The sequence below is a fragment of the Panthera pardus genome, unplaced genomic scaffold (genome assembly GCF_024362965.1).
Source record: "Panthera pardus isolate Hobbes unplaced genomic scaffold, ASM2436296v1 HiC_scaffold_24, whole genome shotgun sequence".
NCBI lineage: Eukaryota > Metazoa > Chordata > Mammalia > Carnivora > Felidae > Panthera > Panthera pardus.
The window spans coordinates 77,066,390-77,138,478 of NW_026526810.1; the positions used below are offsets into that span (position 1 = coordinate 77,066,390).

At 40.6% G+C, this 72,089-nt stretch overlaps 1 protein-coding gene and 3 pseudogenes across 1 annotated transcript; all 4 read right to left on the minus strand.

Moving 5' to 3' along the window:
• Positions 1–867: 867 nt before the first annotated feature.
• Positions 868–4,168, minus strand: NFKBIA (NFKB inhibitor alpha). The gene is made up of 6 exons (XM_019426155.2): positions 3,817–4,168; positions 3,112–3,220; positions 2,566–2,776; positions 2,184–2,272; positions 1,796–2,056; positions 868–1,463 (listed from the first exon to the last, which is right to left on the minus strand). The coding sequence occupies exons 1-6, from the start codon at positions 4,041–4,043 to the stop codon at positions 1,416–1,418; spliced, it is 945 nt and encodes a 314-aa protein (XP_019281700.1). The 5' UTR covers positions 4,044–4,168; the 3' UTR covers positions 868–1,415.
• A 16,671-nt stretch (positions 4,169–20,839) lies between these two features.
• LOC109253277 (ferritin heavy chain-like) lies at positions 20,840–32,303 on the minus strand (annotated as a pseudogene).
• A 3,196-nt stretch (positions 32,304–35,499) lies between these two features.
• On the minus strand, positions 35,500–38,744 carry LOC109253319 (ferritin light chain-like; annotated as a pseudogene).
• Positions 38,745–40,359: 1,615 nt separating this feature from the next.
• LOC109253318 (heterogeneous nuclear ribonucleoprotein A1-like) lies at positions 40,360–42,074 on the minus strand (annotated as a pseudogene).
• Between the last annotated feature and the right edge of the window lie 30,015 nt (positions 42,075–72,089).

The window sequence follows — 72,089 nt, forward strand, 5'->3', positions numbered from 1 at the left end:
TACAGAGCATTGAAACATAAATTTCACAAGTTACTGATTTCTTGTCAAATCCATTAAGTAGAATTAGACTGCACTGAGGAAAAAGATTTTTTCAAGCCTTCATACTACAGCTGGTAACAATAGGTTAATTTAGAGGTGGAACGCAGGTAAAAGATGTTAACCACCTGAAAACAAGAGTAATAGTTGACCGCCTGCCTCTTCTGCAAGGTGACCTAGGACAGGACATTCTCTCTGGACTTGTTTCTTCCCCTGTGAAATACAGGATGTTGTGCAATAGCTTGTATTTTTCTTTAGCACTGTGTGCCTGGCACTCTGCTATGCTTTGTACGTACATTGTCTTGTGCAATCTTCACAACAGCCCAGTTTACAAGTGAAGAAATGAAGGCTCAGAAGTGGGTACCTGCTAAAAAAACATTAGTGGAGTCCCATTCCCGAGCCCGTTCCTTAGGAACTGCCAGTGTCATAGTCAAGATCTTTCCCAGCTCTATGACATAGGATTTCAGCATATCCCACTTGACCCAAATAATTTCCTAAAGTGAAACGGTCTTGGCACAGATTAAACCAAGATGAAAGCAATTGACAATGGAGGTTTCCAGCTGTAGGCCAAGCAGCTTGCTGCCACCCCCAGCCTGAGAATGGTGTTTCCTATCTTCTTTCAACAGCCTCCCCTCCCACACACAGGGCCCTGGGGCCGCCTGCAAACCCCGGCTGGGAGTCCTGCATACACAGCGTGAGAAGCTGCTCTCTAAAAGGTCTTTGTGGCTGGCTGTGGTAAGTGCTCCCACACAACTCTCCACCGCCAGTGGATGATCGGATAACTCTCAGATTAGGAACCCCGCTGCAGCCCAATGAGAATGATCAGGATAATTCTGTTTGTAAAAATCTGTTTAATAAATACACATTTTAGAAGTACCAAAATAATTACCAACAAAATACACAATGTACACCATTTACAGGAGGGTAACACAAACCTTGATAGGTAGTGACTTTTAACCCCACACCGCCAAAAGGTTTAACAACACACCTGGTTGTTACACGTCACAGGATACCACTGAGCTCAGCCACGGAATCCATGGTGACTCAATGGCAAAAGCACAATAAATAAAATGTAATCCTTTCATCACATTTTTGGATAACCTTCTCCAAAAACCCCATAGAGGTGAGGCTTGAAAGTGGTTTTCTTTGAATTCCAACGATCTTCTTTGTCCCCCTTCCAAAGTTCACCAAAAAAAAAAAAAAAAAAAATGGGGGCTGATCCAGAACAGTAAATGTTTCAGGCCACGCAGTGTGAAGTATGGTTGTAAGTAACCCCTTTTGATTTTTTTTTCTTTCTTTTTTTTTTTTTTTTTAGAAAAATAAAACTCTCTTTTTGTACAAATATACAAGTCCATGTTCTTTTAGGTACTTTTTGAAGCTCATAACGTCAGGCGTTGGCCTCCAAGCACACAGTCATCATAGGGCAGCTAAACACATGAGGAAAAAAAAGGCACGTTAAACTCCCAGAGCTTTGCCAAAAGCCCTGGGATAATGGTGAGGGCTGCTCCTGGAAGGAACTCAAGTATTCTTGGATTCTATTCTCCATAACCCAAACATAAATTAATTTCAAGGGCTGAGGAGTTTTCCTTTAATGTTCCTCTCCTTTAAAAAGGGCAAAGAAGACAGACACTCTTAGGATACTACTGGTCATGCACCCTGAAGTTTGAGAACTTCACTACATTGAAACCTTTGGATAAAGAGTAGCTCTAGGGGCCTGGGAAGGCAGTGCTTTGTGCAGAGTGACAAAGTGGAGACTCACCTCGTCCTCTGTGAACTCTGACTCCGTGTCGTAGCTCTCCTCATCCTCGCTCTCTGGCAGCATCTGAAGGTTTTCTAGGGTCAGCTGGCCCAGCTGCTGCTGTATCCGTGTACTTGGGCGACCCCACGTGAGCTGGTACGGGGAGTAGCCTTGGTAGGTGACTCTGTTGACATCAGCCCCGCACTTCAACAAAAGCGACACGAGGTCGGAATTCTGCAGGTCCACTGCAAGATGGAGGGCGGTTCGGCCATTACAGGGCTCCTGAAACCAATAGGAATTTGAGATGTTTACAGCTGAGTTTGGAATTTCTGCTTGCAACAAAAATATGTGAAATCTTAGGAGGGTCCTGGAAGCTGATGCATTCCATCTGGAGACATGAAGCACTCACCTGAGCATTGACATCAGCACCCAAAGACACCAAAAGCTCCACGATGCCCAGGTAGCCATGGATAGAGGCTAAGTGTAGACATGTGTGACCTAGGAGAACAATGAAGAAAGTATAACCAACCACTTGTTTCAACCCTCAGATCCCAAGAAGAACCTTTCACCTATCCTTTTAGGGAACAAATTCTTCTGAATTTGAAGAAGTCAGAACATGGGTTGTGAATGAACTTTATAAAGGGATCAAATAGGCCTTTTGCACGCATATTTTCTCAACCTTTCAAGTGTTGAGTGTTTTAAGCTTTTGCCTGGACTCCTAAAGTTGGCCCACCTCTCCCTTCTCCATGTCACCTGCCTTCTAATGGGCAGGGTAGGACAGGCAGACCTACCATTGTAGTTGGTGGCCTGCAGGATGGAGTAGAGGTGCTGGGTCCTGCAGGTCTGAGTCAGGACTCCCACACTGGCCAGGCAGCCTTGCTCACAGGCGAGGTGTAGGGGGGTATTTCCTCGAAAGTCTCGGAGCTCAGGATCACAGCCAGCTTCCAGAAGTGCCTCAGCAATTTCTGGTTGGTTGGTGATCACAGCCAAGTGGAGTGGAGTCTACAAACAGAAGAGGGAACAGAAAGAGCATTAGCATGGCCCAAACTCAGTCTGTATTCCCTTGGACCCCAGAGAGCTCCTGATTGTGGGTGATGCTCCTCCCGGACAGGTATAAGGGGCAAGACAAATCCCAGAGGCCCCAGGTGGGCTTTCATAAAGTCCTCATCAAATCAATGGGATATTCTTTACTCTCTAGGATGTTGGCTGATTCCAATGTAAAAGGTCAGGACAGATAATGACCAGTGATGATTAATTTAGGAAGGATTGGGAGCAACTGTGCTAGAATGTAACTTCCTCACTGGGCCAGAGGCACGGGGCTGGGCAAGCCGGCGCACCTGCTGCAGGTTGTTCTGGAAATTGAGGAAGGCCAGGTCTCCTTTCACTTGGCGGACTACTTCCATGGTCAATGCCTTCTCTTCATGGATGATGGCCAAGTGCAGGAACCTAAGGGTAAGAGAGGGAAAAACCCCCAGGGCCGCTGAGTGCATTGCGTGGGGCCCAGGGAGGCGCGGGCTGCGGGGGATTGCGCAAGGCCGGGGTTTCTGGAGGCCGAGGCCGCGGTGTTTTCCGCGAGGTTATTATGAGCTGAGTGTTCCTGGCAGGCGCCCAGGGACTTTCCGGCCCCCCCCCCCCCTTCCTCCTAGGCGGGCGCCGGCCAGACCGCCCCGCCCTCCCGCCGGGCCGGAACGCCCTGTACTTCCCCTCCCGGCCGCGCGGCGCCCGCCAGCGGGGCAGAAACTCCCGCCCCTCTTATGCAAGCCGGGACTTCGCGTCCCCGCCGCCGCCCCGCCCCCGCCGAGAGGACCGAGGACCGGGACCCGGGGTGGGGGGGAGGGGTGCGCGCGGCTGCAAGGCAGAGCTGCTGCAACGCCGCCCCGGGATCTGACCCTAATCCTCTGCGCCCCCCCTTCCCCCCCCCCCCCCCCCCGCAGCCCGCTGCTTTGCAAGGTCTCAGGGGCGGTGCATAAACCCCAATCTACGGACGCCTCCGGGCCTCGCGCTGCAGGCCCGGCGTCCCCACCCGGGCCCGCGACACTTACGAGTCTCCGTCCTCGGTGAGCTGCTGCTTCCAGGGCTCGGTGCCGCGCGGCGCCTCCTGGGGCTCAAGCCGGATCTCCCGCAGCTCCTTCACCATCTGCTCGTACTCCTCGTCCTTCATGGAGTCCAGGCCGCTGTCGTGGCGGTCGTCCAGCAGCCGCTCTTTTTTGAGCGCGTCCCGGGGACCCTCCATGGCCCAGTCCTGGGCGTGCTCGGCGGGTTGAAACATGGCGCGGTGAAAGCTCAGGCGCTGCTGCCCAGGTGCGCTCGGCCGCGGGCTGCGCGCTCGCTGCCTCGCAGTGTCAAGGAGGGGAGGACCGCTGGCTGCGACTGTTGTGGGCTCGCCAGCGCCGCCGCGGCGCCCTATAAACGCTGGCAGGGGATTTCTCTGGGGCGGGGTCAGGCGCGGGGAATTTCCAAGCCAGTCAGACCAGAAAAGAGAACTGGCCTCGTCCTCTGCTCGGGCGGGGGGGTGGGAGGGGGAGAAGCCTAAACTCTGAGCCCGGGTTCATCAGAGAAACTCCCTGCGATGAGCCACTGGGGTCATGTATTGGGAACTTTTTGATGAACGCTGAGTGGCTGGAAAGTCCTCCCGACTAAGGCCCCCTCCCCCGGTACTTCCCTGCAGCCTGCACCTAGTAATCCTGTCCCTCTGCAAGAAACCTTTCCCTGGGGTTTCCCACGTTCGATTCGATTTGGGGTCGTCGACTGCTGAGATCCCAAAGAACGCAGACCTGCCGGGCAGTTCCTCCTTGGGGTTTGCCAAACTGCCGGTCCTTTCCGATTTTTGCTCTTTTGAAAACTGGAGTGGAAATGATGGCTAGACGAGGGGATTTGTTTCCCCAAACTTTTCTCTGCGGGGAAGGACGCCCTGGCGGGTTAGAAGGTTGCAGACTGCCTCTGCCATCCTGCCAGTACCAGGCTCTTTGCAGCACAGGGACAGGTAGCAAGTCCCCGAGCACTCCCTCTCCTCAGGTAGAAGTTGTGAATGCTTTGGCATTAAAAGTCTAAATGCTTGGAGAACCCTCAAATAGTTTCCTCGGGATTAACAGTCCTATTGACTGGAGAGGGAAGCACTCTGCCCTGCATTCAGGGGAAAATGCTGAATATGACCATATGTTTTTTCAAGTAAAGCAAGGTGTTAATCTTTGTAGTAGACGTTATAGGTTGCTACCTTGCGTTAACAAAATAATTATTGAGGTCATGTTCTCTGATTTGCATCGTGCTGCTGTAGAGAATGGATCCTGTGACTGCTTCTGGGTGCCGAGCTGGGCGACTTTCCAAGAGCATTTGGAAGAGGCTAAAGAATTAATTAGTTGAGTAGTGCCTTACACAAGATTGGGCCTTAAGGATGGTTAATAAAGTAGTTGCTAAGCACACCACAAGGAGGCTCATGGCAGCCCTAACATTACCCCCTTGCTGACTCCATGCACACCTGTCCTGGGGTGGGGGTGGGGGTGGGGGTGGAAGCAGTTGGACCTCTCCCGGCAATATGTGTAACTACTCCAGACTCCTCATCCTCTGGTTTCACCTGCAGAAATAGAACATATGTTCCCTGCCCCACCCCCATCTCCTAGCCAACAAGCCTGTAATTGAACTCATCTACTTCTAGAATTGGTCCAGGCAAAATAAAGCAACTTGGGTCTGAATTCTTCAGAATTAGCCCCAGAAGGCTCTATAGTTGTGCAGAAATTTCTGGTGATTATTGCAAGCATCTTTAACTTGACTGGCCATTCTCCTAACATCCCTCCAACTATCTGAATATAGGGAATCTGGTTCAGTGGGGGTAAGATAAACCATATAAGGGGGAAAAAAACCTAACATCAAGATATAAAACCTTCAGGATAGTAATGATCACATGTTACAATGAAAGATTCCCAAGCATAGACTCCATTGTCTCTGGAGGCACATGATGTACAAAATATATAATTATTGAGGCAGGGTAGAACAGCAACTACAAGTAAATCTCAATTCCAGGCTCTACCTCTAATTAACTACACATTAATTGGAGAGATTAGTTAACTTTGCTGTGGTATACCTGCTTTTATAATAAGATTGGATTTAATGTCATTGAAGGTTTTTTCTGAGCTTAAAAATTTTGCTTGTTCACAAATGCATGTATAGCTGCTTAAGGGTGACTGTGTCTCTTAGAAATATCACAGTATAAGTTTTTGGAAGGACTCCAAGACTTTATGCAAACATCGTTCTCAGAACTAATTTTGTAAGATAGGTATTGTTCCTACTTTCCCCCAAAGAAACTGAAGTGCAGAGAAATTTACCTAGGCACTCCATGGCAGTTTACCTAATTTCTATCCCAACATATTAATCATTTGGCCAAAGCAATTGTTGTGTTAACACTGTTGAAAACATGTTGTGAAAATGTGAAAGTATATAGTATATATTGAATATACTATAATTTGAAGAAGATACTCAAAATATTTTCTACTCCAATCATGAGGTAAAATAGAGGGTAGATGTTCCCCTGTTTGGAAATATTCATGTCTGTAAAAGAAAAAAAAAAAGTACAGAAATCTTGAACTCTAAGTGCCCCACTTATATACCTTAGAGGAGGATTTTTAGCTCCAGGTTTAAAAATGATCATTAAAAAAGAAAATCATGCATAAATAAAAAGTATCTCAAGAATATCTTTCTTTGCACCTCTTAATGCTCTGTGTTCCTGATGGAGTTTAAGTACTGGTAGTCTTTATTCCTGATTGTGTAGTGTGACACCTAGTGGTAAGAGTCAGGCCCAGGCATTCCCTGATTTGTCATAGTGCTTTTGGAAATTTTGGGTGGTGCTGAACCTTGATGACCTGTCTCTGTGGTGGGGATTCCCAAGGAGGTACCCTATGATTTTCTGCAACCTGGGAGACAGTTTTGAATAATGTGATCCAACATATTTTCTATCATAGGTAGCTCTATGTGGTTTAAATCAACAAACGTTACAATTTAGACAATAAAAGAACGTACTTGGAAGTCAGAAAACAAGCAGGTGGGGCAAAATAAGACAGCAAGACTGATGATTGGCTTAACAACACCTTTATGAACTCTTGGGCATTTAGACTTCTCCCAACATTCTAAAGATGTTAAAACCTTAGATAACTCATTTTTAATGTCATTTGCCTTTTTTTCCTTTTTTAATTTTTTTCACTGTTTACTTTTGAGAGAGAGAGAGAGAGAGAGAGAGAGAGAGAGACAGAGCACAAGGGAGAGAGGGGCAGAGAGCGAGGGAGACACAGAATCCAAAGCAGGCTCCAGGCTCTGACAGAGCCTGACTTGGGGCTTCATTCCATGAACCCTGAGATCATGACCTGAGCTGAAGTCTAATGCTTAGCTGACTGAGTCACCCAGGTGCCCCTGCCTTTAAAATTTTTAATGCAAAAGAAAAGGAATGAATATGTTAACTTCAAAGTAGTTTTATATTTTAGCCCAGAAGGGAGCCAGAGAGAATGACAGGATGGTCAGTGATGCTCACTGGGCCTCACTCTGGGCAGGAGCACCCCCATGGAAGAAGGAGCACCGACAGAGGCCTGTGTGAACACAGGCCCTTCATGCACTCCTCCTGGGTAGGAAATGCACTGTGTGGACTGAACCTACCCTCTGAAGTGCCCAGTGGTCTAGCAGCTTAGAGCATTGTCCAATATATTTGGCTTTGCTGAACATCATGGACAGGGTGTCCTATGCCAGTTGCCCTGCCCATTGAAACTAAAATTGTGTTAGCCCCAGCAAACTGAATTCCGGAAGAAAGCTACCTGATTGCTTGATACAGCCAGACTGGAAGAGAGAGTGGCCATGGCACCGCCCTGAAGGGCAGGCAAGTCAGGCACACCACAGATGGACAGCACCATTAGGAAACTCGGCATTTATATTCCGCTTTCAGTCCCAGGCCCTGTCTTTTCCTCCTGTGATAGTTAGCAACTGCTGCCCTCCATCCCTCTCGGAACCTGGAGCTCCCAAGCTCTGGGACCTCTTCTGAGGAAAGACCATCAGGACCTTCATTTGTACTGAACTGAAAATAACACTGTCAAAGCTTTCATGTGTTTCTTTTGCTACAAATTCTGCAAATTAATGGGGGATCAAAGCTTTAAAGGGTCTCAAACTCAAATACCTAATGCATAGGGGCCAGGAGAGTTTCACAAATGAGTGAGGCCAGCCATGTGCGTCCAAGAGGGATGTAGTGGCATCTCTAACAGACTAGACCTGGAAGACCACGTCCCTCACACTCAGCTCAGGCAATTCTTACCAAGCAGCACAATTCAGTACTGATGTTCCATTGTTAAAGAAAAAATAATCAGAAAATGGATTTCGATGTGAAGATTTTAAAACGTGGGAACCAAACAAAATACATATCTGCATCTTCTGGCTAAGTTGAGCCCACAGGCTTATGTGTGTACAACCTCTTTTTCAGCTGAGATATGATGTTTTTATGGTGCTTTGGGTGAAGGCACTAGCCTTTCACTTCCTTGGTATCGCAGGGTCTCTGTTCCTCTGTGCAACTGGAGGCCGGGACCACAGTTGTGTCTGTCCAGGAAGTTTTGCTTTGCTCCTCGCAGGCAGGATTGAAATCAGAGGCTCTAAGCCCTAAGAGGAGAGTTATCTTTCCCCCAAAGAATTTTTAAACATTGCATTGTAAAACAAGTATAACAAATTCAACAAAGTTCTGATTTTTCTCACAAAGACTACTTAGGTAGTCTTGTTTTATTTTTATTTTATTTTATTTTATTTTATTTTATTTTATTTTATTTTATTTTATTTTAACTCCTTTTAATGAACACCTCTTCAAGGTGTTCCTGCTCTGCTGGTGCCCCAACCACTGGGGTGCCCCAACCACTGGTGCCCAGTCTGCGTGTTGGACAACCTGCTGTCAGAGAAGGAGGCCTGCACGTGTCACCCTGGCCAAAATTCCTGGCTCTCCCTTTTCATTGTTTGTTGGCAGTAACCAAGTAATATCTATAGGTGTGTGGGGTTGTTTATGTTCTGTTGTGTTTAGGGAGGAGTAGCTGGATCAGGAAGGGGGTGGAGGCTTAAGAGCACATTGCTTCCTCTGCATGCCATTATATTTGCTGTTTTGTCTGGTGTGTTAAATTCATTCTGAGTTTAGTCAGGGCATGAGGACATTTTCAGCATTCGGGCAATTCCACACAGAAGCCTGGTAGCAGGATACAGGACATGAATGATAGGAGGTCCCTGTTCTTGGGCACCATAGTCAGGTGGCAGGGGTCAGCATCAGAGTTAAAATCTACTATCAGAAACATTAGGTAGGGGCGCCTGGGTGGCTCAGTCGGATAAGCTTCAGACTTCAGCTCAGGTCATGATCCCACAGCCAGTGAGTTCGAGCCCCACGTCAGGCTCTGTGCTGACAGCTCAGAGCCTGGAGCCTGCTTCGGATTCTGTGTCTCCCTCTCTCTCTGCCCCTCCCCCACTCACACTCTGTATCTCTCTCTGTCTCAAAAATGAATAAATGTTTTTTTTTTTTTTTAAAAGAAACTATATGTGGACATTTTTTTTCCCTCTTTGGTCTAAGGTCTTGGGAATGATTTAGGACAAAGGTAAACAGAATCATAGCTGCTAAAAGATGTGCTTCAGCTTACAAATAAAGATTTAGGAACCTTGATCCTCAGCCCTTTCTTGTAATCATAAGATAATATCTTTCCCGAAACTCCTTTTAGAGCCTCTCTCCTCTGGAGTAGAGCCCCAGGTTACTTGGATAAGTATTAGAAATTGAGATGAGTCTCGGAAGCAATTAATGAGGGATACCTATAAAAATATTGATTCTGAAAGTTATTTTTAGGCTTATTTGTAAATACTGAAATTAAATGAGAGACAGAGTAAGAAGAGTCACAAGCAGGAGCTGTGAGCAGGAGAAAGGGGGAAATTGGCCTAGAATGGCTTTCCTTTGTTACCAGGTCTCTGCTGTCAGAGGCTAGTCTCATGACTGTGACATATTGCCTCTGGATAAGTCACTCAGCTTGGCTCAGGAATGCTCATCATTTCCTATATCCTAGGGCTGCCTATAGCCTACAGTTTAGGGATTATTGTGCCAAGAACACTAATATTTTCAGAAAGCAAAGTGGATTAATGCATCTCCAAATCTTTAAATGTTAATATTTAAAAACTGGGACAATTTAGAAGAGAAGTTAAAGACCGTGGGAGATAGGGAATGGGAGTGCCCCGACATTCACTGACTGAAACTCAGGAAGCAAGGGGACCATGGGTGGGGGTGACAGCATGACTGTAGGTCTTGGTAAATAATCTATATGAACAGACAATGGAGAGAGAACAGGGAAGCACACATGTAACCCAGTCATAACATTGACATTGTCCATAAAGGACTCAGATCCACCCCCAGGTGGCCTGGGCATCAGGACGGGGAGATACGGGGAAGGACAAGGATTCACACGAAAAAGAGGAGGCTGCCTACAGGTCAGGAGCATGGAGGAAGGGGAATTAGGTAAGGAGCCACAGTGGAATTTTTCCTTCACAAATGGCAGGATCCAGCCGCCAAGAGGAGGAGCACAGTGTGGATGGAACTGTCTCCAGTGACATCTTCAGGCCGTCTGTGGAATAACTGTTCTCTGAGGAATCCCGTTTTCTTGAGGGGATTTTGGGAAAGTCAGGTTAAAGATGTCCACTGAGGCTGGATGCTTAGTGCCACGACAGTGCATCCATCGTTCGTCACAGTCCCAAGGGAAAGCTGTGAGTGTTCCTTCTCCTGAAACCCTTCTAGCTGAGCACCTCCTCTCATCCTGCTTTCGCTGTGACTCCAGCACCACCCTCCTTCCATTTTCACGGTCCCCTCATTAGTGAAGGCCCTGTTTTACCATAGTAGCCTCTCATCTATGGGTACAGTCCTTGAATGCTTACCAGGGTTGCCACTTGGCATACTTCAATCTTCACAACCATTCTGTTGGGTGGGTACCATTATTTCTGTTTTAAAGGAATTAGAGGCTCAGAAGGGGATAAGCCCCTCACTCAGAAGGCAGAAGTCAGCGTGCAAACCTATCACCCCGTGCTGCCCCTCCTTTCTTTGCTCTCCACACTGTACAATGTTGCTTACTTTTATTTAAAAAAATTTTTAATGTTTATTTATTTTTGAGAGAGAGAGAGAGAGCGAGAGCGCTCAAGCAGGGGAGGGGCAAAGAAAGAGGGAGACAAAAAATCCAAAACCGGCTCCAGGCTCTGAGCTGTCAGCACAGAGCCAGATATGGGGCTCGAACCCACAAACTGCGAGATCATGACCTGAGCCGAAGTCGGACACTTAACCGACTGAGCCACCCAGGCACCCCTTGACAATTTTTATTTTAAACATTTGCAAAGATATTGACACAAGTTATACATTGTATTTTCTATGGTAATTAGTTTTTAAATTGAAATATAACACTTGCACATGGTTAAAAGTTCAAGTAACATACAAGGGCTGCAATTATACAATTAAATTCCCTTTCACTATTGTTTCTAACACACATTTCGTCATGTTATTTCCTGTAGCAGAGCCTGGAGAGACCTACCGTGGCCTGCAGCATGGAGTCTGAATTCCTCAGGCAGCATTTAAAACCCTCCAGAGTCAGACTCTGCCTAGCTTGGCCACTCTTAGTCCCCATTTCTCCCCGGCACCAACACTCTGTTCCAACTTCTCTGGGCTTCCCTGGGATATGTCCCCTGCTCTCTTGCTCGGTCCAAGGACCAACTTCTTTCTGTTTCCTTGCCAGGGCGGGCCCTTTCCAAGAGTCCTTCCCTGTCCTCCCTCTCCCTGGAGAACTCTGTTCTCTTCTGAACCCTTCTAATTCTTACCGTCTGTCTTACGTACGGGGCCCGTGGTCACACGTTGCCTTGCGCTGCCTAATTATTCCTCATGTCCTCATCTGATTCCAGTTAGACACTTAAGAATGTGGGATGGAATGGGCACTGCTGGGTGTGGAGGAAAAGCATTCATTTCTTCTGTGTCTCCTTTGTCCAGCCATTGTTTAAGGCATGAATATCCCCTTTTCCTCAGACCTATCATAATTGTTCTTTGACTCTTCTTCTCTGTCACTACCTGACTTTTCATCCAATCAACTTTTCTCCTCTATCTGAAAATCATCTCAAGAACTCATCTGGCCCAGCTTCTGCCTTGGTGTTATTCTCACTTTATAAAGGAAGGAGGCATTGTGGAATAAAGGCTGTTAGGAGGACAGGAAGTCAAACCAGAGCCACCATAGATGCAGCACACCTGGACATTAGAGCATTTGTAAGAAGAGTGAGGAGACTATAAATAGACCTGGACAGCACCTGCGTCCCCCTCTTTTCTCTCTTTTTTCTTCTTTTGCTGCCTGAGAGTTACCTCTGGTGGGCCCCAGAGTTAGGAGGAAGACTCCTTTACTTTGGAAATTGATGAGGTTTTAGAGTCTAGCTTAGTGCTTCGACCAGCTCCCCAGGACAGGAGATCAACAAGGAAACTGGGGCAGGAGCTCCAGTCTAGAGGAATAGTTGAACATTTGCTTAGAGTACCCCCTGGGTCAAAAATCCTTTGGGGATGTAGAATGAGGGGAAGGAGGCTGAACGGGGGGAGTCAGTCTGGTTGATTGAGAGCTTGCCAGGCAGGATGATGCATCCCCAGAATTCCCATCAATGGACCGCAAGGCTGAAGGTGCATGGACACATGGCTGGCTGGACCCAGTGGAGGTGCAACTGGGAAGGCCCAGCAGCTGCCCTTCCAAGGTGATCTGTGATGGCTTTCAGTAGCAGAATTTCCAACAGCAAATATCATACGTCAAGAGTTTGACAGACCTAGTTTAACAAAGCATACAGAAACTAACCTAATCAGAAAATAGCCTGGTGTAGTCTATCTGACTCAGGTAACATCTAGAACCACTCATTTTTCAGATAAGTTTTCCTTAAAGAGGAAATCCTAGGGAGGAGTTTAGGTTTTCTGGTGTAGGCTCCACATCTCAGACTGATCACAGAGAACTTCTTTCAGATCACATTACATAGGGATATACATGAAATTTTGGGTAACAGTAGCAAAGGGGGGCTATTAGACATATTAGATGTCAGGGCATCACTGCAACTTTCCACTGTCCGAGACTTTACCTTTTGGCTGCAATCTTTTTGTTCTCATTTCAGGTCTAGCAATTTTCCAGGCCAACCCTGGGTGATTCATATTGGCAAGAGCAAGATTGAAAGTTAACATAGTGGTATGTGAGAAGGTTGCTGTCTGGAGGGTGTTGAACTGAGGCTAAAAATAGGTGGGGGTTCCTGAGGCAGCCTCCTTTGTGGCCACAGGCACCACAAAAGGAAAACTCACCAAAGAAATCTGCCCACAAGAGAGGACAAAAGCCCCTACCTCTGTCACCCCTTTTGCCCCACAGAAAAAGGCTCAAGATGACAGTGAATTTGGTGCTTTCAAAATATCACAGTTCCTACAGACAGGCTCTTATTCCTCACCCCTAGACCTCAGATCAGAGGCTTTCCTTCCGGGTGAATTCACGTTCCTAGTTCCTACTCCAGGATCAAGCAAAGACGTCTGTCCCTAACTGCCTGGAGCTACATTTAGTCAAAAGATTGGTTAAGATAATGTGAAATATTGACACACATGGCTAATATGGAAAAAGAAATCTCTAAAGAGAAAAATGTATTATAGAAATCAAAAAATAAACACGAATTCATCAAGCATTTCTTATGTACTTATTTTGTACCAGGCACTGTACTGAGGTCTGGAAATACAAAGAAAATCAAAGAGGGCTCCCATTCTCAAGGACCTTATAGATGTGGAGAAATAGGTAAATGAGTGATTCTAGTAAGGAGTGTTAAGGGCTCTGGTTGAGGTAAGAACAAAGTGCTCTGGAAGCAAAGAACAGGGGAAGCCACAGCAGATGGGGAGGGCTGGTCAAGGATGGCTTTTGAGGGACAAGTAGGGGTCAGTCAGAGGGGTACGAAGGGCATGCCAGAGAAGGTTGAGCCTGTGGCAAAGCATAAGCACGGAGTTGTAGAACAACTTGGTGTTGTGTGAGGAGGCTTGGTGTGTGGTAGAGGAAGATGAGAGGGTTAGGCAGGAAGGAGATGGTGCGTGGCCATGTGACCAAGCAGAGAAGCTGGCACAGCACCCTGGAAGCCACCGAGGGAGTTTATATGGTGGCCATCAGCCGTGTGTGTTTCAGAAGACAGTGTGGCAGATAGACTGGAGTGGGTGAGACACGAAGCTGGTGACCAGGTAAAGGCAGTGACTGGAACATGAAGAAGAGAGATGGCTAAAGAGAGATCCAAGAATGAGGATCTGCCAGCCATGGTGACTAACTGGATGTGAGGGAAGGAGAGAGGAAGCATCTAGGAGCTCTCAATTTCTGACTTGGGCTGCCAGTGGGGAAACAGGAGAAGTGGGTTGGGAGAAAGAGACTGAGTTCTGTCTTGGACATGCTTATTTGAGAGCCTGCTGGATATAGAACAGGTGATTTAATGTGGGCAGTTCTAAGAGAATGAAATATCTAAAAGTCATGCCCTTATCGAGAAATAAAGGCAGGCTGAAGACAAAGCCACGCAGGAATTGTGTGGAGAGGTCCAAGGTGGAAGACGGGAATAATAGCACATAAGGAGTGAGCTGAGGCTAAGAAGCCAGTGGAGGAAACTGAGAAAGAACATTCAGAGAAATGAGAAGGAAACCAGGAGAGAGGGCTGTCCCAGAGGCTGAAAAAGGTGAGCCGTGCAAGGGGATGATCATTGTGAAGAGTGTTGAGTGTGTCTGTGTGAATTGCTCACTAATTCTTCTCAAGGCTGACTTGAGAAGAAAAAGGCCAGGCTGAAAGAAAAGGTTTTACTTGAGATACGATGTTTACTCACAAACATACAAAGGCGAACTAAAGGGGTCCTTTGGGGCTGTGAATTAAAGATGTACCATTAGGACATTAAAAGCATGTAATAAAAATACAGCATCTCTTTCATTTTTTAAGTGAACAGATGGAAGTAGATGAGGTTAAGGGATGTACCAGAATCACCCAATGAAATAGATCAGGACTTGAATCCAGCTCTCTATGTATTTAGCCCACAGCTCTTTCCTCTAGATCAGTGGTGGGTTCTCAAACGTCAGCTTGTACTAGAGTCACCTGAAGAGCTTTTAAAACAGGTAATGCTGACCTCTCCACCAAGATTTTATTTATTTATTAATTATTTTTTTAATGTTTCAAATTTTATTTCAATTCTAGTTAATGTATAGTAGAATTTCAGGAGAAGAATTTAGTGATTCATCGCTTACATACAATACCCAATGCTCATCATAACAAGTGCCCTTTTTTTTTTTTTTACAAGTGCCCTTCTTAATGCCCATCCCCCACTCGCCCATCCCCCACCCACCTCCCTCCATCAAACCTCATTTTGTTCTCTTTTGTTAAGAGTCTGTTATGGTTTGCCTCCCCCAAGATTTTAATTCAGGAGGTCTGGAGTGGGGCTTGAGAACCCACTTCTCACAACTTCCCTGTTCTCTATTGCTTCTGGCCCGGGACCACTTTGAGAACCGCTATTGTATATGGCTTCTTTATCCCTAACACTTAAAAGTGCTTGAGGAATCTAGAAAGCAGTTAAATCTCCCAGGTTGCTTAATCATTCTTTAAGTAACCTTCCTTATAATATTAATTTGCTTAGAAAGAATATTTTTTTCATGCAAATCAGAGTGTCTCTGTGGAAAGTATGAATATGGAACGGAACTTTATTCAAACCTCTGTTTTGAGCACTCTCACTCTTCTATACACTCTTGTAGCTTTGGGGGATATGGTCAAAACTCTGCTCTCAGGGAGGGTCCCTTGTGCAGGAGACACAAATGTACTAGATAAATGAGTGAAATGTATAATAAATTAGTGAGAGTGCTGAAGAGAAAAAGGGGAAAAGGATAGAAATGTCAGGGCAAGAGGACATGTTAAAAATTTGGGGTGCCCTGACTGGCGATCAAGAGCATGTGTCTCTTGATCTTGGGGTCATGGGTTTGAGCTCCATAGAGATTACTAAGAAAAATAAACTTAAAAAAAAAAAAGAGGACCTCTTAAAATTTTAAGGAGGGCGGCTGGGAGGTTAAAAGGACAACATTGACAGACTGATCTGAAGGAAGGAAAGAGTGAGTTGTGTGGGTATCTAGGGGAAGAATGGTCTGCACAGTATTCAGTGAGTGCAAAGACCCTGAGGTGGGAACACCTTTGAGGAACAGCAAGGACTCAGTGTGAGTGACCTAAAGTGACTCAGGGGAAGACTAATAGGAAATGAAATCAGAGATAATAGAGCACCAGATCAGTGTTGGGGATCTTAGGGATTGATTTTTAACAACATTTAGAAAATTCTTCCATAAGATATCACTCTGTTTTTCTTGACCCAAAATGTACTATTTACTTTTGAGGGAACACTAGGTCCCAAACTTGAGCTATGGATCTCCCAGTACTAAGATCTCATTAGTGAGATCTCATTAGTGGCTAATGAGTTTGCTCAACTGCTTGTTTTACCAAAACAATTGAATGCAGACCAGCCTGGAAAGACAAATAGAGACAAATAGAGAAGGAAATGTTTCTTTGGTTACCTTTTATGTGTATGTGTGCATTACCCCATTCTCTCCCTCCCTAATCCACTGGGGCACTCCTCCCCCCCACCCCCCCACCCCCCCATCTCTTCACTAAATTCCAAGAGAATTGCCCTGGCAATGTCTGCTGCATTTTTTCTGTATTACAAGTTACATTGTGTGCACTTCTGGGAAAAATTGACCCCACCCATATGAGTCGTGGGCGGTGGCTCAGACCTTTAGTTTGTCAGCCTACACTCTTTTTATGGTCAAGCCTTTTGGGGCCTGGCGCACCCCACAGCCACCTGTACTGGGGAAAAAAACGATTCATTAACACATTAAAGGACAGGCTAGCATGTTTGTCTTTCTGGCAGATTACTGAATTTATATTCAAACATAGAGAAATCTTAAAAGTAACAATTGCCACAGTCAAAGGCAAACTACTAGGCTGGATGGATCATTGTTCTAAGAAATTTTGCCTTTTTTTATGTTCTCACAAAAACAATATGACTTGGGATAGAATTGGGTCTGAGGCACAGTGAAGTGCCTGACGATTGTCTGCAGAGCCTTGAGCTGGGTCCCGCACAAACATGGGACTAAAAAGATGCAGTCCCGGACTCTTAAGAGGTTATGTCTGAGACCTCTGAGAATGGAGTGGTATCTATGAGGATTCATGTTGTCACATCAGTACATGAGAAATAGTTTCCAGCAGAACAAAAGAGAATTCTAAGCTTCCCTCACAATTTGGTTTTGAATCTTCAGAGACCACATCTGTTTCCTAGAACAGAAGTTAGTTTGGAAGCCATATTTATGCATTATCAAGTTATCTGTGGGTAAAAATTTTAAAGCATGGGGTTCAGATGAGATCTGGCGCGTTCAGGGTGTTACGGCCGTAGACTAAAGCATGGGATTCAAAAACACATGACTTTTCATTAATGACTCCTCCCCGCCAATTTGAATTGGCTCTTAGCAGCCCACACGGAATAGAGGTGACTTTCTGCAGGTGAGGTCCCCCACCTCTCTACAGCAGGCCGTCTGTCCCACACAGAGAAATACAGTACTTGTGGACTGCTCCTAGGCACTGGTCCTGCTTCTAGGGTCTGAGGGCTCTTTGAGGGCAGGGACAATTATTTTGTTGATCCTTAAAATCTTAGATGTTAGGGCCCCGAAGTGCCCTTAAAGGTCATTTAGCCGACTACTCCATCTATGCTTAAAGCATGCCTCAGTATCCTCACCAAGAGGTCTAGCAACTTTGGTGAAACACCTCTAGTGTTTGTACCTAGGAATAGTATTAGGTGAGAAGGGAGACCCCAATTTCACTTACTCAGGAAGGCCTTTGTGTAGGAGATAAGTTTTGATGTGGTTAATTTGTTCAGTTCAAATGTAATTCAGTTCAATTAAAAGAGAGGAAAAGGAAGCTTGACTAATGCCTCTTTTCTTTTGTCAAAGGAAACAATATTGTGGATGGAGAATCAAGAATATCTTTTTGGAAAATAGTTAAATGGCAAGCACCCTACACTTGTATTTCCCTCCTAATGAGAAAAACAACCCCAAATGTCTGACCATAATAGCATAATGCTTAATAGTGCCCCACAACCCCAAAAGCCATAACTTCTTGTCTCCACCAACAAAAACAAATTTTATGGCCCAGTCTTTAAATGAATCACTCTGTGGAAATGATAGCAAATGTAATAATGCCAGACAGCTGCAATTATCTAAATGTTTCCCTATTAGCCATTTGAATGGCTAAAGCTTGATAATCAAATCAGAGTGAATGCTAATTGAAATCTAATAGAGCTTACATCCATGTGATTAGGTATCAGAATTTGATTCCAATATTGTTAAATTACAGACAAGGCCCATCAAATCACACTAAAAATAAATATTGTAACCTCAATGGCAAAAGGAGATGGATTTTTTCAATAAACAGAGATCAAACTGGAGCCTGTTTGTACGGTGTCACTGCCACCTAGTGAGACTTAGTGGAACTGCAGAGACAGTCTGTCTTTGGAAGTGGGGCACAGCCATTTCTATTTTCCCAGCACAAGGAGTTTCTTGACAACGGAGAATATGAATAACGATCATTTCCAGAAGAGGCAGCCAAGAAGATTCCAGCTGGAAGGGTGTATGTTGGCAAGAACTAGAGGTGAGGTTGGATGGACTTGGGGGGACTGCCTATAGAAATGAGACTTAACACTCCCTGTGTCCCAGGTGACTTCTTTCCTCCCCTAGTTCTGCTAATAGAAGATTCACTTTCTGTTGGTAATACCTCTAGAATAAATAACATTTATTGAATCTCTAATATGAACACAGTCTCAAAATCCTGTTGAGTAACAGGAGTATAAAATGTGGTCCCTTCCCCAGGGAGTTTGTAATTGTAATAGGTTCTGTGGGGACATTAGAGGAAAACACATGCTACCTTATACCAGCAGTTATGGACTGACTTCTGTCGTAGAGTAGTCTCTGAAGAAAGAATGCTTGCAATGTAAATTTTTGGAGGCTTTGCATGTATGACAATGCCTTTGTCCTACACTCATGCTTAAGACAGTTTGGTTAGATAGGGTATAATCTTCTCTCACTTGTTGAGTATATAGGGAAGCTTGATTTGTAAAATCTATGCCCCTGGGACGTGAGAGGTAATAGAGGGGTGGCAAATCAAATTAGTTGCTTAATTTACTAACTGCATAGAAACTTAAAAACATAAAGACTAAAGTCTACATATGTGCATACTGGATTTGGACTGAATTAGCCCTGACTTTTTTTCAAAAATTTTTGGTAAAATATTCAAAAGATAAAAATTGTCATCCGAATCATGTTGAAGTGTGCAGTTCAGTGGTATTAGTTATGTTTGTATTGTTGAGCAACTATCACCACGATCCATCTCCAGAACTCTTTTCATCTTACAAAACGGAAGTTTCATACCCATTAAACAATAACTCCCTATTCCCCATCTCCCTAGCCCCTGGAAACCACCATTCTACTTTCTGTCCCTATGATTTTGACTACTCTAGGTACCTCATATAAATGGAGTCATATAGCATTAGTCTTTTTGTGGCTGTCTTGTTTCACTTAGCATAATGTTCTCAGGGTTCATCCATGTGTAGCATATATCAGAATTTCCTTCTTTGTTAAGGCTGAATATTCCATTATAAGTGTATACCACATTTACTTATTTATCTGTTTATGGACCGATGGGTTGCTTCCATGTTATGGACCGTTGAGTTGATTTAGCTATTGTGAATAATGATGCTATGAACATGGGTGTGCAAATATATCTTTGAGCCCCTGCTTTCGATTCTTTTAGGTGTGTACCCATCAGTGGAATTGCTGAATCATATGCTACATCTATTTTTAATCTTTTGTGGAACTGCCATACTGTTTGCCACAGCGGCTGCACCATTTTACATTCACACCAACAGTGCACAAGGGTTCCAATTTATCCACATCCCTACCAACATTTTTTATTTCAAATTTTAAAAAGTTATTTTAAGTATCTTCCACTCCCAGTATGGGGTTCAAACTCACAACCCTGAGATTAAGAGTTGCATGCTCTACTGACTGAGACAGCTAGGCACCCCTTACATTTTTTCATTGTAGCTATCCCAATAGATATGAAGGGCTATCTCACTGTGGTTTTGCTTTACATTTCCCCAATGATTATAATGTTAAGCATCTTTTCATGCGCTTACTGTCCATTTGAATATCTTCTTTGAAGAAATGTCTATCTAAGTCCTTTGCCCATTTTTGAATCAGGTTATTTAAAAAATTTTTTTAAACATTTATTTATTTTTGAGAGACAGAGAGAGATAGAGCAAAAGCAGGAGAGGAGCAGAGAGAGAGGGAGACACAGAATCCAAAGCAGGCTCCAGGCTCCGAGCTGCCAGCACAGAGCCCGACGCGGGGCTCAAACCCATGGACTGTGAGATCATGACTTGAGCTGAAGTCAGCCAGTCAACTAACTGAGTCATCCAGGTGCCCCCGAATCAGGTTATTTGTTTCTTTGTTGTTCAGTTTTAGAGTTCTCTATGTATTTTGTTTTAACGTTTATTTATTTTGAGACAGAGAGAGACAGAGCATAAACGGGGGAGGGTCAGAGAGAGAGGGAGACACAGAATCTGAAACAGGCTCCTGGTTCTGAGCCGTCGGCACAGAGCCCGACGCAGGGCTCGAACTCACGGACCGCGAGATCATGACCTGAGCCGAAGTCGGACGCTCAACCGACTGAGCCACCCAGGCGCCCCTGTATTTTGGACATTAATCCCTTAGCAGGTATATAGTTGGCAAATATTTTCTCCCATTCCAGGGATTGCCTTTTCATTCTGTCACAAAAGTCTCATTTTTGGAGGGAGTACCAAATTGCTTTATTTGAAGCAATGGTACAAATGAAAGAACCTAAGTATTCATTTTGGTAAGACCTATAGAAAAGGTAAAGGTAACCCCAACATGCATGCACTACCTTGGTGACCAGGAAGTCACCTCTGTGGCTATGACCAGGGAAGTTACCCTCAGCCTAAGTCTTAGCTCTTGTTATCACTGTCTGTCTGTGCGTACTTGTCAAACAGACACTCTGCAGTGCCAGATTCTTGTACAAGATGGTTATGTGGTCATCCGATTCTTTGGTGGATTTTACCTGCTAATTCAGGTGATGAGTCTCAGTGAAGTCACACAAGTAGGGTTTTTTGTCGGTGGCCATTCTGGCCATTACCAGTAGTGACTGATTCATGCTTTCCAAGTAAAATGCATACTCCATTGCATTCAGCCTGTTTTCCCAGTTCTTTCTGGTCCCGTTTCTTGATAGCCTTAAGGAGGATGTGGTCATTGGTTCTGCAGCTTCATCAGTTTCTCAGCTTTTTCTCTCTCTTCATGAGATTGGTGAGGAAAATATTTGTTGAAGTTCTTCAAAGCCACATCACTGAGGTTAAAGTAGTAAGACATGGATAGGTAGATGTAGGAGGTGTAGAGTTTCAGGTTGATCTGGCAGTGGATAGTGGCCTCTGAGTCCTGGTGGTATTTGCAGCCCATCGGTGTGGGAGACGAGGAGGTCACAGTGAGCAGCTAAAGAGAGGCAACAGCAGCTGCCCCCCCCCCCCCCCCGTTGGAGAGGGGTGATGGCCTTGGGGGCAGTTTGAAACTGTGAGGCGGTGCCCAGGGCTGGCTCTGAGCAGCCAGCGGGGGTTTGGATTAGCGCCTTTTCCCTCCAGGCACTGTCAAAGCAGGAAACCATGGCAACTCTCAGGAAAGGCTGTTCAAAGTGTCCTTTGATGCACAAAAGTTTGACATTTTCTTGAAGTCTTACTTGTCTATTTTGTCTTTTGTTGCTTGGGCCTTCGGTGTCATATCCAGGAATCGTTGTCAAATCCAATGTCAAGAAGCTTTTGCTCCATGTTTTCTTCTAAGAGTTTTATGTTTAGGTTGGTGGTCAATTTTGACTTAATTTTTGTATATGGTGTTAGGTAAGAGTCCAAGATCATTCTTTTGCACGTGGATGTCCAGTTTTCACATCACCATTTGTTGGAAAGACCATCCTTTCCCCATTGAATGGGGAAAAGGCTTTGGCACCCTTGTCAAAAATCAGTTGTCCATATATATGAGAAGATTTATTTCTGGGCTCTCTATTCAATTCCATTGGTCTCTATGTCTATCTTTATGCCACCACCACCCTGTTTTGATTACTGTAGTATTACAGTAAGTTCTGAAATCAGGAGGCAGGAGACTTCCAATTTTGTTCTTTTTCAAGATGGTTTTAGCTATTCTGGGTCCCTTGAAATTCCATATGAATTTTAGGATCATTTTTTTCTATTTCTGCAAAAGATGTCATTGGTATTTTGGCAGGGATTACATTGAGTCTATAGATCATTTTGAGTAGTAAGGATATTTTAACCATATTAACTCTTCTAATTCATGAGCATGGGATATGTTTCAATTTATTTATGTCTTTAATCTCAGTAATGTCTTTTAGTTTTCATTGTATAAGTCTTTTATCTCCTTAGGTAGCTAATTCTTACGTATTTTACTCTTTTTGATGCTATTATAAGTAGGACTGTTTTTTTTTTAATTTTTATTTATTTGTTTTTTATTTTGAGAGAGAGAGAGAGAGAGTGTGTGTGTGTGTGTGGGGTGGGGAGGGGCAGAGAGAGAGGGAGAGAGAGAATCCCAAGCAGGGAATGCGGAACTTGATCTCATGAATCAGAACCACAAGATCATGACCTGAGCTGAAATCAAGAGTTGGATGCTAAACCGACTGAGACACCCAGGTGCCCCTATTTTTATTTTTTATTTAGTTTTTAGAAGTTTATTTATTTCTTTTGAGAGAGAAAGAGAGAGCAGGGGAGGGGCACACACAGGGGAAGAGAGAGAGAGAGAGAGAGAGAGAGAGAGAGAGAGAGAATGAGAATCCCAAGCAGGCTCCAAGCTGCCAGCACGGAGTCCAACATGGGGCTTGATCCCACGAACTGAGAGATCATGACCTGAGCCAAAATCAAAAGTCAAACACTTAACCAACTGAGCCACCCAGGTGCCCCAGTAGAACTGTTTTTTTTTTTTTTAATTTCCTTTTTAGTTTGTTCAATATTAGTGTATAGAAATTCAACTGATTTTTGTGTGTACTTTATATCCTGCTGTTTTGCTGAATTAATTTATTCTATCATTTTTTTTGTGAAATCTTTAAGGTTTTTTACATATAAGATCACATTATCTGTGAATAGAGATAATTTTACTTATTTCTTTCTGATTTAGATGTTCTTTTGTTCTTTCTTTCTCCTAGTTTGGTGTGTGTGTGCGTGTGCGTGTGTGTGTGCATGTGTGTGTGTGTTTATCCTAAAAGAATGTTGAATTTTTATCAAATGCTTTTTCTGCATCAATTGAGATGATCATGAAGGGTTTTTTCCTTCATTCTGTTAATATGGTGTATTATACTGATCAATTTTTTTATGTTAAACCCTCCTTGAATTCCAGGAATAATTCCCACTTGGCAATGATGTATTATCCTTTTATTATGCTGTTGAATTTGATGTGGAGTTTCCTCAAAAAGTTAAAAATAGAACTGCCCTACAACCCAGCAATTGCACGACTAGGTATTTATCCAAAGGATGCAAAAAATACAGATTCAAAGGGATACGTGCACCCTGATGTTTATAGCAGCATTATCAACAATAGCCAAACTATGGAGAGAGCCCAAATGTCTATCGACTAATGAATGGACAAAGAAGATGTAGTATATACACAAATATGCAATGGAATATTACTCAGCCATCAAAAATAATGAAATCTTGCCAATTGCAATGGTATGGATAGAGCTAGAGTGTATTATGCTAAGCTCAATATGTCCATCAGAGAAAGACAAATACTGTATGATTTCACTCATATGTGGAATTTGGGAAACAATCAGATGACCATATGGGAAGCAGGAAAAAAAAAAAAAAGAGAGAGGGAAGCAAACTATAAGAGCCTCACAAAGATAGAGAACAAACTGAAGACTGATGGAGGGAGATGGGTGGGGTAAATGTGTAAATGGGTGATAGGCATTAAAGAGGACACTTGCTGTAATGAACATTGGGTGTTACATGTAAGTGATGAATCACTAAATTCTATTCCTGCAATCGGTATTATACTATATGTTAACTAACAAGAATTTAAAGAAAATTTTGACCAAAAATGCTGTCGAATTTGGTTTGCTAGTATTTCTTGAGAACGTTTGCGTCAATGCTCATAAGAGATAATAGTCTGTGGTTTTCTTTTTTTGTAGTGTCATTGACTGGCTTTGGTATCACAGAAATGCTGATCTCATGAGATTAGAAATGTTCTCCCCTCTTCAGTTCTTTCAAAAGTTTGAGAAGGATTGGTATTAGCTCTTCTTTAAATGTTTGGTAGAATTCACCACGGAGCCATCAGGTCTAATGCTTTTATTTTGGGGGAGGTTTTTGATTACTGATTCAATTTCCTTATTTGTTACAGGTCTATTCAGATTTTCTATTTCTTATTTAGACTTGGCAGTTTTCATGTTTTCTAGGAATTTGTCCACTTCATCCAGGTTATTGAATTTGTTGGCATATAGTTGCTCATAGTATTCTCTTATAATAATTTTTATCTCTGTAGATTCAGCAGTAATATCCCCACTTTCATTTATTTTTATTTTTTTGTTTTTTTTAAATAATTTGTGTCTTCTCTTTTTTCCTATTCAATCTAGCTAAAGGTATATCGATTTGCTGATATTTTTGAAAAACCAACTTTTGGTTTTATTGATTTTCTCCATTGTTTATTACATTTATTACTCTTACCCTTTATTGCATTCATTTATGCTCTATATTATCTTCTCCTCAGCTAGCTTTGAGTTTATTGTTACTTTGTTTCTTAGTTTCTTAGGTTGTTAAGTTAGGTTATTGATTTGAGATCTTTCTTGTTTTTTTAATATAAACATTTATAGCTATAAATTTCCCCCTTAACAATCCTTTTGCTGTGTCCCATAAGTTTTGGTATGTTGTGTTTTCATTTTCATTAGTTTCTAACTATTAGAAAATTAGAAATTAGAAAATGTCCTTTGTGATTTCATTTTTGATTCATTGGTTATTTGAGAGTGTGTTGTTTAATTTCTATAAATTTATTAACGTTCCAGTTTTCCTTCTGTTACTGATTTCTAACTTCATCTTGTGATGAGAGAAGATATTTTGTATGCTATCCATCTTTTGAAGTATTTTGAAGCTTCATCTGTGGCCTAACATATAGCTTATCCTGGAAAATGTCCAATGTGCACTTAAGGAGAATGTGTACACTGTTGTTGGGTAGAGTGTTCTATATATGCCTTTCAGATCTATTTGATTTATTGTGTTCAAATCCTCCCTTTAATTATCTTCTATTTGTTCTATTATTAAGAATAAGGTATTAAAGTCTCCAACTATTATTGTGGAACTTCCACTTTCCCCTTCAATTCTGTCAGTTTCTGCTTTATATATTTTGATTTTCATTATTAGGGGCATAAATGTTTACAATTGTTATCCTCTTATTGTATTCAACCACTTACTAATACATAACGTCTTTCTTTGACTCTTGCAAGCTTTTTAAATGTTTATTTATTTTTGAGAGAGAGAGAGACAGAGTGCAGAGTGCAAGCAGGGGAGGAGCAGAGAGAGAGACATAGAATCCAAAGTAGGCTCCAGGCTCTGAACTGTCAACACAGTCCAAAGAGGGGCTTGAACTCATGAACCTGGAGATCTTGACCTGAGCTGAAGTTGGATGCTTAACCGGCTGAGCCACGCAGGCACCCCATCTTGCAAACTTTTAAAAATTTAAAGCCTATTTTGGGGGGTGCCTGGCGGCTCAGTTGGTTAAACCTCCAACTCTTGATTTCCGCTCAAGTCACGTTCTCACGGAATCACTTCTTGGCCTTTTGGCTAAGATCAAGTGAAGTCACATTCTCATGGTTCATGAGTTTGAGCCCCACATTGGGCTCCATGCTGACAGTGCAGAGCCTGCTTGGGATTCTCTCCCTTCTCCCACCCCTCTACTCCCCCTGCACGTGCTCTCTTCATATAAATAAATAAATAAATAAATAAATAAATAAACTTTTTACAAAGTCTATTTTGTCCAATATTAGTATAGCCACCTCTGCTTTGGTTTGGCTACTATTTGCATAGAAAGACTTTTTTTTAATCCTTTCACTTTCAACCTATTTGTGTCTTTGGATCTAAAGTGAGTCTCTTAAAAAAATAAAATAAAATGAATCTACAGTAGAGAGCATAGAGCTAAATCATTATTTTAAGTCCATTCTGTCAACCTCTGTATTTTGATTGGAGAGTTTAATCTATTTACATTTGAAGTAATAACTGATAAAGAGGAACTCCTGTCATTTTGCTATGTGTTTTTGTATGCCTAATAGCTTTTTTTGTCCCTTATTTCCTGCATTACTGTTTTCTTTTGTGTTTAGCTGATATTTTTTGTAGTAAAATGCCTTAATTCCCTTCTTCTTTTGTGTATATTCTGTAACTATTTTCTTTGTGGTTACCATGGGAATTAGATTTGACAGCTTAAAGTTATAAACATTCTAATTTCAATTTATGCCGGCTTAACTTTAATAACGTACAAAAACTGTGCTCCTATATAGCTCCCTCCCCATTACTTTTAGTTATTGATGTCACAGGATCCATCTTTATACATTGTGTGTCCCAAACCATAAACTAATAATTGTTATTTATAATGTATTAGTCAGTTGTGTAGGAAATAAAATGTGGAATTATAAATCAGTTATAAGAATATGAGCTTTAGATTAATGATTGTTTTGGTTTTTTTTAATGTAGTATTCTTGGGGTGCCTGGCTGACTCAGTCAGTGGAGCTTGCAACTCTTGATCTTGGGGTTGTAAGTTTGAGCCCTATGTTGGGTGTAGAGATTACTTAAAAATAAAATCTTAAAAATGTATTATTCTCTTAAATCATGTAGAAAGCAAAAAGTAGAGTTACGAACCATTTTTTACAGATGACACTGGTTTTATAGTTGCCCACATATTTGCCTTCACAATATCTTTATTTCTTCACACAGCTTTGAGTTATAGGCTAATGTCTTTTCATTTCAACCTGCAGGACTCCCTTTAACATTTCCTGCAGGGTAGGCCTAGTGGTAACAAATTCCCTCATCTGAGGCTGTCTCATTTTTGAAGGACACTTTTGCCAGATACAAGATTCTTGGTTCACAATTTTTTTATTTAGCACTTTGAATATTTCAGTCCACTGCCTTCTGGCTCTCACGGTATCTGATGAGAAATCTGTGAATAATGTTATTGAGGGTCCCTGATATGATGAGTTACTTCTCTTTTGGTGTGTTTAAGATTCTCTCTTGTTAGGGGCGCCTGGGTGGCTCAGTTGGTTAAGCGTCCGACTTCAGCTCAGGTCACGATCTCACGGTCCGTGAGTTCGAGCCCCGCGTTGGGCTCTGGGCTGATGGCTCAGAGCCTGGAGCCTGCTTCTGATTCTGTGTCTCCCTCTCTCTCTGCTCCTCCCCCGTTCATGCTCTGTCTCTCTCTGTCTCAAAAATAAATAAACGTTAAAAAAAAATTAAAAAAAAAAAAAAGATTCTCTCTTGTTCTTTTTCTTTCAATAGATTGATCACAATGTATCTTGGTGTGGGTCTCTTTTGATTTCATACTACTTGGAATTTGTTGAGCTTGCTGGGTGTTTATATTCATAGCTCATCAAATTTGGCAAGTTTTCAGCCCTTATTTCTTTAAATAATCTCTTCTCCTTTCTCTTTCTTACCTTGAGACTCCCACACTGTGTGTGATGGTTTGCTTGATGGTAGACTCTGTTCACTTTCCTTTAATCTTTTTTCTTTCCATTCCTCAGACTTGATAGTTTCCATTGTTCTTTCTTCAAATTTGCTAATTCTTTCTTCTGCCTGCTCAAATCCATCTCTGAAAATTTTATTTTAGTTATTGTGCTTTTGGGCTCTAGAATCTCTTTTTGGTTTCTTTTGGTTACGATGGGGATTAGATGGGGTAATCATCTCCATATTGATATGTCTACTTTGTTCAGACATTGTGTAGTAGGTCCACCTATTGAGACAGGTCTGTTGGTGTAGTTTTTTTTCCTCTTCCTGTTTCTTTGTATGCCTTGTGGGTTTTTGTTGTTGTTGTTGTTGTTGTTGAAAACATGAATATTTGAATCTAATGATATGGCCTAACTCTGGAAATCAGATTCTCTTCCTTTCCCAAGATTTTTTGGCTTTTGGCTTTGTTTTGTTTTGCTTTTCAGAAAACTTGTAGGCTGGGGTGCCTGGGTGGCTCAGTTGGTTAGGTGTCCGACTCATGGTTTGGGCTCAGGTCATGATCTCATGGTCATGAGATCAAGCCCTGTGTTTGGCTCTGCGCTGAGTATGGAGCCTGTGGGGATTCTCTCTCTCTCTGACCCTCCCCTGCTCATATTCTCTCTCTCTCTCTCAAAATAAATAAACATTAAAAAAAATTGTAGGCTTTCTCTGTGAAGGGTCAGCCTGCAGTATAGAATTAAGGTGCTCTCAGGTCATTTTTTGAGTCTGTGCTTTTCTCTGGGGACATATGGTGACTTTCTTTTTCATTTCCTTTTTTTAATGTTCATTTATTTTTGAGAGAGAGAGACTGTGCGCAGGGAGGGGCAGAGAGAGAGGGGGTGACAGAGGATCTAAAGTAGGATCCGTGCTGACAGCAGTGAGCCTGATGTGGGCCGCAGACTCACAAACTGTGAGATGATGACCTGAGCCGAAGTCAAACACTTAACTGACTGAGCCGCCCGGGTGCCCCTATATGATGCCTTTCTAATTTTGTAATCTCTACACCCAACATGGGGCTTGAACTCACAACCCCGAGGTCAAGAGTCACATGCTCTTCTGAGTGAGCCAGCTAGGTGCCCCTGAATGCCTTAGTCTTTGATGTCTGACTCCCAAAATGGGAAAAAGAAGAAAATGAAGAGGTGGCAGGGCGGGGGGGGGGGGGGGGGGCGGGGAGATGGTCTAGTCCTCTAAATTTCATTGAAGTTGCTTCAGTCAGATGGGGAGAGGCTTGCAACAATGTGAGGTGAGGGGGTCCACGGGGCAATGCAATAATAGCTGTCCATCTCTGTGTCTGCACCTGTGTGATCAGATGCAGCGATTAGGGAACCAGGGTACAGATCCCCAGTATTTGGAAGACAAAATCCTTATTGCAAACACTGGCTTCCATAGTTGTATGCAGGCTGCTGCAGGAATGCCCATAGAGCTGTCTGCCTGTAGGGCTGGAGGGTAAAGGATGTGCAGCTGCTATTGAACTGAGAGTCTAAATGGACCCAAATTAACCTGTTTGCTATCCAGGCATTTCCCTGTAAGTTCAAACCTTTAGTAGACTCCAGAGCTCCAAAATAGTTACATCAGACAGATTCTACCAGTGTAGTTGTTGTCTAGGTTAGGAGACAGATTTCTGGTGCTTCTTATCTACTATGTTCCCAGAATCCTTTTTTCAGCCTTGATTTTTTTTTTTAAACTTGTTCCTTCTCAAAGGGAAATTTTTAAATGACATCAAATCAAATTATAAATGACATAAAACCAAATTACAAAAGTTAACTTATTTCCCCTTTCACATTGCATACATAAATCATCATGTTGTACACTTTATTTTTTTAATTTTAGTTCCAGTTAACATAGTGTTTTATTAGTTTCAGGTATAAAATATAGTGACTCAACAGTTCCATGTATCATTCAGTGCTCATCAAGATAGAATACTCTTTTTTTTTTTAATTTATTTTTTTTATTTTAGAGAGAGAGAATGAGTTGGGGAGAGGGGCAGAGGGGGAGAGAGAGGATCCCAAGTAGGCCCCATGCTCAGCTCAGAGCCCGACACAGGGCTTGATCCCACAACCCCGGGATCATGACCCAAGCTGAAATCAAGAGTCAGATGCTCAGCTGACTGAGCCACTCAGGCTCCCCTCAAGATAAGTGAGTATACTCTTAATCCCCTCCACCTATTTCACCCATCCCCCTACCCACCTCCCCTCTGGTAAACATCCAATTGTTCTCTATAGTCAAGAGTTTGTTTTTTGGTTTGTCTCTCTCTTTTTCCCCCCTCTTTGCTCATTTGTTTTGTTTCTTAAATTACACATATGAGTGAAATCATATGATATTTGTCTTTCTCTGACTGGCTTATTTTGCTTAGAATTTTACTCTCTGGATCTATCCATGTTGTTACAAATGGCAAGCTTTCATTCATTTTTATGGCTGAATAGTATTCCAGTGTGTGTGTGTGTGTGTGTGTGTGTGTGTGTGTGTGTGTATCTATCTCACATCTTCTTTATTCATTTATCTTGAATAATTGAAAATTTCAATTATCTTGAAACTTGGGCTGTTTCCATAACTGGGCTATTGTAAATAATGCTGCAATAAACATAGGGGTGTAGATATCCCTTTGAATTAGTGTTTTTGTATTTTTTGGGTAAATACCCAGTAGTGTGATACTGTATTGTAATGTAGTTCTATTTTACCTTTTTGAGGGAATATTCATACTGTCTTCCACAGTGGCTGTACTAGTTTGAATCCCCACCAACTGTGCACAGGGTTACTTTTTCCACATCCTTGCCAGTAGTTGTTTTTTGTGTTTTTGATCTTAGCCACTTTGACAGGTGTGAGGTGATATCTCATTGTAGTTTTTGTTTTTAATGCTTATTTTATTTTTGAGAGAATGTGTGCACACTCAAGTGGGGGAGGGGCAGAGAGAAGAAAACAGAGGATCCAAAGTGGGTTCCACGCTGGCATCAGAGAGCCAGATGTGGGGCTCAAACTCACAAACTGCGAGATAGTGACCTGAGTTGAAGCTGGACACTTAACTGACTGAGCCACCCAGATGCCCCTCTCACTGTAGTTTTGATTTGCATTTCTCTGATGATGAGTGATGTTCGGCATCTTTTTTTGTGTGTCTGTTGGCCATCTGAATGTCTTCTTTGGAGAAATGTCTGTTCATGTCTTTTGCCCACTTTTAAAGTGGATTATATGGGAGTTTTTTTGGTGTTGAGTTGTATGTTCTTTTTTTAATTATTATTTTTTTAATGTTTATTTTTGAGAGAGAGAGAAACAGAGCATAAGCAGGCTTAAGCAGCACCCTGAGTTGTAGAAGTTCTTTATATTTTTGTATACTAACCCTTTATCAGCTATGTTGTTTGCCAATGTCTTCACCCATTCTGTAGGTTGTCTTTTAGTTTTGTTTATTGTTTTCTTTGATGTAGAAGCTTTTTATTTGATGTCCCAGAGTTTCTTTTTGCTTTTATTTCTCTTGCCTCGGGAGACATATCTAGAAAAATGTTGTTATGGCCAATGTTGGAGAAATTACTGCCTATACTGTGTTCTCGGATTCTGATGGTTTCCTGTCTCACATTTAGGTCCTTAATGTGAGAGCTTATTTTTGTGTATGGTGTAAAAAAGTGGTCCAGTTTCATTCTTTTGCATGTAATTGTCCAGTTTTCCCAGCATCATTTGTTGAAGAGACTGTCTTTTTCCCATTGCATATTCTTGCCAACATTGTCAAAGATTAATTGACCTTCTAATTTTGTGTTTATTTATGGGCTTTATATTCTGTTCTGTTGATCTATGTGTCTATTTTTGTGCCAGTACCATACTGTGTTGAGTACTAGCTTTATGTGCCCCACCCCCTGCCCAATCACATTTCAGGCCAGGTGACTCCTGCACAGCAGATGTAGGGGAGGCTAGCCTTATGGAGAGTAAAAGCAGACCAATTCAATGGAAGCAGTTATTCTGGAAACCCTGATGGCAGCTATAGCTCCAGGTTAGTAAAATTACATTTGCTTCTTATTAATCACAATTATCAGCTACCAATTCAGAGTGTCATTGTTTTTATTAAGTTTTTGGAAGGATTCAGAATATGTAGATCTACAGAATATTAAATATAGCCCTAATGTTTGCAAGTGAGGATCTTCCCAAAGTGAATTTTTTACTTGGTAGCCCTTCTAATTAAAAGTGGTCATTGTGCCTGGGTGGTTCAGTTGGTTGGGCCTCCAACTTCGGCTCAGGTTGTGATCTCACAATTTGTGAGTTTGAGCCCCATGTCGGGCTCTTTGCTGTCAGTGGGGAGCACACTTTGGATCCTCTGTCTCCCTCTGTCTCTGCCCTTCCCCTGCTTGTGCATGTGCTCTCTCTCTCTCTCAAAAATAGACATTAAAAAAATAAATAAAATAGTCATTGTAAGCTTTTTATTTCAAAATAATTTTGTATCCTCAAAGTTGCAAACACAGTATAAAGTTCCTGTGGATCCTTTACTCCACTTCCTCCAATGATAACACTATCAAAACCAGTCAGTGGACATTGGCAAATACTAACAATAATTCAGATTTTATTTAGATTTCACAGTTCTTACAAATACTGATTTGGAGGGTGGTTTGCTGCAGAGTTCTATGAAATTTTCAAATATATAGATTTGTGTAACCACTGGCACAGTCAGGATATAGAACTGGTCCACTGCCACAAAGAAGTTCCCTTGTATCATCCCTTAAAGTCACACCCTCCCTGTCACCCAATCTCTTCTCCATCACTATAACTTTGTCATTTTGAGAATGTTATGTAAATGCAATTATACAATGTGTCAACTTTTGAGATTGACTTTTTCACTCAGTAGAAGGCTCTTAAGACCCATCCAGGTTGTTGCATGTGTTAATAGGTCTTTTTTATTAACGAGTAATTAATGAGTAGTATTCCATTATATGAGTGTACTGCAGTGTATCCATTCACCTACTGGGGGATATTTGAGTTGTTTCTAGTCTTTGACTCTTACAAATAATACTGCCGTAAGCATTTATGTTTTTATAAACATACAGGTTTTTATGAACACAAGCTTCACTTCTCTAAGATAAATACCTAGTTTTATACAGTTTTAAGGCTTAAGTAAGATTAATTTAAAATACTTTGTATTGGCAATATTCAGTTAAAATTTGTTATGTTATTCTGAGCTATATTAACAATGGTAAACAGTGACAAAAGACTGAAACAATTATAGGGAAAGAAGTGATAAGCGTTGGTGGCAGATGGGATGTGAAGGGGACCCTGTTTTGAGTTTCTTCTTTTGGAGAAAATAAAATGATGTTTGTTTGGTAGCAGAGAGTGTGAGATTCTGTAGCAGCCTCTTGTATAGTGGGCATGTGAGGTTGAATTAAAAGCAAAAGATTGAAATATCTTGGTACATTGGCAGTGCACCACCCTCTGGAGGGCATCTAGAATTAGTGGGGAGAATATTAATAGGAAGATGAACAGGGGTGCCTGGGTGGCTCAGTCAGTCAGGTGTCTGACTTTTGACTTCTGCTCAGGTCATGGTCTCGAGGTTTATGGGTTCGGCCCCGCATCAGGCTCGGCATTCATAGTGAGGAGACTGCTTAGGATTCTCTCTCTCTCTCTCTCTCTCTCTCTCTCTCTCTCTCAGCCCCTCCCATTCACAGGCACGCACACACACACACACACACACACACATACTCTCTCTCTCTCTCTCTCTTTCTCTCTCTCTCTAAAAATAAATAAATAAACTTAAAAAATAGGAAGATGAACAGAGACCACAAGAAAGATAGATTCCTTCATTCATTCATATACTGGCCCCTACTTACGTTGTTTTACGTGACACATGAGCCCTCCTAAGGAATGAAGACTCAAAAAATGGCAAAACCTATTTGCTTTTGTATAAAGTTGAACAAAGGCAAGTGTGCAGAAGTGACTAGACTGTGGGGCAGCTGAAGGGAGAGGATGCTTTTAACAAGGTCTGCTTGTGTAGGATTCTCTGGGTCTCAGCTTCTCATCCTTGATGATAAGAATGTTACTTTCCTTTTTGCATTGGGAGGACATCTGTGCATGGGAATTTCATCTCCTGCTTTTAAGAACCAGAAGGAAAGTCAGAGTCTTTTTCTTATATTCACTGTTTTCCAGTGCCTTTAACTCAAAATAGTCTATATGTCAAAGCAGCATATTTTGGGGTTAACATGCCCTGAACCTCTTCACATTCAAAGGAAGAAGGAATTTTTTTCATCAGAGCCCAAACCTATGGTAGTCATAACAGGGTACATTGCATTTCTCTTACTTTATATAACTGTCTATTTTCTACTCCCAGTGAAACAGCTTGGAAACGGAAAGGTACTATGGAAATATAAGTTGGTGTTATTATTGATTTTGTGGCTCCCACTGTGCCTCTCACACACCATGATGATAAAATATATCTATTCTCTAAAGAGAGGCATTATCCTTCTAATAAGTGCTGGTGTGATCCATCCTTTCCTTCCTTCCTTCCTTCCTTCCTTCCTTCCTTCCTTCCTTCCTTCCTTCCTTCCTTCCTTCTGTCCATATAGGCAGGTACTGATGTCTAAGTTTGTTTGGAAAACCAGGAAAAAAAACCAAAACACTGGGGCACTTGGGTGGCTCAGTCAGTTGAGCGTCCAACTTTGGCTCAGATCATGATCTCGAGGTTCATGTGCTTGAGCCCCGCATCAGGTTCTGTGCTGACAGTTCAGAGCCTGGAGTCTGCTTCAGATTCTGTCTCCTTCTCTCTCTGCCCCTTCCCTGCTCGTGCTCTGTGTCTCTCTCTCAAAAAAGAAAAAAAAAAAAAAGAATAAACATTAAAAAATATTAAAAAAGAGAAAACCAGGAAAAAAGAAATGAAAAGTAGTGAAATAGATCATTCTCAATCCTGTATCATTTTGCTGTGCAGAGAGGGATGCTCCCATTGAAACATGCTTTGCAGTTCTCCTCCAGACACGTGGCTGATCTCACTTTCTCAGTGCCCTCTGCTGGGGTAGGGAGGAGGGAATTGGAAAGGAGTGGGCTCCAGGTCAGTTTTAAAGAAACAAGAGATCACAGATACAGCGAGACTCCTTTTGAACCCCTTCCCAATCTCAATTCCCTTAACCCCTCACTAACATGTATCTTTGCTATCCCTGCTTTTGTACTTTTGGTACATGTGAATGTACACATACAACAGTAGACTGTTGTATAAGATTTACCTTATTGGTATCTTGAATATATTCTTTTACAACTTGTTTTTTCCCCTCACCATTAGGATTTGAGAATTATTCATATCGATACGTGTTGTTCATTCATTTAACTGCCCTGCTTGAATATACATTTATCCATCCATTTCCTTATTGTTGGTTTCTAGTTTGTCACAACTGTGCACAATCCTGTGGTGAACATTTTTTTGCATGCGTCCCCTTAAGTGCAGGTATGAGGTTTCTTTGGGGGCAGTGATCCGCAAAATGTAGTGCCTGAATCAGCAGCAAGAGCATCAATATCATCTGGAACTTGTTAGAAATACAAATTCTAGGGCCTTCACCCAGGTTTACTCAATCAGAAACTGGTGGTGGGTCTCCACAAACTGTATTTTCACAAGCTCCCCAGTGGTTCTGACACAAGCTAAAGTTTGAGAATTACTGTTCCAGCTATACATTTTACAGTAGGATTGCTGGGGTATAGGATATGTGTATTTCCAACTTTATGAAATGTAGACAAATTGCCTTGAAAGTAATTGTGCTAATCTACATTCCTAAATATCATCTCTCAGTCTGTAGCTTTTTCTTAACTTTTTAAAATGGTCACTGTTGTTATTTAGAAGCTTTATGTGTTAATGTAGTTGAATTTATGAATATTTTTCTGTATGTTTTGTGTTTTGGATCTTGTTTATGTCTGGATGTCAGAGTCTCCCAAATGGGTTTCTAATCATTTAAGACTTTTGCTTTTCCCATTTCGGTCTTTACATCATCTGAAATTAATTCAATATAGTAATTTTTTTTTTTCTGACCTATTCTTGATGAAGAGATATGCCTCTTGTCAACTTTTGCAAACTTGGATAGTTCCCTGAAAGAAAAAAGTATCATTACGGGTACAGATTTGGTGGGAGCGAGGTGGATGGAGGAATGGTAATAGAGAATACATGTACATGGTAAAAAAAAAAAGGAAACAATTAAAAGAGACAAAGTGTTTGCTATAATGACAAACACAGGGACCCCTAGGTGGCTCAGTCGGTTGGGCATCTGACTTCAGCTTGGGTCATGATCTCACAGTCTGTGAGTTCGGGCCCCGTGTTGGGCTCTGTGCTGACAGCTCAGAGCCTGCAGCCTGCTTCGGATTCTGTGTCTCCCTCTCTCTGACCCTCCCCCGCTCATGCTCTGTCTCTCTCTGTCTCAAAAATAAATAAATATTTAAAAAAATGACAAACACAGGCATCTGAATTTAAGATTACTAGGGGAGAAGTTGGCACTGTGTTTTCTATGATTGTTTAATTTATAGTGTGCATTTTGTGAACTCATTTATTTGGCACATCATAGATGCCATTGTGCATGGGTCCTATTACACACACCCAGGCTATGAAAATTGCACTATTTTATTTTATTTTTAAAAATTTTTAATGTTTACTTTTTTTTTTTTTTTTTTTTTTTTTTTGCTGCAGAAAGCTTTATTGTTTTCATTTGGTCCACCGCTTGGGAGAGGGCTCCACGTGGTTAAAAAGCTGCCTAGTGGCTGCAAGGAGAGACTCAGGCACAAGCCCTGGCACCTGGTGGATGTCAGAGGACCCTCTCGAAGGCTGCTGGGCTCCAGAGACTTCTAGCCGTGCTTGAGGGTGAGCCTTTGGAAGAGATACTCGCCCGGCCCAGCCTGGGGACCGGACGGCCTGCAGAGATTAGTTAGGTGGTCGCCCATCTTCTTAATGAGTTTCACTTCCTCATCTAGAACGTGATCCTCCCGGAAGTCACAGAGATGGGGGTTTGCGCGGGCAGAGCCCGGGGCATGCAGATCCAGAAGGGCCTGCTTCAAGTTCTTCTCCAGAAGCAGGGCGGCTTCCTTGGCGTCCAAGGATTTACCCCACTCATCGTGGGACGGCGTCTACACTTCCAGGAAGAGGCCATGGCCCCTGCACTGGTTTTGCATCTTCAAGAGACGCTCGGCGCCCTCCTGCTTCTTCTCAGCCACCCCGCGGGAGAAATGGCCCACGCCCTCCAGGGCCACGTCGTCCAGGTCGGAATAGAAGCCCCGTGAGAGGTAGGTGTAGGAGGCCCGCAGGTGCATGTTGACGGCGGCTTCCACCTCTGTGGAGTACTTCTGATGAATTTGGGCGCTCGGGGTTGATTGGTAATGAGGAGCTAAATTCAAAGTCGCGTGTTGGCTGGTCCCGGAGGCAGAGGGTGGCAAGAAGATGGGTCCGAAGGTTGCGACTGGAAAAAAGGTTGAGGGTGGTCGGAGGCCGGTAGAATGGGCGTCCCTGGGTCTGTTCCGTCCAAACACTGTTGAAGCAAGAGACAGATCCGAAGGACTGCGGGGTGCACTCAATGTTTACTTATTTTTGAGAGAGAGCAGGGGAGGGGCAGAGAGAGAGGGAGACACAGAATCTGAAGCCGGCCCCAGGCTCCGAGCTGTCAGCACCGAGCCCCCCATGTGGGGCTCGAACTCATGAACTGTGAGATCATGACCTGAGCCGAAGTCGCTGCTCAACCAAGTGAGCCACCCAGGTGCCCCACACTATTTTAAAGTAGTTGCTTTCTGTCAATATTTGGATACTTATGCCCTCAAGTAGCCCACTAAATCAGTCAGCGCTAATTAATAATCAACCCATGTACTTGGTATCAAGTTTTATTTGATTATGAGGGTCTTAATAAAAATTTCAAGCAAATAGAAGATTTGGGGGTAATTTGTATTTCATTGGGGAAGAGCCTTCCTGTACTTTTAAGGGATCCTGTAACTGGGGCACAGGGGTGCAAGAGCACCAGGCTCTGGGGGTCCCAAGCGGACCAGGAGCCACTACTGGCCACTGACAAATCCCAAGGCAGGAAGAGGAGCAGTAGTGAAATAAGACAGGAAATTTATTTCAGTGACGTCACCAGTCAGAAGACAGGGGACTAAGCCTCTCAAAGACTGTCTTCACAGTGCTGAAAATACTTTTACCTTTATATAAGGAAAACATGAGGTCAGTGGGTACATGCAGGTGGGCAGTAAAGGTCATTATTTTGGGGTCAATCAAGCAGGGTCTTGCTGGCTCAGGGCAGTTGTTATTGCTTGAAGGGTAATTATGTTCCTGTCAGAGGATGCTTTGCCTCCTGGGTCTTTTGTCTGAGTTAAGAGATAAACAAAGGAGAATTTAAATCAGTTAGGAAGTACAGACCAAGGTCAAAATGGAGGTGACTAAAGTCCCTTTTCAACCCCAGTGACTCTCCATTATAATCCCAGCGCCTTAGAACAGTGCGTTGCACGCAATAAGTGCTTTATAAATGTTGATTCACTGATTGGTTATAAAAAGTGCTGAACTGCTCAAACTTTCTGGCTCTGACTTCAACTTAGAAATGCTTGTCCTGCAGAAGAAAAGCTTAGAACAGTCTTTACATGTGCCACAGAGCAACCAATCATGGAGACTGCTCACTTGCCATTGTATGTATTTCAAAATTTCAACAAATACAGTGCTTTGGAAAGATCCACTAGTGCATGATTTGTACATTCATATTGTTAGGTCTGTCCTGGGTTTTAGTTTAAATTACTTTGTGTTGAGTTCGGTTCAAAAAATTATTTTTGTGAACCCGTGCTGCACCAGGGTATAATGATGAGTATGACAGTTTCTTCCTTTAACTTATTCAAGATGATGGCTTCCTCTATTATGAATATGGCAAACCAAATCTGTGGTGTCTAAATGGGGTACCTCTTCATAGGAGGGGAGCCACCAAATGTGGGGCAACAATCAGATCAGGTGGAAGCCAATGGTGTGGGAGATGAAAGAATTCACCTGAGGCAGAACAAAGGAGACAAAAATGTATTGAATACACCACAAGGGAGTGGTGGGCACGAGAGCAGAAGAGTGGCTGTCTGCAAAGACGCAGTGGGTGGGGGCTGCTTTTAAAGGGGGAAAAAGAGGAGGTTTGGCAACGTATAGAATCTTACCTTTTTTGGTAACTGTGCCTGGTCGTAAGGAGCCCATTGGTCAGTTAGGGCCTAAGGACATTTTGAGGTGGGTCACCTGATGGGCCTGTCTGTATCAACCAGGTGGTCACTGTGGCCTTTTCCATATTCCATTGCTCAAGCTTGTTTGCCTGAAGGCGGTCTCCACAAAATCTGTTTAATCTCTTTCCATTATAATATTGTTTGGGCTGGAAATTCAGCCTTGCAAAATTCTTTAGATTTAAAAAGTTAAAAATCCTCTCTCATGTGTCTTTGCTGACAACACATAATCTTCCTAGCAGGCCTTCTGGAACTGGGTAAAGTGATTTGACAATGAGGGAAGCCATTGCTTCAGAGGGCAGAAGCCAGGGGCTGAGCTGCGTGGCGGCTGGTGGTAGGCAATAGCAGGAAGCGATTGCTCTAACCGCACCACTATTTGTTACAAAGGCATTTTTCTGACTGAAAGTGTTTTCCTGGAAGAATTTTCCTAACTAGGGAGTGGTACTGAGGGCTCTCCCATCAATGGATAACTAATGAAATGTGTTTGCTAGGGCAGCCATCACCTTCTTTCTTTTTTTTTTTTTAATTAAAAATTTTTTTTTGTTTTTTACATGTATTTATTGTTTAGAGACAGAGAGACAGAGCACTGGTCGGGGAGGGATAGAGAAAGGGAGACAGAATCCGAAGCAGGCTCCAGGCTCTGAGCGGTCAGTACAGAGCCTGACACGGGGCTTGAACTCACAAACCGTGAGATCATGACCTGAGCCAAAGTCAGACGCTTAACTGACTGAGTCACCCAGACACCCCCATCACCTTCTTTCTACTCCAGTGTGCACCAGTACCTTTCCACTCACCATCTCATTCTCCTTGTACTTTATCTATTTGGCTTCCCCTGGCTCAATTCAGGGCCTTGCAATATAATGCCTAGAGGTTCAGTTTTGTCACTGTAGCATCAAATGAGCCTAGAGGTTATTTGGTTTTAATTTTCATTCATTAAAACAATCAATGTAGAGGATTTAGTCATTCAAATGGTTAATGGTGGGACATTTAGGTAATTACAACTCTTGAATGTTCTCTCTTCTGCTAATAGTTTTTATTGAACCAGATTTGTGTCTAGGTCTTGAAAAGAAGTGGTTGAAGCCTGTGAGTAACACAGGCCAACATTTTGGGAGGAAGTGGAAGAGGGAGGTCTTCTGGGTCCTAAGCCCCACCTCAGTCTCTTCATATTCCAAAGAATAGATGTACAGTAAATAATCCCTTGAGGCTCAGAGAAAAGACCCAAGTCAGATTCTGTCTATATTTGGATACCTGTGCCCTCAAATAGCCCCCTAAATTACTCAGCACTAATTAATAATTAATCCATGTACCGGTTTCATGTTTCTTTTGATAAATGGCCTTAGCTTATACGAGGCTCTCCCTTTCTCAAATACTCATCTCCTTCTTTTCTAGTAACCCATATTTTACCCTCTCCTCACAGGCTGATATCAGAACCATTCACTGATTCAAATTCATTCACTCTCTAGTCATTCATGCAAATTCATTATTTCAACCAACCAATCATCTGCTAGGTCTTCTAGATAGTCCTGGAGATTATAACTGTGAGAAATTGATTTTTTTAATTTTTTTAAATTTTTAAATTTTTTTATTTTTCAAGAGAATATTAAATCGTTTATTGATTACACATGATAATGGACGATACACAAGCTTTAATCCCATCTATAATTTTATCTGATACCATAATTCAATTTAGATATATTGCATAGGATGTGCCAACAATCATATTAATAACCAAATAAACTCCAGGACTTTGCTTGGGTGACCCTTTTAACGGTGAACTCCAGGTCACAACACATTAACTGTCAGTTCAACCACACCAATGTTTGTGGAGACAACGGCTTCTGTGCCTAAGCAGGTTGCAAATAAACTTCAAATGGAACTTGGCATCACCCTGATGGAATTCTAACTTCACACTGTTGGGGTAGCTTACCAAGATGGCTTCAGAGTAGACTAACTTTACACAGCACATTTAAAAAAAGACACATTTATTCAGCGTCATGATCAGACTATTACATTTAGCAATCAACAGCATGGGTGCAAAAAAACCCTCTACATTAAAACCCTTTGTTGGAATGCTTTACACTTTCCACAGAACAGAAACTAAAATAACCTATTATACAATTAGTCACAAATACAGTCCTCAAGTTTTTTGTCCATACACATGAGTATTGTCTAAAACATGTCTTCTTTGTAGCAGCTAGGCCCTGCCACCACTGTGCTTGGCTGAGTTCACAAATCTGTTGTAACCTGTAGCTTCCCTGTCACTCCTCTGGCTCTCTTCTCCTGCTAAGCTTTGTTTCCTGGCAGTAATTAAAACCTTCTGCCACTGCCATAGCTACTGCTGCTGCTGGAACCGCCATAGCCACCTTGGTTTCGTGGTTTGGCAAAGTATTGGCCTCCACCACCATAGGGGTCAGAGCTTCTGCCTCCAAAATTTCCTCCTTTCATGGGTCCAAAATTTGAAGATTGATTGTTGTAATTGCCAAAATCATTATAGCTTCCACCACCTCCAAAGTTGCTTCCATCGTTACCAAATCCGTTAGAGCCATCCCCACTGCCACCATATCCACCACCACCTCGACTGCCGCCAAAGCCACCTCACCCACTGAAGTTTCCTCCATGGCCAAGGTTGTCATTCCCACCAAAACCACCTCCACGACCACCACCGAAGTTCCCAGAACCACTTCGACCTCTTTGGCTGGAGGAAGCACTAGCCATCTCTTGCTTAGATAAAGCTTTCCTTACTTCACAGTTGTGGCCGTTCACAGTATGGTATTTTTGAATGATAATCTTGTCTACAGAGTCATGGTCGTCAAAGGTCACAAAAGCAAAGCCTCTCTTTTTGCCACTGCCTCGGTCAGTCATGATTTCAATCACTTCAGTTTTCCCATACTGTTCAAAATAATCTCTTAGATGATGTTCTTCAGTGTCTTCTTTAATGCCACCGACAAAAATCTTTTTCACAGTTAAGTGGGCACCAGGTCTTTGAGAATCTTCTCTCGAGACAGCCCTCTTTGGTTCCACAACTCTTCCATCCACCTTGTGTGGCCTTGCATTCATGGCTGCATCCACCTCTTCCACAGTGGCATAGGTGACAAACCCAAAGCCTCTGGAGCGCTTGGTGTTTGGATCTCTCATAACACACAGTCCGTAAGTGTTCCCCATTGCTCAAAATGGCTCCTCAGACTCTCATCAGTTGTTTCAAAGCTCAAACCTCCAATGAAAAGCTTCCGCAGCTGTTCAGGCTCTTTGGGAGACTCTGACTTAGACATGACGGTGGTGGGAGGGGAGACTTTCACGATGCTTACTCGGCGGCGTCCATGGGCAGAAAGCGAAATTGATTTTTTTTTAAACTTGTTTCCTGACACCACCAATGCTTTTATTTATTGTTAAAAATTCTTGATGACACTGGTGTTTGAGTTATTATGGTTTGAATATTACCTGGTCTTTGTCTATAGTTACCAAAGTAAAATAGTAACTATGCCCTAATAAAATCCTTAAAAGTACTAAATAAGTGTAATGCCCCCGATTTCGAATGCGAGAGACCACCAAGGAGCCGATACTGATGCAAACGCACGAGGGTTTATTTGCAAGCTGGAGCTTGGGCCCAAGTACACCCGACACGGCGGAGCAGGGACTTGGACCCCTAGGTTAAGAGGCGTAGCAGTTTTATAGGGGCCAGTGGCCAATGAGATGGTAACACACACAGAAAGTTGCATAGTCATGTCAGTCCACATGCAGGTGGCCAATTGAATTACAACTTACCCTATAGTAACTGTTTCAACTAGCCTATCACTCTGGTCAGAATTGGTGCGCAAGTTTGGCGGGCAAAAGGCAGGGTTTACATTCTTTGGCGGTTAGGGGTTCCACATTCCTTTATGAGCCAGTTTCCAGTAAGGGTGTGCTCAGCAGCTTGACTAGGGTGGGGGAGTGTCTTAAGCAATAAGTAGGTCATGTGGGGGTTATACATGATATGGTGGGTGTAGCACAAAATGGAGTTAGTCTTGCTCTGCTTGTCCAGGGGTAGGGGATTTTTGTTAAATTCCTTGGGTCCCACATTAAGGGGTGCCTGAGCCGCTCAGTTGCTCGATTGTCCGATCCTTGATTTTGGCTCAGGTCATGATCCCAGGGTTGTGGGATCAAACCCCTTGTCGGCCTCTGTGCTGAGCATGGAGCTTGCTTAAGATTCTTTCTCTCTCTCCCTCTGCCCCTTTCACTGGCTTGCACACACACTCTCTCTTAAAAAAACAAAAAAAGTACTAAATGATAATAGCTGAGATTAGAAGAGAAATTAAATATGAAATATGGCCAAGATACTGATAGGAAATAACTCCCAGAGACTATGTTGGAAGAACTGAAAAGACTGACCATTTTCAAATCTCTTTTCTTTCTTTTTTTTTTTTTTTTAATGTTTATTTATTTTTGAGAGAGACCGAGACAGAATGGGTTAGCGGCAGATATAGAGGGAGACAGAGAATCGGGAGCAGGCTCCAGGCTCTGAGCTGTCAGCACAGAGTCTGACATGGGGCTCTAACTCATGAGCTGTGAGATCGTGACCTGAGCTGAAGTCATACGCTCAACCCAACCGACTGAACCACCCAGGCGCCCCATCTTTCTTTCTTTCTTTCTTTCTTTTTTTAATGTTTATTTATTTTGAGAGAGAGAAAGAGAGAGTGCGGGCATGAGTGGGGGAGGGGCAGAGAGAGTGGGAGAGAGAGAATCCTAAGCAGGCTCTGTACTGTCATCTGCAGAGCCAGATGTGGGGCTCCATCCCACAAACCATAAGATCATGACCTGAGCTGAAATCGAGTCAGATGCTTAACCGACTGAGCCACCCAGGTCCCCCAAGTTTCTTTTATTTCCGTGTGGTATTCAGTCCAGGTTTGGCTGTACAGACGTAGTCTTTGTTGTTCTTCTAGACTCTATTTCTTTGATCCCTATCACCACATCTCTGTTATCACCGTATCAGGGAATCTCATTAACCCCACTACCTAAATGTCTTTTGGAAACAGCTAACCTCTCCCATTCCTTCTTGGGGTGACTTTCTGGAGTATTCCACCCTACCTCCCCAAACCAAACTGGCTGATTTAGGTGGTTCAGTAAGTCCTTGAACCTGTCATTATCACACTGCATTGTAAATGTTTGGCTGTTGCTAGCCTTTGTTAATCTGAGTTCCTTTAGAGTAGGCCTTGTGCCTTAATTATTTGTATGTTCTCATCACTAGTAGAGTGCCTGGCACACTATAAACAATAATAAATGTTTGCTGAATTAAAAAATGAATTTATAAACCAAGGGATATTTTCCCTACATCTCACAAGGGGGCAGCAAGGAATACAATTTTTTTCTATTGTCTGCAAAATCACATATCTTTAAAGCCAGAAGAGACATTAGCTTAGTTGAGTAAACTTCTCATCTTCTTAGAATGCTCAAATATTTCTTTAGAGAAGGACTTCATGGCATTCATAGAAATTCTCTCATAGGCCTCATTTCCAGGTTTTTAAAATGTCACGTAAGCATACAGTCTGTTGACCATCCTCACAAATGTGTACTTTGGCCATAGCTCTGAATTTAGTTGCCTTACCCAACTCTCTTAAGATTATATAAAATAATAGGCATTTCCCTAAATGGAATTTTCTGAATGTAGTATTTGTTTTTGGCTTCTTGATTTCTCATATGATCACATAAATTTACCACACTTAGTGCCATCTTCCATTTTTAGAGTTGAGGAAATGGAGGCCTAGAGAGGTTAAAGAGTTCTCCTTTATTCACACAACAAATCACTGGTTGGACTGAAACCAGAATTCCAATCCTCTGACCCTGAATCTTACATTTCCTTTTATTGTCTGAAGGTCACAGATGCTTTGGTTTGGAAACAGAAGCATAATTCAGGGTATATAGACTTTAGTACCCAATTCCTTCTAGATAAATGAGTGTTTACATTTCAGTCCTACTGAAGGTTAGATTGCAGCATCTATCATGAAAAAGGGTTTGTGCATGTTCTTTTTCTTTATTGAATTAGGAAATGCAAGAAAAACAGTCTTTACAAACTCACAGTTCTGAAATAATACAGTTCTATAGAGAAGGAAAAAATTTTTCCTCAACCTTCTTAGGGCCCGTGGCTGCATCTGAAAATTAAACCAATAAGGACAGATTAATAGGAGAAAAGCATGCAGATTTTATTAAATTTTTACATGTAGATGGGAGCCTTCACAAGAGAATCAAGACCCAAAAAAGTGACCAGAGCAGGAAGCTTTTATACCTCTTAGACAAGGAAAAAATAAATTTGTGAAGAATTGATAAGACAGAGAAATTTGGGCTAGGGGTAGTAAATGGTGAAATGGTAACTAGGAAGATCAGGATTAGTTCAACAAGGTTTGTTTATACATCCTTCTTGGCCCCAAATTTCTCTGTCTCTGATGATAAAACTGTCTTTTAGTACATTCACAGTGTTGTGCAACCATCACCACTATTTAACTGCACCTTTCATCATTCCATAAAGAAACCTTCTACCTATTCATACTGTTTGCAACTTGTTTTCTTAATGAATACTACCATGTAAAGATATGTCTCATTTTTTAAATAGCTTTATAGTATTCCATTATAAGTACCATAGTTATTTACCAATCTCAATGGATAATTGGGTTATTCTAGAATTTTAAAATATTATAAGCAGTGCTATACTGAACACCCTCGAATGCTTGCATACTTCTATGATACACATTATTAGACACAGAAATGTTGAGTCAAAGGAGATAAACATTAAAAATGTAATCAGGGGCACCTGGATGACTCAGTCAGTTAAGCGTCTGACTTCGGCTCAGGTCAGATCTCACGGTTCATGGGTTTGGGACCTGCCAGGCTCTTTGCTGACAGCTCAGAGCCTGGAGCCTGCTAAGGATTTTGTGTCTCTCTCTCGCTCTGCTCCTCCCCAGGTTGCCCTCTGTCTCTTTCTCAAAAAAAAAAAAAAATTCTATATTTTCCTCCCAAAGAGTGCTACTAATTAACAATTCCAGCAAGAGTATTTCCCCATCACACTTTCCTACCCTCTTGCCAACACTGAATATCATCAATCTGTAAATATTTTCCAATCTGATAGGTAGAAATAATCACCTTATTGTTTTAGTTTGATTAATTATAAGGGAAATTGAGCATCTTATAATGTTTATGAATGATTTTGTGTGTGTGTGTGTGTGTGTGTGTGTGTGTGTGTGTGTGTGTTGACTTGCCTGTTCATGATCTTTGCCCACAGTTCTATTGAGGTGATTTTTAGGTAGTTAATAGGAAAGTTTTTTGAAAGAGTGTTTGCTTTCTCATTTTGAGCAAACCTTTTTCCTTTTCTGCCCAGGAAACATTCTCTTTGTGTGTCTCTCATCTATGTTAAGAACTTCCAGGCCATTTGGTTAATGTAACCTTTTCCTACTGAAGAGAGAGGGCTTGGTCTGTGATCATCAGAAGGATTTGAATATCCTATTTCCGTTTCCTTTAGAGTTACCGTCCTCTTTTTCTCTCACATTAATTGCTTTGTGTTCTCCCTGCTTGATGCATTTGACCTTCATTTTTTCATGTAGTTCTTGCTAATATCCAGCTGCACTGTATCAGAGGAAAATTAATTCCTTTGGAGTTTTGAGTACATTAGATAAGGAAATCCATTGCATTGGTATTTCTTTCAAGATGTGTCAAATTTTTGTGTCCACCAAGGATTTCCCTTTGACTTATACTTTATTCTTTGGAATCTACCTGTTCTAAATGCTTTTTGGACTCCCAGAGTGAGGTCCTCACCTCAAAGCCAATGGCAGCCATTATTTCTTTGTCAAGGTGAGAATGTCTGACTAAATCCCAGGTTAACTGGTCCTATGCAGTTTTGCTGAGCTCCCCCATAGTAGGAATGCTTTTTTGTTTCTTAATTCAAATGGCTATTCTGGGTTCCTGTCCCCTATCAGGGAGGGCTTTGCCCCAAAGTAGCAACAATGACCTCTGGGGCTAGCTTTAGAAATTAATGAAGCCTTGTGGGATCCTTTGCAAAGGAGGAGCTGGCATAAATGGGAGGTGTGTTCTATATGTTCTCCGGGGAGTTGAAACAAACCAAGGATGAAAAAATGCTGCCACAGCTGCTACTGCCTGTGAGTAATGTGAGGGTGATGTGTTGACAACACACAGATCCCCAGAGAGACCCTGGGGGTGAGACAGTCACAATGCCACAGTGCGTTTTTCCATGGTTTTAGCATTGATTTTCAAATGACACATTCACTTAAAGCCCAAACCTGACCACTGTGTGATGTGGGATGGGTTATACAAGGCTCCTAGCAGCTTCATTATCTCTACCACCACGCATCAGTGTGGGAACAAATCAGGGATTCTCAGCCCTTTTCAGCTCCCAGCTCATAAATAAGCTTTATTTGGAGATGGACTGAAAGGGGAAGCCAACAAGAATTTTCCCTCTGTGCCTTTGACAATGAATAGAATGAAGTTTTGTTCTGTTTTGTTTTTATGAGTAAGCACGATATTATTCAGTCACCTTTCTGTCCCAGCCGCCAGCCCCCATTCCAAAGGGAGAGCCCATGTACTCACCTAGGTGGTTTTACTTGGTTACTTGTGCCGCTGGTACCTCTAGAAACATTTGGTGCCCACCCTTTCTGGCTTTCTGAATGTTACTAAGATCTTTAATTGGCATAATCTGTTTCTAAAGGTCTTACATTTATTTATTATATAACTAATTTTCCCCTCAATTTTATATGTATATATATAACACGCATGTTGCTGATAGAAAATCTGGCAAATATAGCAAAATATAAACAAAATTAAAATCAAACACATTCTTCTTTTTTTAATGTTTATTTTTGAGAGAGAGAGAGAGAGGGGGGGGGGGGAGGGGCAGAGAGAGAGGGAGACACAGAATCCAAAGCAGGCTCTTGGCTCTGAGCCGTCAGCACAGAGACTGATGTGGGACTTGAACCCACAGACTGCGAGATCATGACCTGAACTGAAGCCAGATGCTTAACCAACTGAGCCACCCAGGCACCCCTCAACCACACTCTTCTTTTTAAAAATTCTTTTTATTAATATCTATCTTGATATATATCCCTCCATGTTGTATATGCTCATACAGTTTTCATTTTTTGAGGAAATTATGTTCTATAAAGTCACCACGAACAATGAATTTGTGAACGCTGAACTGAGTACTGAACCAGGAAAAGTACAGGGTTAGGTTCAGAGCCTCTGGCCACATTTTCATCAACTGATCCAGTTCGTAACTTTGTTATATGTGTGTTTTAGTTTGAAGACCATTTATTTAATAGGTACTGTTAATTTGTTTCTATTGAACTCCTAGCCAACAGCACTAAAACTCATGCCCAAATGAACCTTATTTAACACATGTATTTTCTCCAGAAGGCATGTCACAACCTTCTTGCACATTGAAACATTAGACAACACTTCAGCACTGTGTTTGGGTGCATTTAAACAGTGAAACCACCAACAAAAAGCACAGAAATGTGAAATACACAGCAGTAAATACACCATGAAAAGAATACATGTTTATAGTCTGAGAGCTGAAACAAGAAAGCAGAGTGGAGGCCCCTGGATGGCTCAGTCAGTTAAGTGTCAGACTCTTGATTTAGGCTCAGGTCATGATCTTTCAGTTGTGGAATCAAGTGCCCCACTGGGTTCCTACACTGAGTGTAGAGCCTACTTGAGATTCTCTTTCTCTCTCCCTCTGCCCCTCTCCCCTGCTCACGCACATGTTCTCTCTCACTCTCTAAAATAAAAATTAGGTAAAAATTAAAAAAAAATAAAGAAGGCAGAGTGTTGCCTTGCTCAACCTCAGCTGGCAATGTACTTGTCAGGAGACTCAAATTTTTTGCCACTTTGTGAAAGTTCAGAAATGACCACAAAAGCACAGAGATATTTTTGGTTTACAAATTTTAGAGAATAGGTGAATTCACAAATACAGAGTCCATGAATCATGAGGATTGATTATATTTTATAACATGTTTTATTTACTTAAAAATATCTGGATTTTAATGGATATATAGTAGTCCAAGATATGAATGTACCATGATTTATTTGACCATCTTTCTAGTCTCAGACATTTAGTTTGTTTTCAAAATTTTGCTCTTTTATTGTCATCCTTGAATGTAGATCTTTATTCATATCTATTATTTGCTTGTGTGTATTTCTGGAAGAGGAATTATGATTCTAGTCTTTTAAACAGTGGTATATGGTTAGGTTTTACATGGATAATCTAATTTATAGGCCACATTTTTATGTGCATGAGCAGTAAAGGGTTAACTCAGCAGGCATAGGTGTATTCCTGTGTATTCTAACGGTCTTTAGGACTAGCTTTGGACAAGCTCCTGGGAGACAGCCTGTAAGCCCTTGAAATATCCTGGTTGATAATGGTATCTGTGTATGGTGAACACAGACCATGCCAGCCAGATAGCTTATGTTAACAATGTGATTTATGGTGAACACTTGTTTTGATTCAGCTGGGGCCCTGAGCCACATGGTATTACTTAAATCTTATGGGGTGTAGAGATTGACTAGCTGAGGTCAGTTAGGCAGCTGCTCAATGCCTATGTGATTGACTTCTTATCAAAACCTTGGGCACCAAGGCTCCGGTGAGTTTCCTTGCTTGACCATCCTTTGTACGTGTTGTCACACAGTGTTGCTGGGAGAATTAAGCACTGTCTGTGTACCTTTGTTGAGAGAGGACAGTTCAGTGCTGCTTTATGAATATTTTCCTTTGCTGTAATTAAAACCATCAGTTTTTCTGAGTTCTGTGAGTCCTAGGGAATCACTGAAACCGAGGGTGGTCTTGGGGACTCCCCCAACACAATCCATGCACACATGTAGTGTTCCATCCTCCAAATCAGGAACCTGATGGGAGGTTAAAGAGGTTTTCAAGGGTAATTGGTTATACTATCCTTGATTTTTGTCTACATTCTATTTTTAGAAATCAATCATTATCAGCTAAAGTTCCACTATTGAACATCTTTTCAAGTACTTATTGGCCATTTGGATTTCTTCCTCTGTGAATTATCTGTTCAGATTTTTTTTTTTTTTTTGGCTAAGCTGTTCTTGAATTTAGAAAACAGTAAGCATATTCACATACACACAAAGGAAATGAAGTTTTATTTCCCTATTGGTTTATGGAGCTTGGTGTTTTCTATATAGGTAGTAAATAATCCTTAAAATTGCTCACCCCTTAGAAATACCAGCTTTCTCCAATATCCAGTTTTCTTATGCCCTATCTCTGTTTCAGGTCATGTCAGTTCCATTGACAGTCTCTCTTAGGCCTTCTTTTTTTTTTTTTTTCTGGGAAAAACTTTTACTCACTGAATTTGTTAATTTTTCTTTTCCAGTGCCTCTAATATATGCATATTCCTTTATGTCACCATATTACAAATTTTAGACTTTTAGATGCTCATATTTGACTGTTACAATAACCTTCCCATGATTTCAGCAACCTCTTTCAAATTTACCCTGCAGATGCCAGATTAGCTTTCTTAAAGTACAATTTCATTGTACCACTCTGTTTCTCAAAATCTTCCAAGACTTTCTTTAGGTTCTCTTGTCAGACATGGAAACTTCTGGATGTCCTGAACCCTGTGCACTCGGTTTATTCCTAAAATCAACTTCCAAGAGAAAGGTTCTGCAGTAGGGCAGAGGTCTATTTCTGTGTGGTTGGTCTAGATGTACTGAACCAGGAAGATGAGTTGTGACTTAGGAGGCTGAAAGAGTGGGAGGTGTCAAAGCTGTTAAGGTGGTTAAATCATCTTATGCTAAAGCAATTAGGCTATTTACTGGTCGAATCAAACTTGGAGCAGGTTGAGAAGAATGTGATCCATGCGAACAGGATTGTATGTAATGGATGCTGGGTCCTACTTGTAGCGTGTTTGTATGTTTGGTCTTTGCTTCCAGGGGTCTCACTTCTGTTCTCTATTTTTAGTGTTCGCTGTGAATTGGGGTAGACTCTGGATTTCTCCAAGTTTTTTAAGGGAAGCCTGCCAAAGGATTAGGAAGATGCATAAAGTAGGCAACAGGTGTCCTAGACATTACCCTCAGGGGTCTACTCAGTCCTGTCTGTCTATATTTCATCTGGGCACACGTGTATAGACCCTGAAATGGGTGGAATGTTGTAGAATACAGAGGGTTACTAGGAGAACTAGTGAGCCAAATATGCCTCCATAACCCCAGTCCAGACTAGAGTTGGAACTTTAATGGCAAAGGCATAAAAAAAATGTTGCTGCTATAGGATGCCTTAGTGGCCTATAGAGTCATATTGTCACAGAACCAGATGTGGCCACATATCTGCAAAATCTGTGGAATGAAGTGATACAGGTGCTTGGGATCTCTGATACTTTGTTTTCTAATCCACTTGTGGGGGAGGACCCACTTGCCTGACTGCTTCCTTCAGAAAAAGGTTCGAGATTTCATCAGACAAGGTAACCAGGGGAACAGAGCCAACTGTGTCTGTTTTGACTCAACTTGCAGGAAGCCCACAGCCAGTGAAGATTTCTCAGGTGTGATGGCTCCTAGACTCTCCCGGGTAGTACAAAAGATAGCCATCACTATAGAGCTCTTTCACCCAAATGAGCTGGGCTTAGGGGTTAGATAAAAGGATGCATTTACAGAAGTATCTTTCAACTGTAAGAGTGTTTGTCTAGAGTGGATTACCAGATATCTTTCCTGGAAATTGTAATTATTGATTTAGATTTGGGCCCAGGAATCTGAGATTCTTGCCTTCAGGGAGGCTTGGAAAGCACTGACCTCAGGTTCATTTGCTAAAAAATAGCCCTGACTGAGGTTGGAAGTGTTGGCCCTCTTCCAGGAATGGGCATCGTGGGGTTGGAGAAATTTAGCATTGTAGCAGGGAAGTCTCTTTAATTTGCTGAATAACTTGGATTTATCCACCCAGAAACGGAATGAAAAATAGCCTTCCTTAAACAGATTTAGCAGGAGGATGATCACAGTGATAAAATGTGGAATGAACCCAAGGAACATCCTTAATAATTTGGGAAGAGGGATGCCACGTTAGGACTGTGAAGGTTTTTGTAGGGATCAGTCATCTGAACTTCTTGGGTTAGAAGACAATAAACCCTAAGAGCTCGATCTCAGTAGGCTCCTATAATCATTTCTTTAAGTATGCCTTCCCAGAAGGAACAACTTCTGGGTGGTATCAACTGAGGGTTTTGTATTAGGGCAGATCCAGAGAGTAAGTGTATTAGCCAGAGGGGACAGTACAGGACATGTGTTTGTATGTTAAACACGCGCGCGCTGCGCGCGCGGCGCGCACACACACACACACACACACACACACACACACACACACACACCAAATCAGCAAACCATAAGAGACTTTTAACTATAGCAAACAAACTAAGAAAGTTGTGGGAGGGGAGGTGGGTGGGGGGATGGGCCAGATGGGTGATGGCTATTAAGGAGGACACCTGTTATGATGAGCACTAGGTGTTACACGTAAGTGATGAATCACTACATTCTACTCCTGAAACCAATACTACCCTATATGTTAACTAACTTGAATTTAAATAAAATCTTGGAAGAAAAAAAACCCCAAAACTTCACAAGTAATTTTGATGTTCTGATTAAGAATTCTTGCTTTAGGGGTGCCCGGATGGCTCGTTTCGTTGGGCATCCAACTCTTGATTTCGGCTCAGGTCATGATCTTACAGTTCCTGGGTTCAAGCCCTGCATCAGGCTCTGCACACTGACCTTGTGGAGCCTGCTTGCGACTCTTCCTCTCTCCCTCTCTGCCCTTCCCCCACTCATACTCTCTCTATCTAAAAATAAATAAATAAACTTAAGAAATAATTCTTGCTTTAGAGGACTCTGTGGCATTAATGTAAGATTTATTATAACCTGGCTATAGACTCAGCCTTGCCTGGCTGCCCCATAATAATCCCCTAGCTTTATCAGTCCAATTTCCCCAATGCTTTAGCAGTCTGGCACCTGACTCATGTCTGTGACCCTCTATGACTTCCATGGGGTTTTCTGATATTTCGTTATTTTGGCTTGGGTTGGCAGTTCTGCTGGCACTTTGTCTCAGAAGCAAACTTGTCTAGAGCAGCATGGTATATACTTTCCTCCATTCTATTCCAGTCTCAGGAAGCCAGGTGCTAGGGGGTTAAACTGATATTCAAGGCCTTCATCAGGTCCTAACTTACCTTTCTAAGTTTCTCTCCCACCAATCTCTCACAAGAACTCTTGGTATCAATCAGACTTGCCATTATGGCACCCAGACTATGTTCTAGCCCATTCTGCTGTGTTCAAGCCATGTTACCCCATAACTTTGCTCAATGCATTCCATATGCTTGGAACGCCCCTTCTCTGTTTCTTAATCTGTCTGAACTCCTCTGGTTTATACAATAACCCTTTTTTTTCTGATTTTAAAATTAATACATGTTTACTGTAGATAATTTGAAAAATATGACAAATCATGAAGAAAACATAATCCATGGAAAAGATATTGTTTCTCCCAATCCCTTTTTTTGTCATGTGCACAAGTGCCCATGTGGGATTAAAAGTTACTGATAATATAAATAGCTTTGTATTTATGTATTCCGTTTTCTACTTAATAGTTCTTTACTTCTTACCCCCTTACTTTAACCACTGTTCTCACCATAACAATGAATTCTTCACTCAAACTAATGCAAGGAATTTTTACCTCTTTTTCTAATACTTTGGGGCCCCATCTTATACTTCAAATACTTTGCAAAGAAAGTTTGTATTTTAAAATATTCTGATGCTAGCTCTCAAGAGAACCATAAACTTTATCTTGTAATAAGAGTATAGATAAGAAAAGTGATGCATATTTTAAAAAATATTTTTGATTATAGAATAATTGCATATTCATTAAGACCCATGGTCAATGTTTTGATGTTGGGGAAGAAGAAAAGGAAGAAAAAATCTATCAATGATCAAAAAATTGAAACTAGGAAAATTTATACTGGATCCAAGAATCCAGAAATGTAGTTAACGTTCCATAATCTTTTTTTATATACATGTTAAAAAATAAAATTAGAATTTTATCACATGGTTTGTGTTCTTTTTTATTACTATTATCACTAAACATTAAGTAATCTTTTAAAAAAATTTTTTAAATGTTTATTTTTGAGAGAGAGAGAGAGAAAAGAGAGAGAGACAGAGCGTGAATAGGGGAGGGGCAGAGAGAGAGGGAGACACAGTATCCAAAACAGGCTCCAGGTTCTGAGCTGTCAGCACAGAACCTGACATGGGGCTCGAACCCACGAACCGTGAGATCATGACCTGAGCTGAGCTCAGTGGCCCACAACTGAGCCTCCCAGACGCCCCTCTCCAAGATTATTTCTATCCCATTCTGGGCTTTTTTGTTTTTGTTTTTTGTTTTTGTTTTTAATGTTTACTTACTTCTTTGAGAGAGAACCAGGGAGGGGCAGAGAGAAAGGAAGAGAGAGAATCCCAAGCAGGCTCTATGCTGTCAGCACAGAGCCAGACATAGGGCTCAATCTCATGAACTGTGAGATCATGACTTGAGCTGAAATCAAGAGTCAGTCAGTCACTTAACTGAGCCATCCAGGCGCCCTTCCCATTCTGTTTTTGATTATGTACATATCTTATTTGTCAAATGTATGTATACATGTTTGAATGATATAGAATTGTGATGCTTGATAATTTTTCATTACAAAATGGCAATTACAAACACATAGGCATATACACCGAGAGAGAATTATTTAGTGTTTATCCTGTGCCTTGCAACTCCAAAGGCTCTTCAAGAGAAGTATTCTTCACTTGGTACTCAGCCTGTGCCTCATAAATTATTTTTTTAAGTGATGCTATTGCATGGTTGATGTACCCTTTTTACCACCTCTCACATGTTGCCCTTCTGGCACTGTCTGTGAGTCCATATCACGGACTTAGCTCTTCATAAGAGGTGGGGGGTGGGGCGCAGAAGGAGGGGCGGATGGTGGTGGGAGCTGGATAAACTTCCTGAAACAGGCAGCCTTTGTGCTATGGTCTGCTGTCATTCCGCATTTGCTCACTTGCGTTTTCTGATGATAACCCTGACTGGCTTCGAAATGTCAGAGGCAGCTGTGGTTGAATCAAACTAAATAGTGAGGGCCCTCTCAATGGCCTCTGTTTCTTGCTTTCCTCTGGGGAGACACATTTTAAATGTGCCTGAATTGCATTTTTTGGCAGATTGTTACAGGAGAATATTGACTCTCTGATCTGAAGCCAGCCTTGTCCCAGGGATTGTCTGCTTTTCTAAGAGCTAATAATGAGAATTGATCAATGGTGCTGGTAGGGGGGTGGGGAAGGAGTCGAGCTGGAAGGAGGAAGAACAGACCCTGATAACTGTTCAGAGAACACTAAATTCGGAAGCTGTTTGACAGTTTATCTGTTATTTTGCATTATTTTTTTTCTCATCAGAAATGAAGCAAATCTGTGACCAACATTGTGTAACTGAATTAAAGCAGAGTCAAGCAAGCAAAGCAAATCTACTTGCTGTCCTTTTCTTTCTGTTAATTTCCCTATCCTTCAGTTCTCATCCCCACCATATCCATATAGGTCAAGTCTGATTACACCTAACCCCATGGGGAATTACATCATTTTCAATGTAATGGAATTTCATTATTGCAATAGGAAGCCTGGGAAGATGGAGAATCGGTTTGGATTCACCCCCTTGGGAAAGAAAGATAAATACCTACCCTTCTGATGAATCATTATTCCTCATTCTCAAAACAAACAGCCAAAGGAAATCCATCTGCCTGAGAGGGGACTGAGTGGTGGAGAGGCAGGCCAATAATGATTTCTTTCTTAAGTTGAAACTTCCTTGGTTTTGATAAGTGATCTCCTTCCTGATAGTTTGGCCAGTTTTAATTTCTTTTAAAGCACTATTTCTCTACTCCCTTTCCAACTCAAGCTCCTTTGTTAAGGGTAACTGTCTCATCCTCTCTCTCCAAATTTTTATATGACTCATTAAAGTGGCATGCCCCCTGTTGGGAAGCATGTCACCCCCCCCCCCCCCCAAGCAAAATAATTTACTTGAGCTTTACTTTGTTTGCACTATGTGAACCATAGGTGGTTTTCTCCCAGATATAAACTTATAATATTGATGATTCAGTGCTTTTCAGATTTGGTGTGCTTCTCTCCTTTGGTAGCCCTCCCGGATACTTCTCAGAGGAAAATACTGACACAAAAGAACATTTTCTTTTGTTTCTCAGTATGTTTACGTATGGTTTATAGAGAAAGTTCCTGTTTTTATATTCTTTGTTTCTTTTAAATTTGTTTAATCGAGAAGTAATTGATCTGTAACAATAAAAAAAATTTTAAAATATTTATTTTTGAGAGAGTGCGTGCGCGCGCGCCCAAGTGGGGGAGGGGCAGAGAGAGAGGGAGACGCAGAATCCAAAACAGGCTCCAGGCTCTGAGCTGTCCTATAACATTTGTTCCAGGTATAAAACAGAGTGGCCCAAGGGGAGCCTGGGTAGCTCAGCTGGTTAAGCGTCTGACTTCGGCTCAAGTCATGATCTCGCGGTTTGTGAGTTCAAGCCCCATGTCTGATTCTGTGCTGACAGCTCAGAGCCTGGAGCCTGCTTTGGGTTCTGTGTCTCCCTCTCTCTGCCCCTAGCCTGCTCTCAATCTGTCTCTCTCTCTCTTTCTCTCAAAAATAAACATTAAAACAAATTTTAAACATAATGACTCAATGTTTGTATATATTATATGATCATCATAGTAAGTTAATATTCATAACCACACATAGTTACAAATTTTTTCCTTGTAAATCTTGAAGATTTACTCTCATAGTAACTTTCAGATATACAATTCAATGTTATTACCTATAGTCACCATGCTGTAGGTTACATCCCCATGACTTTAGTATTTTATAACTAGAAGTTTGTACTTTTTGACCTCCTTCACCCATTTTGCCCCCTCCTCTCATCCCTGCCTCTGGCAATCTCCAATCTGTTTTCTGTAACCATGAGTTCAGTTTTTTTGTTTGTTTGCTGCTTTTTTAGATTCTCATGTAAGTGAGATCATATGATATTTGTCTTTCTCTGACTTATTTTACTTAGCATAATGCCCTCCAGGTCCATCCATGTTGTCACAAATGGCAAGGCTTCTTTCTTTTATATGGCTGAGTAGTAGTTCTTTTTTTTTTTTTTTTTTTTTTTTTTTGTGATTTTAGAGAGAGAGAACCTGAGCAGGTGAGAGGGTCAGAGGGAGAGGGAGAATCTTAAGTAGGTCACATGCTCAGTGTGGAGCCCGACACGGGGCTCAATCCCATGACCCTGGGATCATGACTGAGCTGAAATTAAGTGACCCATGCTCAACTGACTGAACCACCCAGGCACCCAAGTATTTGATTTTATACACACACACGCACACCACATCTTCTTTATCCATTCATCCATTGATGGGCATTTAGGTTGCTTCCATATCTTTGCTATTGTAAATAATGCTGCAGTAAGCATGGGGGTGCAGATATCTTTTTAGGTTAGTGTTTTTTGTACCCTTGGGATAAATATCTAGAAGTGGAATTGCTGGATCATATGTAGATCTATTTTTAATTTCTTGAGGAACCTGCATACTGGTTTTTGTAGTGGCTACACCAATTTACATTCCCAAAGACGGTGCACAAAGATTCCCTTTTCTCCATATCTTTGCCGATGCTTGTTATTTCTTGTCTTTTTGATAATAGCCATTCTAACATGTGTGAGGTGATATCTTCTTATGGTTTTGATTTGCATTTCCCTGGTGATTAGTGATGTCAAGCACCTTTTCATGTACCTGTGCCTGTTGGCCTTCTGTATGTCTTCTTTGGAAAAAGGTCTATTCTGTCCTCTGCCATTTTTTAAATTGGATTGTTTCTTTTCTTATTGAGTTGTGTGAGTTCTTTTTATATTTTGGATATTAACCCTTATCAGATATATAATTTGTAAATACAGTATTTCATTCCATTTGGTAGATTGACTTTTCATTTTGTTGATGGTTTCCTTTGTTGTGCAGAAGCTTTTTAGTTTGATAGAGTCCCATTTGTTTATTTTTGATTTTGTTATCTTTGCCTTTGATGTCAAATCCAAAAACTCATTGCCAAGACTGATGTCAAGAAACTTATTGCCTATGTTTTCTTCTAGGAGTTTTATGGTTTAAGGTTTTATGTCCAAGTCTTTAATCCACTTTAAAGTTTTTTTAGTGTATGGTGTAAGAAAGTGGTCCATTTTCATTCTTTTGCATGTAGCTTTCAAGTTTCCCCAACACCATTTATTGAGGAGACTGTCATTTTCCCATTGTATATTCTTGGATCCTTTAGGTACTTTGTATGTGCAGGCTGTAAATGATTTAATTCTCAAAGCCATTCTATAAGGCAGGTACTATTATTGTCCCCATTTTAAGATGAAGAAACAGAAGCACTCAGAGGTGAAGTCACTTGCCGGAGGTCATACAATTAGTGTGTGAACCCACATGAACCAGATAGTCTGAGCCTAGAGTCTGTGGTTTTGACCTCTCTGCTAGGTTGGGTGGTCCAAAGGGAAAAATACATTGTGCTGACATCAATAATATGGATCAAATCCAGTAGCACAAATAATATTAAAACAAAAATTTTCTTCTAACCATAGATTTCAAGCTTCATTTGTTGGCTAATACATTTTGATCAATTTTAATTACACACTCCTGGTATAAGAAATATAGTAAAATACACATCTCTTGGAATTTCCCGTAATAGAATTTGGCTGTATGGATCATACTGTAATGATATTTACAAAAAAAAAAAAAAAAAAAAAGAGCTTATCTGTACTTTTAAAAAGATACGATCATAGTAAAATTACCTGTATTCTTTTTTTAAAAAAAGACCAAAATGTTCAGCATTATGATAGTCACTCTAAGCGGAATTTTAAAAACCATTTTTTTTAAAGCCTACATACCTTCAAAATTTGAAAATGAACTATTTTGGATTTAAATTTTATAATCAAAATTTATAAATGATAACATCAGAATTTATTAAAATTTCTAACTCATAGTTAAGTGGTAGAAGTGATCAGAGAGCATATGGCTAAAGAGTAAAAGGTACACATTAAAGAGTCACTTTATAGAACTATAAGTACCCCTCTCACATCTGGTACCACCTGCCTGGTTCCCATCTTCTACCATAATCACTGTTGTTAGTTTCCTCTGAATCTTTCCAGAGTTTCTGTTTATAGAAGTAGTTATGAATATGCACTCTTCTTTTTTACACAAATGATAGCACTATTCCACACTTAAAACATCTTATGTGTCCTGAAGTTTTTTTTCCCATATAAACATATAGAGCTTTCTCATTGTTCTTATATATCTGCAAAATATTCCAGTATATAGATGTAGCATGATTTGGTTAGCTAATTTCCTGTTAATACACACTTAGATGGTTTTTCAATCTTTTGCTATTATAGTGTTTCATTGAATAACCTATGCAAGTATATGTGTAAGATAAATTCCCAGCAGTATATTTGCTAAGCTGAAGGATATACACATTTGTAATTTGGATAGATATTGCAAATTTCCCTCCATAGGAGTTTTATTAATTTACACTTCTACCAGCAATGTATGAGAGAGGCTGTTTCCTCACAGCTTTGCCAACAATATGTATTTTCAGACTTTTGGATTTTTGCCAATTTAATAGCTGAGAAATGTTATCTCAGTATGGTTTTAATTTGCATTTTTCTTATAATAAGTGAAGTTACGTATCTTTTCCTGTGTTCAAAAATGTTTTTATTTCCTTTTCTGTGAACTGTAGCTTTTTACTGTTAAATTGGGTTGATGACCTTTTCCCTATTTTTGTTTGTAGGAGCTCCTTCTAGATAAGTGAGATTACAAACATTTTCCTCCAATTTGTAATCTTTCTTTTGATATCACACATAGTGGCTTTTTTTTTTTTTTTTGCCATGCTGAACTTAACTATATTTTTATGTAGTTAAATCCTTCTATGTTTTCTTTAGTGATATCTGGCTTTGAAGTCATAGTTAGTTCTTTCCCTACACCAAGGTTACAAAGAGTTTCTCCTTTCTTTTCATACTTTATGGTGCATGCTCTCTCTCTCTTTCCATTTAGATCTGCAATCTATTTTACTTTCCTGACTTAATGTAAATAGCCTGTTCAGGGTCTCTACATGGCAGAAAGCAGGGGTATTATGCAAGACTTTTTGGTGTTTGTTTCCAAAAGCTTAAGCTCTTCAGAAAATTTAGAGAGTTTGTGGAGAAGGAATAAGGGAGAAGGAGATTTTCAGGTAGAGGTAGATATCCTGGAGAAGTAGGGTAGAAAGTGGGGCTTCTCCAGAACTCTAGGCATAGGGGATTTAGTGAGTTTTGAGGAAGATTCCAAGCCCAATACATCCATGAAGTGGAAGAGAACCACCAATACTGGAGATGCCAGTTAGGCCAAACCATGGAAGACCCAGTGGTAACCTGTGTACAAAGGTGATTGATTGCTAGAACCAGTCACACTCCAGTTTGGCCCATCCCAAACGCTAGAGATCAGGATCTTGACACAACTCCAAAGAAGTGAGGGAAAGGCTTTAAATACAACTGATCTTAATTTTTCCACTAGTCCAGGAGATCAGGGGGCTGAGGTCAGAAATTAAGTGTTTATATAAAATAAAGTGATATTTCTTGCTACCTGATTTTTTTTTTATCAGGCCTACCACATATGCTTTAATTTAGATATGCACTATTTGTTCTCTCTTACAACTTAGACTTTATAACTCACTAAGCCTGCCAAAATTTAAAATAAAATATTAGAGAATTCCAATTAAAAAAATTTTTTTTTAACGTTGGTTTATTTTTGAGAGAGAGACAGAATGCAAGGGGGGGAGGTGGGAGGAGGGGCAGAGAGAGAGGGAGACACAGAATCCTAAGCAAGGTCCAGGCTCTGAGCTGTCAGTGCAGAGCCTGACACACGGCTCAAACTCAGGAACTGCAAGATCATGACCTGAGCTGAAGTTGGACCCTTAACTGACTGAGCCACCCGGGCGCTGTGGAGTTTATGACTCTTTGAGAAGTCATGAATTTAGTTCCAGCCTTATGGAACTACATGTACCAAGGTCTTCAATCCTTGAATGCAACTGGGCTACAGGTTTTCTTTTTGTTTTGGTTTGGTCTTGGTAGGGGTTGGTGGCAGGGAGTCTCAGGTGCACAGAATAGAATTAATCAGACTCCCCAATTCTTGGCACACAATTATTATTCAATGCAAGGTCGCTTTCCTGTTCTATTTTGTTATTTTCCCCCTTCATTCCCTATCTCACCCCTTTTCTCTGCAAAGGCACCCAGTTTAGAGACTTTTCCCATAGTCACCCATAGCAGTTTGGGATAGTTCAAGTATCTCCTTAAAAATCAATTCACTGTATCTCCAAAAATCAATTCACTGTATTCCTATTGACTAATACAGTGAAACAGGCACCAACAGTGTAACAAGCAAGTTGTAAAAGGAGCATAACTGGATTGGATAATATTCTAGTGGACTTTCTTCACTTGTAAAAATGAGGTTAATCGTAATATAAAAGTATACAATAAAAAATAAAACATGATCATGGAATGTTGATGATTTGGAAGAGAAAAGAGAGCTTTCAAATATTGAATAAGCTAAATAAAGCAGCAGCAGAAATCTTTGAGTACTAATGGGAAATCTCAGAAGTCTTTATTTATTGGTATGTCAACTACTCTAAGATTGTGAGGGTAACTCACTGACCTGAAAAAAAACACCTTTTAAGCCAGTGTGAGATGTGGCTAATTGACTAATCAGAGTAAGAAAGACCCAGATGACTTTTTAGAATAATTCAGATCATAGTGAATATTGACAGGGCAGATGGTGAATGGCACTGAAAGGCAGATTTAATTTATTTACTCTTTGTTTTCTAGTTTCTGTAATTTTAATTAAAGTGAATACAAACAAAATCTTGTCTAAGCATTTTTCTTCCCAATATGAAAGGTGTTGACACATCATATCATTGAGTTGGAAAGATAAAGACAAGGGCAAGGATTGGAATTTGGTGTGAATTAACATATCACAGGGCTCTTGTGTCTGTAAAAGGTGAGGAAACAAACACATGTGTTAATGTAATTCCAACTGTAAAGGAAGGCTGTCAAGGCATGTGTGTGTGCTTGGCCAAGTGCTGTTGATTCCAGAAGTGTAATTTCATTTGATGGATTGTATTGTAATTAACACAGGGAGTTGCACTAACTCAGAACTCTTAACTTTATTATCTTGGGAGGAGAAGTATGAAATGTGTGCACTTATAAAACAGGATTCATATTTTGCAGAGGGTTTATAATGCTAATAGGTCTTGGGAACCTTCTGGGATTATGTCTTCGAATTTGCAATTAGGGTTTCTGTTTTGCAGTCTGAAGTGTGATTTACCTTGAGCATTTCATCTTAAATGGTATTTAATAGAACTTGGGAACTCTTCAGGGTAGGGGCTTGGATTTTGTTGTTACCTATTGCAAAGCACTAAGTTCACTGCTAGGGAAAACTGGCAGTCACTTTTTATGTATCCACTTGATTATTTTTAAACATCTGGTAGAGGTCATCTCTAACAATTCACAAAAGCATAAAGTTTACATGAGGATGTTAAATTGTGTAGAGGGAGCACCATCGATTTTAATAATTAAACAAAAATCTTTGAGACCTGTGTGAAGATAAGGAAAATTAATTCATGGATTTCTTTATGTAATAGATAGGAATAGCTCATTTCATGAGTGTCTGGAATAAAATCTTAGTTTTGGAAAGGAACTACCTGAAAATATTAAAGCTCAAGCTTTCAGTTGGGATCTACCTTCAGACATGAATTCAGCTAACAACTTGGATACTGTCAAAGCAGTCTGCCCTTTCAAACCTCTCTTTGGGAAACTAATTAGCAGAATAATAAAAAGGCATGATCAGCTCTTGTCTTCCTTGTTGGGGATATAAAAAACAGTAGTTCTAATTAGCAATAATTAAAATTTAATTAAGAAGCTCTTTGCAATCCTCCTTCCCCCCTCCCTCAACTGGCCCTTGCCAGCTCTAGGTTGTGGAGCTGTTTTTATCCCTGTGGTGCTGAATCACAACTTAATCACAAAGCCTTAGATCACAGCTTACCCAGCCCTGAGAACTAATCACCACTGCCTTCCAAGAGTGACAAGTACATTTCTAGATTTTAATATCATGAGCAATTACTTTCTCCAATTTTAATTATAAATTGTGATTCTTCTTTCCTCTTTATCAACCGATTAAAGATACCATTGGATTTTTTAAACGTAACTTTATATTTGTTCCCCAAGTTTTACCCCTTGTTGAGACAAGAGAACAGGAGGAGACCTCCAAGAATATTAAATATTCCAACCCAAATTTCAACTTCTATGCTTTAAAGTAAAGCAGAAAATTGGCTTAAGAATAAAAGGCACATTGGTAAGCTGTGTATTTAAAAAAATAAAAGTATTTGACTCTTAAAAATTAAAACGGCACACTGCAGATGAGGATTGAGGAAAGCAAGCAGTACTGAATGCTCACCACAAGCTTTATAGAGTCTTCTGAGTATTAATTTGAATTTAGAATATTTCAAATTATAAAAGGGGACTCTGAATTGTATGCTTTAATATGGTTACAACAATGAATTTTATGTTATGTGAATTTTATCTCAATAGAAAATGGAACTCAAATTCTGACTTTGTCCTAGTTTTGGGAATGAGTATTAATCACATAGCTTACAGAGAGGGGGGGAAAACCCAAGATTCGATAGATCGTTATGAGCAAAAGAAAAAGGAAATAATCAAGAACAGAGGGAAATTAGTTTTTAAAAAGCCATTGGACTAAGAAATATAACCCCGGTTCTTTAATTATTAAGGGAAGGGCTCTGAATCTGCGCCATTATCTTAATTATGTTTCTGGAGCAAACATTATTTCAATGTGATAAAAGATGACATGACACTAAAGGTAAAGCCAGAGCAGATGTTACATGAGTAACAAGCCAATAGGCCCACATTCTGGTAATTTCTTCCCCACTAGACATGTTCTCATTAATCTGTGATTAATAGGATTTGAGTATAGTAAATGATGATGATCTATTGTCTGTCTTTGTCGAGCACCATGGAGAGAGTAATTTGTCAGCTCAGCTTTTGTGTGACTATTTAATAGCAAAGAGGGAGAGAGAAAAGACGCTAATCTTCTAATTGGCATCTATAGAGAAGGTCTAGGAGAAACTGCCTGTATGGAAATAGCCCAGAATAATTCCTATGCCTGAGCAAAGCAAATGTGGACTCTATGTATCTTTTATGTAATTGTGCCTTCTATAGGAAAAAAAAAAGTCAGGGGTAGGGATAAAGAGAAAACGGTAATGAAATAATCTTAAGAGATTAGAAGCTAACATTTACTAACCTATGTATGAGCCTTTGTCAACTGATTAGTGACTTGCTAAAAAGTGAGCAAAAATTTAAAAAATCACTTTTGATTAAAAAATAGTTGCCCAGAGGGACCAAAAAAACCCCAACATATAAAAAGCTACTGTCATCTTTACCATCACCAACACAGAATGCCCTGAAGTTATGATTGTAAAAATATTAATAAATCAATTAATCAAATATTTTGAACTAAAATGGTTTGATGATTAGTCCTATCAAATCTGGTGTGCAGACTTCTTCAAATGCCTATATCTTTGAGCAAGGTGTGAAATCACTCTTTCCCTCCTCTTCCTTTTTATCTTTAAAAACTTGGCACATTTTTCTATATTTTAGGTTTTTCCAGGTATTCTGATTGCTGGAAATGGATAAGACTAGGTCTCACTAGGAAAAGATATTTGACAATACATAACGGCAACAAATGATTAGTATATACAGACTATATAAAGAACTACTGGTCAACCTGTGAGAAATTGGCAAAGAAGAAAAACAGACAATTGACAGAAAAGAAATCCAGTATGGGCAATGAACATATGAATGGATGCTTACTATAAATAATGATCAAGGAAATTTAACTACAAACAATAATATCCCACTGATACCCATCAGACTGGCCAGAGTTAAAAAATGCATGAGTAGACCAAATGGGGACTCAGACTCTGGTGGGAGTAAAAATCAGACACTTTAGAGAGCAATTTCTCAATATCTAGCAATTCATTTTCAATTTGTCAATATTTATAGCGATTCTACTCTAGAGCCATATCCCTGAAGAGACCCTTGCACATGTGCTGGAAGAGACGTGTAGAATATTCATTGCAACATTGTTTATAATAGTGGACACATTAAGAGTAGTGTAGTAGTTTGGGTATTGTGTGTGTGTGTGTGTGTGTGTGTTGCGGGGGGTGGGGGGGGGGCAAAAGTGCAAAGACTAGATTCTAGTTTTTAAGAACAGTACTAAAGATATTAGGCTTCTTGTCTCTCTAACCTAATTGTTTTCATAGACTTGAGAAATTAGTTTCTTTACCTGTAAAATAAAGGGGTTGGATAGAGAACCTTTTAGGTCCCTTCCCAGTTTTGAAGTTTAAAGATTCTACTTTTAGGGGCTCCTGGCTGGCTCAGTCAGTGGGGTTGTGAGTTTGAGCCCCGCTTTGGGTATAGAGATTGCTTAGAAATAAAATCTTTAAAAACTCTAAAAAAAAATCTTAAAAAAATCTAAAAATCTAAAAAATCTTTAAGTAAAGATTCTATTTTTGGGGCACCTGGGTGGCTCAGTCGGTTAAGCATCTGACTTCAGCTCAGGTCATGATCTTGTGGTTCGTGAGTTTGAGCCCTGTGTCGGGCTCTGTGCTAACAGCTCAGAGCCTGGAGCCTGCTTCCGATTCTATATCTCCCTCTCTCTCTCTGCACCTGCCCCGCTCATGCTGTGTCTCTCTCTTTCTCTTTCTCTCTCAAGAATAAATAAACATTAACAAAAAAATTTTTAAAAAGATTCTATGTTTATTCTGAAACACTAATCCTGATTTATATGAACTCAAAATAGATGAGCAAGGTTTTCCAGGACTTTTCCCCAAGTTAGTAATAAAAGTGCATTTATTCATGATATATAGCTATATTAAGAGGCAAAGGAAAGCTTTCTATCATGAAATTGGAAGTGAACCATTATTTTTTCTTTAAGTTTATTTATTTTTGGGGGGTGGGGAGCAGAGAGGGAGAGTCAGAGAGTCCCAAGCAGTCTCCATGGTGCCATCACAGAGCTTGACACAGGGCTTGAACACATGAAACCGTGAGATTATGACCTGAGCTGAAACCAAAAGTCAGATGCTTAACCTACGGAGCCACCCAGGTGCACCAGAAGTGAACCAATTTTTGAGAAGAGCTATGTATACATGTATATTTTATATGTATATATAAATATATGTAAATTGTAATATATAATATATTCTTCAAGGAGTGCTTGGGAAAGAGAGTTGGAGAGAGATGAATCAGACTTTAGACAGTATGGTCTTTAGATATAAGGTTTTGTAATAGGGACTTTGGAGATAAGTAGAAACATTTTGTCTTATATATTAAATTTCTGAGCCTAATAGGATTCTGCTTCAAGGGTGATTATTTTCAGATCAGACAACGAGTTGAATTTCTTTGGTTCCACATGCTGAACTGCATGCAAATACACTAGTGATTTCCTATCACATAAGTTATTCTGCAAACTACTCTCCTGCTTTTCTATAATACTAACCCTGAGTACAACATGAAGGTACCAGAAAACAAAAATGTAGCTGTTTATCATATTAATTATAAGGCTCTCTCTGCTCTGTGACAATAATCCATTTGGTAGTAAGTCCTTGATATCCTCCAATCCTGGCTTTGCAGGATGTTGAATCCTGTTTAAACAATTAATTCTCCTGAAGGACAATGAGTTAGAAAAAGGCAGAGAATCCTCCATTTATATTCTTTTATGATCAGTTTTGACAAATATGACATTAAGGTATAGCACCTCCAAAATCTCCTCAAACTGTGTTTGCTTTTGCTTGTTACAGCCTAGAGACTTCCCTCTTTCCTTTATTCTGAAATCCTTTTCCATTTTGATTGGTATAGATTATAATGTTAAGAAACTTTGTGGAATGTAATTAAGGAACAGACTATGGATTATTTGGGTTTAGTTGGAAGAAGATACTATTCATCATTCATTTTCTTCCTTTTTTTCCTTATGAGGAGTAACTGAAATATTACATCCGTTTCAGTGTACAACATAATGAGTTGGTATTTGTATATACTACAAAATGATTATCACAATAAGTCTAGTTAACATCCTATACCATATATAGTCACAACACTTTTTTCTTGTGATGAGAACATTTAAGAACTACTCTCTTAGCAACTTTCAAATATACAATATAGTATTATCAACTATAGTCACCAGGCTGTGCATTACACCCCACATGACCTGCTTATTTTATACCTGGAAGTTTCTACTTTTTGACTCTCTTCAGCCATTTCAGCATAATTCTCTGAGATCCATCTAGGTCCCTGCATGTATCACTAGTTCATTCCTTTTTGTTGCTGAGTAATAGTCCATGATATGAATGTATCATAAGTTGTTCAGCCATTCAGCACTTGAAGGACATTTGGGTTGTTTCCAGTTCTGACCTATTATGAATAGAGCTGCTGTGAGCATTCATGTACACATTTTTGTGTGATAGTCTTCTAAAATCTTGACTTCTGCTTTCACCATTCTATTCTTAAAAACAAAAAAGACCCTCATTTGGATGCTTATATTGTTTCCCTTTAGCTCTGATACCATGTGACCTGTATCTGCAGTTCTCCAAGACTTAGACTTTGGTCTGCATAGGGCAGCTAATAACTAGGAAAAGTTCATGCACTCTCAGCTTCAAATGCCATTTTTCAGGTGTGTGTGTTATGAGTTCTACATCTGTGAACAACTAGATGTCTGTATTGAATCTCTGCTTGTATGTTATACCAGCACCAAAATGTTTGTTGGTCCAAAACTGAATTTTATGTTTATTGTTTACATGCTGAGAGCCTTCCTAGTCTCACCATTCTTCTGGATGCCTAGTATTATAGTCCTAAAATTGTTGGTGATTCATCCTTTTCCTCAGCCTCTCATGTTCAATCATGTATCAAATTCTGGTGATTCTTTGTCTATGTGTCACATTTTATTCTCTTTCTTCTTCCTTATTCAATTCTCAAGCTATCATTCTCATCCTTAGTCTGTCTTATATCTGTATTATTACCTTAGACTCGGTGGCTAGTCCTTTGCTTTTTATTTCTCTCTACTCTAACCCCTCGAATACAATCATTATCATTAAGGTCTATATTTCCCATAGCATCATTATGATACTCCTTTTTTTTTTTTTTAAAGTAAGCTCTGTGCCCAACATGGGACTTGAACTCACAACCCCAAAATCAAGAGTTGTGTGCTCTACTGACCAATCCAGCCACGTGCCCCATCATGATAATACTCATTGTTAAATAACCCACGTTAGTTCATTAGGTTCTAGTACGTACACTTTGCAGTTACATTGTTCTACTTAAGTAATGCTGATCTTCTACCTTCCTTACATAGATCATTTTCTTTGTTATCTCCATACTCATACTGTATTTCCAGTGGAATTTCCCTTACATGTTTTCTGTACACATTTTAGAACAGTTTTTTCATTATAAATGTAATACATGTTCTACACTTATTATAAATAATTTGCAGAATACTTAAAAGCAGAAGAAGAAAATTACCATTATAACAATTCCTAGATTAATAGTATACTATATGTAGAATATAATATTAATAATCTTTTGGGTTTTTTCCAAGTCCTTATTATTTTTAAGGACTTAAGAAGCATTCTTTCACATTTCCTAAGTGCTTTAAGTGTAGTTTTCTGGGTGTGTGTTTGTGTGTGTGCATGTATGTGTATGTGTGTTTATTATCCAATTTTATATGTGGAGTTTTGCCTCCCAAGGAAGATCATAAGTGCATTAGTAATACTAAGAAGATTCATGGGGCCTCTTGCCAGTTGAATTTTAGTAGCCAGTTCCTGTATCCTAAGTTACTTATTGCATGTTTAGCCCTTCTCTCTTACATAGTCCTTTAAAAATTGTTTTTAGATTCAAGTTAGTTAAAATACAGCATAGTATTGGTTTCAGGAGTAGAATTTAGTGATTCATCACTTACATATCACACCCAGTGCTCATCCCAACAAGTGTCCTTCTTAATGCCCATCACCCATTGAGCCCATCCCCCTACCCACTTCCCTTCCATCAACCCTCAGTTCTCTATATTTAAGAATATCTTATGGTTTGCCTCCCTCTCTGTTTTTATCTTATTTTTCCTTCCCTTCCCCTATGTTTATCTGTTTTGTTTCTTAAATTCCACATGTGAGTGAAATCATATGGTATTTGTCTTTCTCTGACTTATTTTGCTTAGCATAATACCCTTTAGTTCCATCCACATTGTTGCAAATGGCAAGATTTCTTCCTTTTTGATCACTGAGTAATATTCCATTGTGTGTGTGTGTGTGTGTGTATGTGTATACACGCACACATACATATAAATGTGTACAGAAATGTGTACATATATATACACGTATATACCGCATCTTCTTTATCCATTCAGCAGTTGATGGACACTTGGGTTCTTTCCATAATTTGGCTATTGTTGATAGCATTGCCATAAACATTGGGGGGCATGTGCCCCTTTGAATCAGCACTTTTGTATCTTTTGGATAAATGCCTAGTAGTGCAATTGCTGGGTTATAGGGTAGTTCTATTTTTAACTTTTTGAGCTACGATATATGAAGCAAAGTAGGGGTATAAGATTAGAATAACATCATTAAAGGGGCATCTGGGTGGCTCAGTTGGTTAAGCATCTGACTTTGGCTCAGGTCATGATCTCACAGTACATGGGTTCAAGGCCCACACCAGGCTCTGTGCTGACAGCTTACAGCTTAGAGCCTGTTTTGGATTCTGTGTCTCCTCTTTTTGTTTCTTCCCCACTCATGCTCTGTCTCTCTCAAAAATAAACATTAAAAAAAATTAAAAGTAAACATCATTAAAGTATCCCTAACAAAGGCAGAAATGTCAGACCAGAATAAAATTATATTAAGTTCAGATAGGCATAAAATTATATTGAGATGGATTTCTAGCTATAGAGAAGTAAAGAGGTTGACAAATCCTCTCCCCTAAAACCAACTATAAAATTATATAAAATTTTCAAAATCAATCGTTTTACGGCTCAGGGAATCTACAGGGCTCAGGCAAACAACAAATTGAAAGGCATATGTTCATTAAAAACTGCTGAAGAATGGAAGAGTGGGAGGCTTCACTAGAAGAATGAATGTTCTTGCTAGGGGCTGTGTTTATCTGCTACCCTAGTTCGTGGGGGCTGTTGTTCTATTAGGGTGGTACTGGCTCTGTAAACCAGAAGCTGGAAGAGGCTAATTTGATTTGGAGTAGAGCGTAGAAAACCCACATTCAGCAAACAGGAAAAGCTGCAGGTCTCTTAGCCTTAGGTCTTGGTTTAAGCAAAAGGCAGAAAGGAGGTCTATACAGAAATATAACAGAGAGATCTTAGCAGTAAGATAAATCTTTTCAAATCCAGTTTTAATGAGATATAATTGATATCCATCACTGTGCAAGTTTATATATATAGTTATATATATAATCACAACTTATTTATCTTCATCTACTAATGGGCACTAGGTGGCAATAAGATAAATATTGATAAGAATGTCGAACATCTCTGGCTGTCTGGGAGCCTGAAGTCATGTGCCATTAAGACCAGGAGGGCCCTGCAGCAGAAAGTGAAAGTGTGGGCATACTTGAAAGTTGTCCAAACGTTTAAGTGCATCACTAAAGCAAGTGCAGATCTACCAGTAAAGAATGGAAGTTTTAAAAGTCTGAGGTGTTTGAATATCTCTGACTAATCATTGCCTTGCCATTAAGCTATACAACCACAGGATAATTGCTAGGAAGTCAGGCTAAAATATAAAAATTAAAATTAAAAAACCCTGAGCAGTGATATCAGTGGCCACATACATTGGAGGTAAATGATTCTTCTGTTTAACTCCCAGCAAGTTACTTAAAACAACAACAATACAAATCCAGCGACAACAAAAATCCTCAGAGGGGAAATGAAAGAAATTAGAATCCAGAATTGCTACAACATATTACCTAAAATGTCCATATTTTCTAAAAAAAAAAAAAAAAATCACAAGACATGCAAAAAAAAAATACAAGGAAGTATGATACATACTCGGAAGGGGGGTGGGGAGTCAGTAGAAACTGTCTCTGAGAGTCCCAGATGTTGGATTTAGCAGTCAAAGTTTCCAAAGCAGTTGTAAATATGTTAAAAGAATTATTATATATTATGTGTTCAAAGAAGGAAATCATATTTACAGAATTAAAGAAAAAGTATAATTTCTCAACAAATAGAGACTATTAATAAATAAATGGGATCTATTTAAAAGAACCAAATGAGGGGTATCTGGGTGGCTCAGTTGGTTAAGTGTCCGACTTTGGCTCAGGTCATGATCTTGTGGTTCATGGGTTTGAACCCCATGTCTGGCTCTCTGCTGACAGCTCAGAGCCTGGAGCCTGCTTCAGATTCTGTGTCTCCCTCTCTCTCTGCCCCTCCTCCACTTGTGTGTGCATGCATACTCTCTCTCTCTCTCTCAAAAATAAACATTAGAAATAATAATAAGAGAACCAAATGAATATTCTAGAATTGAGAAGTTCAATAACTAAAATAAAAAGCCTATTGTGTGGAGTCAATATTTATCTAAAGAATAGAGAGCAAAAAGACCGAAGAAAGCCAAACAAAGCCTCTTAGACCTGTGAGGTTATATTAAGTGTATCAACACACACCTAATGAGAGCCCCAGAGAGAAAGAGAAAGGGGAAAAAAAGAAAGAAAAAAGAAATAATGGCTGAAAACTTCAAATTTGATATAAAGTATTAATTTATAAATTCAAGAATCTCAGTGAGTGTCCACCTGGATTTAGATACATCACAAACTATTTAAAGATCAAGACAAATAGCAAATCTTTAAACAGAAAAAAAAAAATCAAAACAAGTACAGGGGAAGAACAATGCAATTAATGGCTCATTCCACATCAAAAATAATAAAAGTCAGGGGTTCCTGTGTGTCTTGGTTAAGTGTCCTGACTCTTGATTTTGGCTCAGGTCATGATTTCATGGTTCATGAGTTTGAGCCCTGCATCTGTGCTGATAGTGCAGGACCTGTTTGGGATCCTCTCTCTCTGCCCCTCTCCCCTGTGCGCTCTCTCTCTCAAATAAATAAACAAACAAAACAAAAACAAAACAAAACAAAAACAAAAAAATAAGACTGTGGAATGACATACTGAATGTACATGAAAGGGAAAAAAAATCAAGAATTCTATATCCAGCAAAACTATCTTT

Excerpts from the sequence above, each read along its gene's own strand:
- NFKBIA (XM_019426155.2), bottom strand. The coding sequence starts at position 4,043 with ATGTTTCAACCCGCCGAGCACGCCCAGGACTGGGCCATGGAGGGTCCC. Across the intron at positions 2,777-3,111 it reads TCCAGAACAACCTGCAGCAG|ACTCCACTCCACTTGGCTGT; the intron begins GTGCGCCGGCTT and ends TTCTGTTTGTAG. Across the intron at positions 2,273-2,565 it reads GCAGGCCACCAACTACAATG|GTCACACATGTCTACACTTA; the intron begins GTAGGTCTGCCT and ends TTGTTCTCCTAG.